The 60,948-nt window shown below is 43.2% G+C and overlaps 2 protein-coding genes, 1 long non-coding RNA gene and 6 other non-coding genes across 9 annotated transcripts; 5 read left to right on the forward strand and 4 right to left on the reverse strand.

The window, feature by feature from the left end:
• Nucleotides 1–17,072: 17,072 nt before the first annotated feature.
• Nucleotides 17,073–17,144, reverse strand: trnaq-cug (transfer RNA glutamine (anticodon CUG)). The gene has a single exon. It is a non-coding gene; the product is annotated as a tRNA-Gln (tRNA).
• Nucleotides 17,145–17,261: 117 nt separating this feature from the next.
• Nucleotides 17,262–27,555, forward strand: LOC103280464 (uncharacterized). The gene is made up of 3 exons (XM_008119579.3): nt 17,262–17,595; nt 22,037–25,723; nt 25,862–27,555. Exon 2 carries the CDS (start codon nt 22,038–22,040, stop codon nt 23,388–23,390), a length of 1,353 nt encoding a protein of 450 aa, XP_008117786.1. The 5' UTR covers nt 17,262–17,595; nt 22,037; the 3' UTR covers nt 23,391–25,723; nt 25,862–27,555.
• A 291-nt stretch (nt 27,556–27,846) lies between these two features.
• hes7 (hes family bHLH transcription factor 7) lies at nt 27,847–38,123 on the reverse strand. Its single transcript, XM_062984185.1, has 4 exons — nt 35,412–38,123; nt 33,659–33,754; nt 31,240–31,327; nt 27,847–29,501 (listed from the first exon to the last, which is right to left on the reverse strand). Exons 1-4 carry the CDS (start codon nt 35,451–35,453, stop codon nt 29,065–29,067), a joined length of 663 nt encoding a protein of 220 aa, XP_062840255.1. The 5' UTR covers nt 35,454–38,123; the 3' UTR covers nt 27,847–29,064.
• Nucleotides 38,124–40,347: 2,224 nt separating this feature from the next.
• trnag-gcc (transfer RNA glycine (anticodon GCC)) lies at nt 40,348–40,418 on the forward strand. Its single transcript has one exon. It is a non-coding gene; the product is annotated as a tRNA-Gly (tRNA).
• Nucleotides 40,419–40,675: 257 nt separating this feature from the next.
• Nucleotides 40,676–40,746, reverse strand: trnag-gcc (transfer RNA glycine (anticodon GCC)). Its single transcript has one exon. It is a non-coding gene; the product is annotated as a tRNA-Gly (tRNA).
• A 2,770-nt stretch (nt 40,747–43,516) lies between these two features.
• On the forward strand, nt 43,517–43,587 carry trnag-gcc (transfer RNA glycine (anticodon GCC)). The gene has a single exon. It is a non-coding gene; the product is annotated as a tRNA-Gly (tRNA).
• A 2,033-nt stretch (nt 43,588–45,620) lies between these two features.
• Nucleotides 45,621–54,054, reverse strand: LOC134299944 (uncharacterized). Its single transcript, XR_010007191.1, has 2 exons — nt 53,063–54,054; nt 45,621–49,493 (listed from the first exon to the last, which is right to left on the reverse strand). It is a non-coding gene; the product is annotated as an uncharacterized LOC134299944 (long non-coding RNA).
• trnag-gcc (transfer RNA glycine (anticodon GCC)) lies at nt 46,583–46,653 on the forward strand. The gene has a single exon. It is a non-coding gene; the product is annotated as a tRNA-Gly (tRNA).
• Nucleotides 53,447–53,528, forward strand: trnas-cga (transfer RNA serine (anticodon CGA)). The gene has a single exon. It is a non-coding gene; the product is annotated as a tRNA-Ser (tRNA).
• Nucleotides 54,055–60,948: the final 6,894 nt, after the last annotated feature.

A 60,948-nucleotide genomic window follows, 5' to 3' on the forward strand; every position in this document is an offset into this window, starting at 1 on the left:
AAAGGGTACTCAAGGAGGATCATATTACACATATAGGCAAACATTCAATGCCTTTTAACATAGAACAAAGACAAGACAAACACAGGCTCCAAACGGGCTTCGAACTCATGACCTCCTGGTCAGAGTGATTCATTTTAGCTGGTTGCAGCTGGGTTGCTCTCCAGCCTGCGCCACAGCCCGGGCGTACTTACACCCCAAGATGCCTTTTTCTTCCTCTCAACACCAATGCTGCAAAAAGCACATCCAGCAAGGCAAAGGACAAGAAAAAGGGGGACTGAACCAGAGTCTCGTGCAAATAATATTTTAATGTGTTTTGAATGATTTAACATATATATACTGTTTTTAATCTGCTTTAATTTATTGTGCATGAAAAACTATTGTGATGATATAGAAATATTTGATATAAATAAATATCCAAGAATCTGAGGATAATAAAGTTTGGTCGGATAACGTGGCACCTTCCAAGAAATGTGTTTATATGTAATTGCATTATTATTACTGTATTATTATTATTGTGTAGCCAAAGGCTTTTATGGCCGGAATCACTGAATTGTATGCATTTTTTGGACTGTATGGCAATGTTCCAGAAGCATTCTCTCCTGATGTTTCACCCACATCTACGGCAGGCATCCTCAGAGGTTGTGAGGTATATTGGAAATTAAGCAAGTGGGGTTTATGTATCTGTGGAATAATGTTCAGGGTGGGAGAAAGGACTCTTGTCTGCTGGATGCAGGTGTGAATGTTGCAATTGGCCAGCTCGATTAGCACTGAATGGCCTTGAATGGACAAGAGGGATCCTCTCACCTCTGCAGGAGTCTACCATATCTGAGCATCAGTAAGGTTTGATCGGATAATGTGGCACCTTCCAAGAAATGTGTTTATATGTAATTACATTATTATTACTGTATTATTATTATTATTATTATTATTATTATTATTATTATTATTATTGTGTTGTCGAAGGCTTTCATGGTCGGCATCATTGGACTGCTGTGAGTTTTCCAGACTGTATGGCCATGTCCCAGAAGCATTCCCTCCTGATGTTTTGCCTGCATCTATGGCAGGCATTCAGAAAACAATCAGGGCCAGCTAACACCCCCTAACAAAAATTCACCCAGGGCGTAAACATCCAGTCCTTGAAGCTGCAAGGCCATTCAATGCTAATCAAGGTGGCCAATTGCAACATTCACTCTTGCCTCAAACAGAAAAAAAGTTATTTCTCCCAACCTGGACTTTCCACAGATATATAAACCCCACTTGCCTAGTTTCCAACAGATCCCACAACCTCTAAGGATACCAGCCACAGATGTAGGTGAAACGTCAGGAGAGAATGCTTCTGGAACATGGCCATATTGCCCTGAAAACTGACAGCAACCCACTCTCATAAGTTTCTTTGTCAGAGGCTTTTTAAATCCTGACCTTGGGTCATATCTCTTTTTGGAGGGTCTTATATCTTTTTGAGCCAAGAATTGCATTGCAGTGAAGAATGGGAGAACAGCGACACCTGCAGGAGAATGGCTGCAATTTCGTCCAGGCATGGGTTGGAATCAGGTCACATCAGGAGTCAGGCTGGATCTACACTGCCCTGTATCCCAGGATCTGATCCCAGATTATCTGGCGGTGTGGACTCATATAATCCAGTTCAATTCAGATAATCTGGGATGAAATCCTGAGATATAGGGCCTTAGAAAGGACTTCAATAATCTTTGCAGAGATGTTGCACTAAAACAGGGCTAAGAATCATGTGGGTGGCTACATACTACTAAACAAGAGGTGCATCTACACTGTTGAATTAACACAGTTTGATACCATTTTAACTGTGTTCCCAGGCTGGGAATTGTAGGGTTGCATCTGTGGGTGATTGTGATGCCTTTAGGGCTCAGATATATATATACTGCATTAATTCTATTATCTGAATGCATCTCTAAATGTACCACAAGTTGCATTCCCGGGGAAGAGAAAAGTCCCCCCACCAATATAATATGTATGTATATGTGTGTGTGTGTGTGTGTGTGTGTGTGTACATATGAGCATATACATATACATATACATATACATATGCATATACATATACAGTACATATGGACACACAGTAAAAGTGGCATCAAACTGCATTAATTCTATTATCTGAATGCACTCCTAAATGTACGAGTTGCATTCCCAGGAAAGAGAGAAGTCTCCCCACCAATATATGTGTGTGTGTGTGTGTGTGTGTGTGTGTGTGTGTATACACACACACACACACACACACAAATATATACATATGCATATGAACGCGCACATGCACACGCGTGCGCACACACACACACACACACACATATATATAGGGGAGACTTCTCTCTTCCCCAGGAATGCAACTCATACATTTAAGGATGCATTCAGTTATTGAATTAATGCAGTTTGACACCACTTTAACTGTGTGTGCATATGGCTCGATGCTATGGAATCCTTGGGGAGGCACCAGCACTTGTGCAAAAAAAGCAAAAAAAAAAAAAGTCATGAAATGACAACTCCCAGGATTCCATAGAATGGAGTCATGACAGTTGAGGTGATGTCAAACTGCATTAATTCTTCAGTCCAAAGTCTGTAGACACATTCTTAAAATGCGCTTGGCAGCAAAATAAAGCTAGACTTAAGGTACATCGATGCATTTAAGAGATAATGCAAAATCAAACCCAGATTCTGAAATCTGAAATACTTCAAAATCCAAAATTATCCATATACAGTACGTGACTGAGGCTGGATCTGCACTGCCATATATTCCAGATTATCAAAGATGATAGTCCGGATTATCTGATTTGAACTGGATTATGTGAATTTACACTGGCTGGTTCTACGCTACCATATAATACAGATTATCAAAGCAGATAATCCACATTATCGTATTTGAACTGGATTATATGAGTCTACACTGCCATATAATCCAGTTCAAAGCAGATAATCTGGATTTTATATGGCAGTGTGTGCCATAGTGAGGTCGAACTTGAATGTTCTGAGGACCGTGGATACCAAGAGTCCGTGCCTGGTGAGCCTAGCTAATCGCCAAAGTTCCAGGATAAAGTAAGACTCATCTGGGAACTCACTTTATATGGCAGTGTAGATGGGGCCTATGATAGCAACTCTTTCGCTTTCTGCTGTTTCAGTGTGTCCAAACTATTCTTCATGCACAAAACTATTGAAACAATGGTGTGTATAAAATTACCTTCAAGCTATGTGTCTGTGAAACACAAATTAATTTTGTGTTTAGACTTGGGTCCCATCTCCGAGATATCTCATTATGTGCATATATGCAAATTCAGATATTCCAAATTCCAAAGTACCCAAGCATTTCGGATAAAGGGGCCTTAACCTGTGTTGCTTTGTGTGCATTAAAAACCCTCCATTGAAGACAGGGCTTTTTTTTTTTTTGGAGGCATGAGTCAATGATTGGCTATCTCCCTCCTGACATTTCATGATCCCGCAGAACAATGCTTTACCCTGCATTTCCTCAGTGCTGATGTCAGATTAAGCATGCTCTTGGAACGGCACGTGGTTATGATGAGCAAGAGACTCAGGTACAATAGCTTCCCAAAAAACTTCCTGTTATGGCAATAATTCAGTGGCCTAACCAAAAAAATGCAGTGGAACCATGCTTTCTTCTAGCTGTCTTTATTCCTGGCACCCAGTTTAATGCAGAAACTAATTTATGAAATATTTTCCTATTGTGAACTAAAGGCATCGGGGTGAGGATGAATGGCCAAACCTAGATAGGCGGATAACCTTTTTACATAAATGTGAATAATGTTTGTTAAGAGGTGATGCGGTATGTAGAGTCCGCACATGATTTGATGCCCATCTCCAGATTATTTTGGTGACTGAGGTGAAGCACTGACTCAACAGAAATGTGGGAAGCTTTTTGGGCATGCCAAGCTAATAATTCACCTGTGTTCAATGCCAGATGGGCTAATTGTCTAGGCTCCTGAGCTGCCATTAGATTTTTTTCCTGACTTGCCGCTGGCGGAGTGTATTTTTAGTCACAGATGCAAGAATTCACCTGTGTGCTTTCTCCATGCCAAGCAGGCACCGTCCCACAAATTGTGGGTCAGGTTTTGGGGAGAAAATGAAAATAAAATACTTTATTTCAGCTGTTCCTTTACTGGGATCTGGGAATATGAAGATGGTGGTACCCCTGTTCTACTCTATATTTTCAGCATTAGGACTGAGAGATGGGTTTGAATCAGATTTGATCCATTCCTTCCACCAAGAAGCTCTTGAGGATCCATCCCTTCCACTAACCCTTCCATGAAGAAGCTGTGGATGATCCATTCCTTCTACCAAGAAGCTGTGGATGATCTATCCCTTCCACCAACTCTTCCACCAAGAAGCTGCTAAGGATCCACATCCTTTCCATCACCCCTTCCATCAAGAAGCTATGTATGATTAGGTCCTTCCATCAACTCTTTGATCAAGAAGCTGAGACTGATCCGTTCCTTCCACCAAGAAGCTATGGATTATCCATCCCTTCCACTAACCTTTCCACCAAGAAGCTGTTGAGAATCCATCCCTTCCACAAACCCTTCCACGATGAAGCTGTGGATGATCCATCCCTTCCACTAACTCTTCCATGAAGAAGCTGTGGAGGATCTGTCCCTTTCACCAACCCTTCCATGAAGGAGCTGTGGATGATTCCTTCTTTTCACCAACCCTTCCATGAAGGAGCTGTGGATGATCCATCCCATTCACCAACCCTTCCATGAAGAGGCTATGGATGTTCTATCCCTTCCATCACCCCTTCCATGAAGAAGCTGTGGATGATCAGTTCCATCCACGAACCCAGGGACCACAAAGCTTACCCATTCTTGAGCGCCACTGATGCCGACATAATTCAGAAGGTGCTTCGGACTCTCCCCGTTGGTGCCCACCAAAGTGATGGAGATGGAGTCGAAGGTCCCTGTCAAAAGGCCCTTGCCCGTGGTCACTTGGACTTTGTAGACCACCGGCTCATTGGGCTTGCTGTAGAAGACGCCTGTCGGTTCCATTCTGTCCAGACTGTTGGCAGAAAAGGTTGTCAGGGAGCCCGCCTTATAAGCATGATGCGCCGAGGAGGGAAACATCTTCCGTAGAAACCGGCTTGTCTCCCTTTGGCTTGGCAACGCCCAGATGCCTCCAAGCTACAAGAAGTCAACGCCTCCTTGCTCTCTCCCACATCTCAGAGGTGCCTCCTACGGATCCGTATCCTATTTATATCCTCACGCCTTTCTCATCCATCTTTCCCCATAAAAAAATGGGGGAGTCCAGAGCAAAGCCACCTGTATCTCCTCCGTGGGTGGTGACCTCACAAGGAGATCCTAAAGGACAGGTGAGAAGAACAGGGGAGATCCAGTGATTGAATAAACATGAAATAGATGGATATAGATAGGCATATAAAAGTGGTGCATTTTCACTCACAAATAATTGAGGGGATGGGGATTTTATGGACATACCTGCTCTGTACCAACCTGCCTACTTTCCTCCCTCTTTGCAGCTGCTTCGTTTGGGTTAGATTATTTCTTTTGCAGAAGGAAATATAATCACAAACAGTGACTGGGAGTTGGTTCAGTCAGGAATCAAGGGCTGGTTTTTACAATCCAATGGTGATGGGCAACAAGTCCCATCGCTAACATTCTGGCAGGGGATGATGGGTGCTCTGGATGAATGCTCTATGATGATGCCAGCTTGGGGAAGGCTCTTTAGGGAATGCGGCACTGCTACATCTTTGTGTGTTCTTAGGCTGAGACATTGATCGCACTTGATTATACATGGTTTATATGAATCATGACAAATGTCAATCCAGGACACGTGTCATCAGGCTGTCTGTGTTATCACAACCAAGGAGTGTTTTGTGAAAGGACACTGCTTCCGATGTGATTGTCACTCTGTCACTCACATTGTCAAATTGCATTAATTCCACAATGTAGATGCACCCTAAAACTTCTCCTTGAAACCGTGTTTTCTGAAAGGGAAATTTATTATCTGGGAGCTACAGGAATCAAGTGATTCTTGGGTGAACATTTGTGACAAAAGTGTTGTCGAAGGCTTTCATGGCCAGAATCACAGGGTTGTTGTGTGTTTTTCAGGCCATGTTCCAGAAGTATTCTCTCCTGACATTTCACCTACATCTATGGCAGACATCCTCAGAGGTTGTCAGGAGAGAATACTTCTGGAACATGGCCAGACAGCCCGAAAAACACACAACAACCATTTGTGACACAAACACTGGTGGGAAACCATGAGTTGGGGAGAAAGAAAGTACCCCAATCATCAATGTTATGTCTGATGAAAATTGTGTGTTCAAAGACTGCTTTCCAAGAGCTTATAGCTCTGCTTTTCATCATTGACAAAATATAAGGGTCAACAAATGTGCTTTCTCGTTTTAGATCATCATGATTCAGTCGTCTTAATGGGGAAGTTAAAAGGGCCTCCTGAAACTAATCTTCAAAACAATAGTTTTTTGTTGATATATGCAAATTCTTGCTCTTGTGTTGACTTTTGCTCTGATAGAAGCAACTGTACACCAGTTCTTGCCTGGAGATCATCGTATTTGCTTACTTCATTGCAATGTAAGGCCCTGTAATTTAATATAATGCAGGTGTGTGCAACTGGGGAAGTTAGGGAGAAATTTTCACATCCTTTTTTCCACAGTGAGCTGAAACCCTTGAGGGGGGAAATCAATTCAAAACTAGCGAAAATCAAATCTGGAAACCTTTTCAGCGATGGGATGCATTTAAAAAGGTTTTCACCCTCAATCCATAGGGTACATCTACAGTGTAGAATGAATGCAGTTTGGCACCACTTGAACTGCCTTGGAGCTATGCTAGGGAATTCTGGGAGTTATAGTTTTTAAAAGTGTTTAGCGTTCTCTGCCAAAGGTGTCTCACAAAACTACAAATCCCAGGATTCTGGTCTTCATGGATGTAGCTCAACATTTATTTATTACATGGTCTGGTGTTGTGGAATATTGGAATTTATTTCTGGATGCACAATTATAGGTTTACATCAACCCAGGCCCCATCTGCTGCAGCTCAATGCAGTTAAACTGCATTGTATGAATCTAGGTAAAGGTAAAGGTTTCCCCTGACATCAAGTCCTGTCGTGTCCGACTTTGAGGGTTGGTGCTCATCTCCATTTCTAATATATTAATCTACACTGACCATATAATGGAGGCCCCTTCTACACTGCTATATAATCCAGGTTATCAAAGCAGCTAATCTATATTATTTGCTTTGAATTGGATTATATGAGTCTATACTGTCATATAATCCCATCCAAAACAGATATTCTGGATTTTATATGGCAGTGTAGAAGAGACTGGATTTTAGTCCTGCATTGTAGTAAAGGTAAATGTTTCCCCCTGACATTAAGTCCAGTCGTGTCCGACTCTGGGGGTTGGTGCTCATCTTCATTTCTAAGCCAAAGAGCCGGCATTGTCCACAGACACCTCCAAGGTCATGTGGCTGGCATGACTGCATGGAGTGCCGTTACCTTCCCGCCGGAGCGGTACCTATTGACCTACTCACGTGTGCATGTTTTCAAACTGCTAGATTGTCAGAAGCTGGGGCTAACAGCGGGAGCTCACCCCGCTCCCTGGATTCGAATTGCCGACCTTTCGGTCAGCAAGTTCAGCAGCTCAGCAATTTAATCTCCATTTCTAAGCCAAAGAGCTGGCGTTGTCCGTAGACACCTCCAAGATCATGTGGCCGGCATGACTGCATGGAGCCCCATTACCTTCCCACCAGAGCGGTACCTATTGACCTACTCATGTGTGCATGTTTTTGAACTGCTAGATTGTCAGAAGCTGGGGCTAACAGCGGGAGCTCACCCTGCTCCCCAGATTTGAAGTGCTGACCTTTCGGTCAACAAGTTCAGCAGCTCAGCAATTTTATCTCCATTTGTAAGCCAAAGAGCCGGCATTGTCCATAGACACCTCCTAGGTCAGGTGGCCAGCATGACTGCATGGAGTGCCGTTACCTTTCCGCCAGAGTGGTACCTATTGATCTACTCACATTTGCATGTTTTCAATCTGCTAGATTGGCAGAAGCTGAGGCTAACAGCGGGAGCTCACTCTGCATTATATGTCAGTGTAAACGGGGCCCTAGCCTTCCTAAACCTGGAGTTCTCCAGTTGTGTTGGATTGCAACCCCCATCATCCTCTATCCAAGCATGCAGTAGAAATCCAAAAGCAGCTGAGAGTAACAATTTTCTTCCTCTTCTTTTTCCTAGTGTTAGATGTTCGTTGTTTTTTTATAGTTGTTCTATTTCCCACAGTCTCGTAGGTCTACATTCTACAGACAAACTATGCCATCCAGTCCACAAATTGCCCTTGGCTGGAATGGTAACCGGGCAGCCCTCCGGATGTGGAATTGCAAAGCCCAGAATCCTCGGCCAACACAGCCATCAGCCAAGAATGCCAGCAATTACCGTTCCCGTTCGACAGTATCAGGGAGCTGAATTCAGCGGTAATGCAATCCGCCCTCCTGCGCTACGTGATTTGCCTAAGGCAAGAGGCCGCAAATCTTTGAACCCTTGCCAAGGGAGAGGCGAGCTTCTGGCTTTGGATTGGCAGTCCCATAACTGGACACCCATCTGGTCTGATCCTATCTCCATGCTCTCAGAGTCTCAGAGAAGGACCACATAGAAGGATAGAATCCAGGGTTGGAAGATATCCAGAAGGTCAGAGTGAGACTGTGACTGTGACATCTTTCAGTATATGGATGATTGGCTCATAGCGGTAGGCATGGGTGAACTTGGGCCCACCCTCTATGTGTTTTGGACTGCAACTCCCACCATTCCTAACAGCCTCAGGCCCTTTCCTTTTGCCCCTCCGCCGCTTAAGCGGCGGAGGGGCAAAAGGAAGGGGCCTGAGGCTATTAGGAATGGTGGGAGTTGCAGTCCAAAACACATGGACAGAAGACCCAAGTTTGCACATGCCTGCTGCTATGAGCCAATCATCCATATACTGAAGGATGTCGTTGAAGTCCAAAACACCTGGAGGGCCCAAGTTTGCCCACGCCTGGTTTAGACACTATTCTATTGATGGAGCCTAGAATCATACCGAGATCAAGATATGTTCCATCCACAGCATTCCCATGAATTTCATACTGTTGTGACTCTGGGAAAGTTCGTATGGAACCATAGGGTTCATTGGCTTCTCATGGGTGGATCTTGCTATGGAGGTCTGGGGTGGTTTCTTGAATCTCGGCCACTCGTCCATGTATTTTCCCATCCTTCATCTTCTTCTCGTTCTAATTTCTTCCCATGTTCTGGGAGGTATCTCAGTGCCTTTGGATTTGATTCAGTTTCGACACCGCCCCAGATATTGCTGCCTACAACGTGGATACACTCTGTTGAAATGAGAAAGAAATACTCCATAAATAAGACAGCAAGTTGTGAGATCAAGTGAGATCAGCATTGGACCCTTTCACATGGCACAGTTATAGTGCTATGGTTCCACTTTAAATGCCACGTTTCCATCCCATGGAATCATACATTATCCTGGTTAGTTGCAAACTGAGGCCCCTTCTACACTGCCATATAAAATCCAGATTATTTGCTTTGAACTGGATTATATGGCAGTGTAGAATCATGTAATCCAGTTCAAAGCAGATAACGTGGATTATCTGCCTTGATTTATTTGTTTGCTTGTTTGTTTACAGTATTTATATTCCGCCCTTCTCACCCCGAAGGGGACTCAGGGCAGATCACAATGCACATATACATGGCAAACATTCAATGACATTAGACAAACGACATATATAGACAACCACATATAGACAGACACAGAGGCAATTTAACATTTCCAACTTCTGGATTCATGAGAGTATGCTCGATTCTGGCCACAGGGGGAGCTGCTGCTTCACCGTCCACTTGTGACACCGAGTCCTTGATGGAGTGCTTCCTCATTCTTCCGCACGCTGCTGGAGATTTTATGGCGTCGTATATTAGTTAAATTAGCCTCCCCGCATAAAGTGGTACTTGACAGATGCAACCGTCTTTCGGCTGCATAGGTCAGCAGCAAGCTAGACTATTAAATGGTTGGGAGCTTACTCTGACTCGGGCTGGCTTCGAACTCACCTCTCGATCAGTAGTCATTTATTGCAGCTGGCTACTAACCAGCTGCGCCACAGCCCGGCCTGGTTGATAATCTGTATTATACAGCAGTGTAAAAGGGACCTGAGTTCAAAACATATTTGCATGCAGTTAACTCAGTGGCAAGGAGGGGAGAACTACACGAACACTGTAGAATTAATTCAGTTTGACACTGCTTTTTGTAGAATCAACTCAGTTTGACACCAGTTTGCCTGCCTTGGCTCAATAACAGAACCTTGGGAGTTGTGGTTTGGTGAGTCACCAGCACCTTTTGGCTCTGAAGGCTAAAGAGACCCTAAAACTACAACTCCCAGGATTCTTTAGCAGCTAAAGGAGTGTTACAGGTATTCACACAGTTAGGGTTCATCTACACTACAGATGTAATGCAGTTTGACACCACTTCAACTGGCATGACTAGGGGCCGCTTCTACACTGACATATAAAATCCAGATTATCTGCTTTGGACTGGATTATATGGCGGTGTTATCGACCGCGTTTCTGGGGGATCGGGTCCCTTAAGGAGAGAGCCGATCCGGTCCTGAGGGAACGGACCTTGGCGAAGCCAAAAGAAGAATATAAGCCGCAATACAACCTGAAGCCTGGAATGAAGAAGGTCCGCCAAGTTGAAGGAAAATCCGCCAAGGAGTTTTATTGAGCAATTCAGCTGAAAAGGACGCTAATAGCGATCATTCAATCTACTAGCGTAACACATGTTTCAAATAAAGTCATATTTATACAGTGTTTCGGTCTGACAGCCCTTTGAATTTCCCGCCCCGCTTCCCTGCCCATCAGATCGCGGATAGGCTGAGAGGTTGAACGAGGCGGGCTTTCGTTTCCCGCCTTGCCCTGCTGGCCCAATGGGGAGCCGTTTTTTGTCCCCCCCGGGCCAATCAGAGAGGAGGAGGCGGGAGCTATAGAAACAATGCGGTGACCGGACAGGAAACATCGGATTAATTCTGGCCCAGCCAATTTCTAAAGGAATTAATGACACCCATCAAGGATGTCCGGGGTCCTGTCACGTTCGCAGATTTTAGATATGTCTTTGGGGTGTCAGACAGGAAGTGGTGATGGGTGGTGATGAGCCATCATTGACGGCCCCACAGGGTGCCTTCCTGCGGCGTCCTGGCCTGAGATGTGACAATGTTTGCCTTGGGGGCGAGTCACCCTTAGGAGTTTGGTGACTCGCCCTATATTGTCCATGCGATCGGAATGAGATGGGATTAAACTGTGGCCGATTATCCTTTGTTTTTGGGAAGGGAGGTCTGAGTCATGGGGCTAGAGTTCAGGTTGGGGTCATAATATTTCCCATTTGATTTCATGATCTGTCAATTATATGGGATAAAATGAAAATTAAAAATAAAGTTGGAATATAAACCCAGCTGGGAAAAACACATATTTTCCGGGGATCCCAAAGAGTGTAAATACATATAGGCAGATAGGTAGATAAAGGAGAATCCATAAAGGTGGGTGACATTGCATAAAGGGGAATCATGAATGATATAAACAATATAAATGAGCAATAGAAAACATTTGATAGGAACGAAGTTCACAACATCTGGGGAATCCAACATAGAAGTAGGGTTCAAGCAGCATGATTTCACAATCCATGAAGTTAGCCCAACAATTTGAAATTCATACAACAGTGAGTCATGTACATAGAATATGAAAATTCACAAATACATGAGGGGAAAGAGTTCATAAGGAATTCATAGAGATGGCATGGGGAAGGGGCACATATGGGTTAGTAAGTCTTTGGAGGTATAGGATTTCATAAGTCCAAGGGGTAGGTGTGGGGAAGAGTGTTCTTCTCTTTCATAAAATTATGAAATTATGAATGAAACGTGGAGGGCCCCCGTCCGGGCATCCCTTGGCAGCTGTAGAGGGTGAGGGTCCTCGGTGAACTATGTCTCCCCCGCGAGAGAGCGATCCCCCCATCCCCATTTCACAGAAAGGGGCCAGGGAGAACCATTCCGCGAGTCGCGGGGAGAGAAAAACCCGGGATAAAGCAGCAACTTGGTTTGGAAAGAAACGCGGTTCCGTTTGACAGTCAGCTGTTGAGATGCCGAAAACTGGACCGATTCCGGGTCTGCTGGTTGTCTTCGAGTCAGGAGCCTTAGAAAGGGTTAAGACTAAAAGAGGAGCGTTCTAGGGGTAATTTTGATAGAGATATGAGCCAACTTATATCGACCGCCATGTTAATCTATGGCAGGGAAACCTCAACCGGAGTTTAAAGGGACGGGAGGGAGAGAGAGATTGCATGCAAAGGAAAGGAGTCAGAGAAAAGATACAAAATAACCAGATAGAGAGTGTTATTGTTAAAATAAATGCTACTTTTATTGGGGGGATTTGTTACATAGTTCAGGGGAGAGGAAAATGAAGGAAAAAAGGTCTTTTAATAATAGTCTGTTGCGGTCCCGCTCCGTTCTTTTGGAGAGTAATCTATGGAACTCTCTGCAGCGTTTTCAAATCAATTTGAAAGCGGGGGCGACGGTTATCAGCGGTGTAGACTCATAGAATCCAGTTCAAAGCAGATTTATGTGAATTATCTGCTTTGATCATCTGGATTATATGGCAGTGCATAAGGGGCCTTAGGCTGGATCTACACTGTCATATAATGCAGTTTGAACTCCATCCTATAGTCAACATAGACCCATATAATGCTGTTTGTACTGCATTTTATGGGTCAGCGCCTGATCATGTAGTGGAGACCCAAAGTCATGCTTATAGAATTGTGTGAGGCCACAACTATACTGCAATATAAAATCCAGATTGTCTGCTTTGAGCTGGATTACATGGTAGTGTAGATTCATATAAAGGTAAAGGTAAAGGTTTTCCCCTGATGTTAAGTCCAGTCATGTCTGACTCTGGGGGTTGGTGCTCATCTCCATTTGTAAGCTGAAGAGCCGGCGTTGTCCGTAGACACCTCCAAGGTCATGTGGCCACTGGCATGACTGCATGGAGCGCTGTTACCTTCCTGCCGGAGCGGTACCTATTGATCTACTCGCATTTGCATGTTTTCGAACTGCTAGGTTGGCAGAAGCTGGGGCTAACAGCAGGCGCTCACTCTGCTCCCCGGATTCGAACCTGCGACCTTTCGGTCTGCAAGTTCAGCAGCTCAGCGCTTTAACACATTACACCACCGGGGGCTCCTTGTAGATTCCTATAATCATCTGGATTACTTTATTTGACAATTTGGATTATATGGCTGTGTAGATCCAACCTAAATTGTCGTTCTAGAAGGTCTTTAGCTTTCTCTGCCAAAGAGTGCTGGTGCTTCCCCAGGCCCCATCTACACTGTCATGTAAAATCCAGATTGTCTGCTTTGAGCTGGATTATATGGCAGTGTAGACTCATATAATCCGGTTCAAATCAGGTAATATAGATTGTCTGATTTGATAAAATGGATTATATGGCAGTGTAAAAGGGGCCTCGGAATATAACTCCAGGGATTCCAATAGCATTGGGCCATGGCAGTTGAAGTGGTGTCAAACTGCATTAATTCCACAATGTAGATGCCCCCTAGGCAATGACTAAAAGGGAAACCTTTGCCCTCGGCTCACTTGCCCACCTACGCTGCAGGAATCCTATTTTCAGAGCCTCCTGGGAGGGCATGAGATGGAGAAACAGATTGCCACCTTCCAGATGGACGGACGGACGATGGTGCTCTTCATCTCAAGGGATGGATCCAGGGCTGTTTGACTTTGGTGCTGCAGAGATCTGGTCGGGATCCCATCAGATTAGGCCCGGTCACCACCTCTTGCCCAATTCCATCTCCATCCTGGAGGATGATGCCAAGCCGCCCACATTGACACGTGAACCACCACCACCGCCGGTGCCTCCTGGCATTTCCTCACCTTCCACCTGCTGTGGCTAATGAGCGGCGAATTAGAGATGCACCTAATTGGGCTTAATTATGCACCCCTGCATTCTTTCCTGGGACGAAAAGGCCCAATGCTATGAAGCTAGGAGGCTGAGGATGGATCACCGGGCTGGGATAAAGGAGCAAAAGGTGAATCAGTAGAAATCAATACGATTTTGGTTCTACTTTGTCTTCACTGGTCTGATGCTGGGGGCCAAATGTGGGATATAAATTAAATAAATACAGTACAGTCTCGCTTATCTAACCTTCGCTCATCCAACGTTCTGTATTACTCAACACAGCCTGCCTTTTAGTAATCAATGTTTTTGTAGTCAATCTTTTAATATATTTCAATGTTTTGTTGCTAAATTTGTAAATATAGTACTGTATATACTCGAGTATAAGCCTAGTTTTTCAGCCCTTTTTTAAGACTGAAAAAGCCCCCCTTGGCTTATACTCGGGTGAGGATCCTGATTGGCTTATATTTGGGTCAGCTTATACTCAAGAATATATGGTACATTTATTATTTTTCTCTATTATTATTGGTATTATTACATTTGTTATTTTTCTCTATTATTGTTGCTACTATTACATTTATTTCACATTATTATTATTATTATTATTATTACATTTATTATTTTACTCTGATCTTATTATTATTATTATTGCATTTATTATTTTACTCTATTTATTATTACATGTATTATTTTCCTGTATTTATTATTATTATTATTATTATTATTATTATTATTATTATTATTATTATTACATGTATTATTTTACTCTATTATTATTAAAGGAATACATAAGCACATTTACATTGAAGAAGGTGAGAATAATGATTTGATCAGAGTTGGACAGTCTTATCTTAAATTTGAGCTTTATGTAAATATTCAAAAACATTTAACCTACTGATGCCTCAATTAATGTAATCTATTTTTATTTCTGAAATTTACCATCCTTGGCTTATACTGGAGTCAATGATTTCCCAGTTCTTTTGTGGTAAAATTAGGTGCCTCGGCTTATATTCGGGTCAGTTTATACTCGAGTATATACAGTAATTACTACATAACGTTACCATGTATTAAACTGCTTTTTCTGTCGATTTGTTGTAAAACATAATGTTTTGGTGCTTAATTTGTAAAATCATAACATAATTTGACATTTAATAGGCTGTTCCTTCAGCCCTCCTTATTATCCAATATTTTTCCTTATCCAACGTTCTGCTGGCCCATTTATGTTGGATAAGCAAGACTCTACTGTATATGAATTTCTGTAAGCTAATGAGCAAAGAATCTGAAAGCCTGTGTTTACTTCCCTTGTTTGTCTTTCTAGCAGGAAGAAGGGAAATGAGTGACAAGAGACTAATCAGATCAAGAGAGATATTTATTGCTTTGCATTTCAGATTTTGATTGACAGCCGATGTGTCTATTTTGTCTGCCTCCCAAACAATAGTAAACAAGCTGGTTACTTAGTGGAAAGGGAAAAATCTCAGACATCAGTATGGCTTTCATGACTCAATGGTATTGTATCTCGGGAATTGTAGTTTTACAAGATGTGCTTGTGCCTCACCATGGTCTCTTTAAACCAATCATGCAAATACAGTAGAGTCTCACTTATCCAACATTCTGGATTATCCAACGCATTTTTGTAGTCAATGTTTTCAATACATCGTGATATTTTGGTGCTAAATTCATAAATACAGTAATTACTACATAGCATTAATGTGTAATGAACTACTTTTTCTGTCAAATTTGTTGTATAACATGATGTTTTGGTGCTTAATTTGTAAAATCATAACCTATTTTGATGTTTAATAGGCGTTTTCTTAATCTCTCCTTATTATCCAACATATTCGCTTATCCAATGTTCTGCCGGCCCGTTTATGTTGGATAAGTGAGACTCTACTGTATATTAAACTAAGTGTCTGTTTTTTTAAAAAAAATGTGTTGTCGAAGGCTTTCATGAGCAGAATTACTGGGTTGCTGTGAGTTTCCTGGGCTGTATGGTCATCTTCCGGAAGCATTATCTCCTGACCTTTCGCCCACATCTATGACAGGCATCATCACAGGTTGTGAGGTGTGTCGGAAACTAGGCAAGTGGGGTTTATATTATTTATTTATTTATTTAATACATTTATATCCCACCCTTCTCACCCCGAAGGGGACTCAGAGCGGCTTACAAATTAAATTTACATACAATATTATATTATCAGCATAGCACAATACTGGCAATAAATTACTATATTGTACTATATAAATATATTGTAATATTATTAGTAATATTAAATGTAATATATAATATATAATTAATATTTTTGTATTGTATTATTAGTATTATATTGTATTACAAAATAATATTATTAATATTATACGCATATACAATACAATAGAGTCTCACTTATCCAACGTTCTGGATTATCCAACGCATTTTTGTAGTCAATGTTTTCAATGCATTGTGATATTTTGGTGCTAAATTCGTAAATACAGTAATTACTACATAGCATTAATGTAATGAACTACTTTTTCTGTCAAATTTGTTGTATAACATGATGTTTTGGTGCTTAATTTGTAAAATCATAACCTAATTTGATGTTTAATAGGTTTTTTCTTAATATCTCCTTATTATCCAACATATTCGCTTATCCAACGTTCTGCCGGCCTGTTTATGTTGGATAAGTGAGACTCTACCGTATATTATAATATATATTATAATATATCTGTGGAATGATGTCCAGGGTGGGAGAAAGAACTCTTGTCTGCTTGAGGCAAGAGTGAATGTTGCAATGGGCCACCTTGATGAGCATTGAACAGTCTTACAGCTTCAAAGCCTGGCTGCTTCCTGCCTGGGGGACTCCGCCTTGAGTCCCCCTCGGGGTAGAGAAAGGAGGGATATAAATATTATAAATAAATAAATAAATTTGTCGGGAGGTGTTAGCTGGCCATGATTGTTTCCTGTCTGTTGTTAAAATGCTTTTTTATTTTTAAAATATATACATTTTAAACTAATTTGCAAGGAAAGAAGTTGATTGATTTGAGAGGAATATATTTTTAATTATTATTATTATTTCCTCTCTTCCAGGCTTAAATATGACTTCCACAGAAAAATAAGGTTCCGCCGAGATTTGAACTCGGATCGTTGGATTCAGAGTCCAAAGTGCTAACCATTACACCACGGAACCCCCGCACAAGAAGGGGTTAACCTGCCTTCCTTCTCTACCCCTCAGAGCCAGAGGCGGAGCTTCCTCCGACCAATAGCGTAGCGCATTTGGCTCCTCATTTGCATTTCCGGTTCTGTTTTCCCGCGGGGCTCATTCTGAGAACAAAAGGAGACCGTCTCTCGCTTTACCCTATTTAGCTGAGTGCGGGGGACAGTGCGCATGCGCAGCTGATTGGATCCAGAAATCATTTATTCCAGCCCTTTAAACAATTTCTTTCTTAATTTTTTTAGAAGGAGAAAGACATTGATCATGCTGCGAGCGTCCAGCGACTGAGAAAACAGCAAATATTTTTCAAATAGCAAATAATTTGATTTTTTTTCTTATTTCCCCCCCTGTTTCCCTTGTTTTTTGCCCTTTTCTCAATGCCCTAGCCCTCTCTGGAAGCAGATCTCCCCAGTGGCTGTCATAAAAGGTGTGTTTTTATTCGACTAATGAATCAATATGTTGCAAAAAAATAAGGGATGGGATATATTTAAAGGGGGAAGGTGCAGGTTTATAGCTGGCAAAACCTCCCAAAACTGCAAATTAAAATTATTATTATTATTATTATTACTACTATCATCTCAGGATGGTATAGAAGGCTTGCACTAAAAAGCAATCTAATTTTTGTCCTAATAAATAATAATTCTAATCTGAAGTCCCGTTCAGTAATTATTTGTTTCTAAAGATCCTATCTAAAGGGGGTGTTTAGAATGCAAATTATATTTTAATGCATTTTGAATGTTTTAACATATATATACAATTTTTGATCTGCTTTAATTTATTGTGCATGAAAAACTATTGTGATGATATAAAAATATTGGATATAAATAAATATCCAAGAATCTGAGGATTAGTAAGGTTTGGTCGGATAATGTGGATAACCTTCCAAGAAATGTGTTTATTTGTAATTGCATTATTATTACTGTATTATTATTATTGTGTTGTTGAGGGCTTTCATGACTGGAATCACTGGGTTGCTGTGAGTTTTTTGGGCTGTCTGGCCATGTTCCAGAAGCATTCTCTCCTGACGTTTTGCCCACATCTATGGCAGGCATCCTCAGAGGTTGTGAAGTATTAAGCTAGAGGAAATTAAGCAATTGAGGTTTACATATCTGTGGATGGTCCAGGGTGGGAGAAAGACGTCTTGTCTGTTGGAGGCAAGAGTGAATGTTGCCATAGGCCACCTTGATTAGCATTGAATGGACAGGAGGGATCCTCTCACCTCTGCAGGAGTCTACCATACACTGTGCAGCTGTGGACAAGTCTACAGAGGGACCACCAAACACAGCAGCATTGCCCAGGCACGAATCAAGGAACATGAAAGGCACTGCAGACTGATTCAACCAGAGAAGTCAGCCAGAGCAGAGCACTTGATGAACCAACCTGGACATAGAATATTATTTGAGAACATTGGAAATGCTGGACCACTCTGACAACCACCATGTCAGACTACACAGAGAAGCCATTGAAATCCACAAGCATGCGGACAATTTCAACTGAAAGGAGGAAACCATGAACATGAACAAAATCTGGCTACCAGTATTTTAAAAAAACCCTCAAAAATCAGGACAGTAAATAAAGAACAACACTCAGAAAACAGGAGAATTCCAGACAGGAAACAATCAGGGCCAGCTAACATCTCCCAACAAAGGATTCCCCCAGGCCGAAATCGGCCAGGCTTTGAAGCTGCCAGGCTATTCAAGGCTAATCAAGCTGGCTAGTTGCAACATTCACACTTGTCTCAGGCAGATAAGAGTTCTTTCTTCCACCCTGGACATCATTCCATCATTCTTTCTCCTACTTTGGACTTATAAACCCCACCTGCCTAGTTTCCAACAGACCTCACAACCTCTGAGGATGCCTGCCATAGATGTGGGCAAAACGTCAGGAGAGAATGCTTCTGGAACATGGCCATACAGCCTGGAAAATTCATAGTACACACATTAGGGGAAAATACAATGTTCCCTCACTACTTCACAATTCACCTTTTGCGGATTCACTGTTTTGCGGCTTTTCAATAAACTCTAAAAGAATATTATAAATCATAAAAAAAATTTACAGCCTAAGGAAGGGAGGAAGGAGAAGCCAAAGGGAGAGAAAAGGCGGCCAAGTGGCAACGGGAGGAGAAGGAGGCGATTTATCAACACACGATTGGTAGATAAAGACTTAAAATAGTGTACAACTACTAAAATAATGTATAAATATTAAAATAAATATAGTGTCCCTACTTCGCAGATTTTCACTTATTGCGGGTGGTCCTGGAACCTAACCCCAGCGATAGGTGAGGGAACACTGTAAACATAATAATACTAAGCAACCCCTAAATACAGATTTTCCCTATCTTTTTATCCCCTTCCTTTAAATTCCTATTTTCAAAGCACATCTGAGTATTCAAAAAATAATATTGAAAAAGTTTTTTTTTCCTGGCAGTCATTTGTAATCTCGCCACTGGCCACAAGATGGCGCCATGGCACTGCTGATGGTTGAAGCCCATTGAAAAGCGAATGTGGCCTCCATTGCAACCTTCCTGGAAAACAACCTTTTTCTGGGGGTCTTTTTCGAAGCAGAGAATTGTGGGAATCTTTCTCATCCAGGTCATGACAATGAGACAAAGAAAGGACAAAAAATCTCTTTTTTAAAATCATGGAGATTTCCTCCTGCCTTATCAAGTCCCTGCAGTTATTCTTAAGCATGTGTTCTAGCATTGCCACACTAAACATGAATCAATACTGTCACAAGGCAGTTTAAAAAGCTAGTGTAATTCTAGGCTGCATCAATAGTGTCTGGGTTCAGGTTGAGGAAGCCATAGTTGCACTTATTCTGCTTTAATCAGATTGCACACTGTGTCCAGTTCTGGCACCACAGTTCAAGAAGGAGATGGACAATCTGGAAAGAGCCCCGAGAAGGGAAACCATAGTGGTCAAAGCAAGAATCCCTCTGAGGAGCAACTTAGGGAATTGGGAAGGTTTATTTTGCAATAGAGAAGCCTCAAAGAGAACATGAAATCCATGTTTAAATATTTATTGGAAAGGATGTCCCATTGAGGAGAAGGGAGCAAGCTTGTTTTCTGCTGCTCCAGAAACTAGAACACAATGGAACAATGGATTCAAATGGCAAGAAAAGAGATTCCACATAAACATTAGGAAGAACTTCCTGAAAGTAATTGCTGTTCAGCAGTAAAATATGCTGCCCAGGATTGTAGTGAAGTCTCCTTCTCTGGAGGTTTTTGAGCAGAGGTTGGATGAACATCTGTCAGGAGTGCTTTGATTGGGCATTATGGAGGACAGAATAGGATTGGATGGCCCTTGTGATGTCTTCCATCTCTTGGATTCTATGATTCTCTGAATACACTGCATTAGAAAAGTAGTGGAGTCTCATTTCCTGGAGGTTTTTTTTTTTAGCAGAGGCTGGATATATTGGAAATAACTGCACCCAGTCTCTGGGCACATATCCCTTTGGAAATAAATAGCAGTCATAACCTTATTGAAAATGAAAAATGATGTCTCATCAGTTTGGCAAATGTGACTCCATGAACATGTGGAGACCATCTTTTTAAAAGCATTAGTCAAGAAAAGTATGACCTTGTTAGAAGTCAACCCTTTGAATGAATGATACTCATAAGTGTCCATGTAATGGCACACAGATAACATAGCTGTTAAATTGAAGAACTGCCAAGGACAAAGACATGCCACTACAAAAATATATTTGGTTAGCAGATGATGGTTGTTTCTTTGCAGTTGAGGTTGCGGTTGCAGTTGTAATTGCCCAAAAGATATACACTCCCTTGAAACCTCTTAGTTTAAAATATGCACTCAGAGATAAAAAATAAAAATAAAAACAAAGTCTTCTCTGGAAAATAATATATCTTGTTTACTCACAAACATCTTGCATTAATTCACCATACAGGCACATTTCTTAATAAAGTTCAGTTATAGATAGGATGTAGCTTCTCTGTGTGTTGAGTACACACGGTATCATTCTTAATCAATAGTCCATAGTCATTAGGTATAGTTGCACTCACTGAAATCCATAAGTCATACTTCTCTACTGAAGTCTAAACAGCAACATGCATCCACCTCCCACGAGGTGTTCAGCAGACACATCCACTTCCAATGAGGTTTTGAGCAGACTGACTACAAAATGGAGTCCTGAGTCTGAACATGCTCAGTACAATCACATGTGTATAACCCCTCCCACACCAAAGAGGTAAGTCAAACTGGCAAATCAACATACACATAGAATACAGGTTAGCAAACATATATACAATAGAGTCTCACTTATCCAACATAAACGGGCCAGGAGAATGTTGGATAAGTGAAAATGTTGGATAATAAGGAGGGATTAAGGAAAAGCCTATTAAATGTCAAATTACGTTATGATTTTACAAATTAAGCACCAAAAAATTATGTTTTACAACAAATCGACAGAAAAAGCAGTTCAATACACGATAACGTTATATAGTAATTACTGTATTTACGAATTTAGCACCAAAACATGGCAATGTATTAAAAACATTGACTAAAAAAATTGGCTACTAATGAAGATAGAATTGCATAAAATGAACTTAAGAGTAACAACATTGTCAAAAATTAAATCCATAAAAAGTTCAATGCTTGCTGCGTAGAGAAACAGCTGTGGATCCGGGCGGGAGGCAAACAGTATTGGATAATCCAGAACGTTGGATAAGCGAGACTCTACTGTATTAACGAATACATAGTGAAAGGCTTGGGAGGCTGCTATTTCCAACAGGATAGCCATCTGTCATCTTCTTAGATAGCAGAAGGAGGAGGGTTGGACTGGATGGTCCTGGGGATCTCTTCCAATGCTATGACTGTATGAAATTCATCATGTTCTCTCTCCCTCCTTTTAAGCATGGATCCCACCCAGAAGGAGGCTGCTATCTTGTGTGTTGTTCAATCGGGGGCATTAATGATGGAGTATCTCAGGGCCAGTGGTGAGGCATCCTCGGCCGCAGCTTCTCGACGCCGGTGGGCATTCCTCCATTCGCTGGGCCAGCGAGGATGCGAGGAAGATGAAGAGGAGGAGGAAGAGGAGGAGGAGGAAGAAGAAGAAGAAGAAGTGGAAGAGGTGGTTTTGCTCTCCCGGCAGCCTTCCACCGCTGGGCTTCGTCGAGGCGGCCGCCTCCGTTCGGTGGAGCGGCGCTTCTGGGCCCGGCCCCGGAGCACCGAATGGTGGGACCGCACCGTTTTGGAAACCTGGGACGACGCTCACTGGCTGCAGAACTTCCGCATGCGCAAGGCCACCTTCCTGGAGCTCTGTGCCCGGCTCTCCCCGGCCTTGCAGCGCCAGAAGACGAGGATGCGTGTCCCGCTGAGCGTGGAGAAACGGGTGGCCATCGCCCTCTGGAAGCTGGCCACCTCGGTGTGCTACCGCGATGTGGGCAACCAATTTGGTGTGGGCCGCTCCACCGCCGGTTCAGTGGTGCTGGAGGTGTGCCGTGCCATCCAGAGGGTCCTGATGCGTGCCACGGTGACAGTGGGCGGCAACCTGGCTGAGATCTTGCGCGGCTTCCAAGAGATGGGCTTCCCCAATTGTGCCGGGGTGGTGGGCACCACCCACATGCCCATCCTGTGCCCGCCGCACCAGGCGGCCGAATACGTCAACAGCAAGGGCTACTACTCCATGGCTTTGCAAGCTTTGGTCGACCACCGGGGAAAGTTCACCCACCTCAGCGCCGGCTGGCCGGGGAAGACACACGAAGCCAAGATCTTCAACAAGTCCACCTTGTTCACCAAAGGCCAAGAAGGCACGCTCTTCACCCCGGGAGCAGTTGACATCAATGGGGTGTCCGTGCCCAGGGTCATCTTAGGTGGACCAGCATACCCTCTGCTTCCATGGCTGATGGTGCCTTACACAGAGGAGCTGGACGGCGCCAAGGAAACCTTCAACGCCACCTTGAGCCGGTGCCAGGAGCCCTTGGAGGAGGCCTTCAGCCGGCTCAAGGGACGGTGGCGCTGCCTGACGGGGCGCAACGACTGCGCGGTGGAGAACCTGCCCCGGCTCATCTCGGCCTGCTGCGTCCTCCATAACATCTGCGAGGAGAAAGGGGAGGCCTACGAGGAGGCCTGGGAGGCCGAGGCCAAGCAGCTGGCCTCTACCTTCGAGCAGCCCCTCCAGCGCCCGGACGCACGCATCAAGCCGGCCGCACGGTCCGAGAGGGTCAGGGAGACTCTGTGTGCCTACATCGCTGGTGGCAGCGCATGAGAAAGGAAGCAAGAGGAGAAGAAGAAGACATCTTCTCTCCAATGGAAGAGGTGGACATCTCACCTTCCAATGCAAGGTGCATCTAAACCAGGCATGGCAAACTTGGGCCCTCCAGGTGTTTTGGACTTCAACTCCCACAATTCCTAACAACCGATAAACTCAGTTGCTGTGAGTTTTCCAGGCTGTAGGGCCATGTTCCAGAAACATTCTCTCCTCACGTTTCACCCACATTTAGGGCAGGCATCCTCAGAGATTGTGTGGCCTGTTGGAAACTAGGCAAGGGAGATTTACTGTATATAGTATAGATTTACTGTATATACTCGAGTGTATAAGCCTAGTTTTTCAGCCCTTTTTTAGGACTGAAAAAGCTCCCCTCGTCTTATACTTGATTGAGGGTCCTGGCCGGCTTCTATTCAGGTCAGTTTATACAGTAGAGTCTCACTTATCCAAGCCTCCCTTATCCAAGCCTCTGGATTATCCAAGCCATTTTTGTAGTCAATGTTTTCAATATATCGTGATATTTTGGTGCTAAATTCGTAAATACAGTAATTACAATATAACATTACTGTGTACTGAACTACTTTTTCTGTCAAATTTGTTGTATAACATGATGTTTTGGTGCTTAATTTGTAAAATCATAACCTAATTTGATGTTTAATAGGCTTCTCCTTAATCCCTCCTTATTATCCAAGATATTCGCTTATTCGGGCTTCTGCCGGTCCGTTTAGCTTGGATAAGTGAGACTCTACTGTACTTGAGTATATAGGTATTCAGAGTTGGACAGTCTTATCTTATTAAAGTCTTATTATTATCTTAAATTACAGTTTTATATAAATATTCAAAAACATTTAACCTACCAATGCCTCAAATAATGCAATTTTATTAATATCTATTTTTATTTTTGAAATTGACCCATAGCTGCTGCATTTCCCACCCTCGTCTTATACTCGAGTCGATAAGTTTTCCCAGTTTTTTGTCACAGTAATTCGCAGCGTAGCAGCAGTTGTATGTTGTTAATGGAGCGCAGAAACGAAGAGACGTCAGAAACGATGTTAAAAATATATACAAAACTTTATTTTACAAGACAAACAGAATTGCAGACGAACACAGGCTTGGCTTTCACTCTAGGCAGACACAAACTCAGAACAGAGCAAGATCTCAACTAACGCAATCAGTAATGTACAAACACACTTGAGTCTGGATACTCCCCAGACACATCAAGGTAACACATCTTCTCAGTCATTAACTCTTTACAGACTGTAGCATACTCTGGATGATGCAACCTGCATGCAATACATGCCAGACACAAATTTCATTTAAACACTACTAATACACAAATCCCACATTAACAATTTTGTGGTAAAATTAGGTGCCTCGGCTTATATTCGTGTCAGCTTATACTCGAGTGTATATGGTAAATATCTGTTGAATAATGTCCTGGGTGGGAGAAAGGACTCTTGTCTTCTTGAGACAAGTGTGAATGTTTCCATTGGCCACCTTGATTAGCATTGAATAGCCCTGCAGATTCAAAGCATGGCTGCTAGCTGCCTGGGGGAATCCTTTGTTGGGAGGTGTTCGCTGGCCCTGATTGTTTCTTGACTAGAATACTCCAGTTTTTGAATGTTTTTTTTAATTTAGTATCCTGATATAAGTGATTTTTAATACTGGTAGCCAGATTTTGTTCATGTTCATGGTTTCCTCCTTTATGTTGAAATTGTCCACATGGTGGTTGCGAGCATTTCTGGTTCAGCATTTCTGTGTTCTCAAATTATATTCTGTGTCCAGGTTGGTTCATCAAGAGCTCTGCTATGGATGGCTTCTCTGGTTGGATTAGTCTTTCATGTTCCTTGATTCGAGTTTGGGCAATGCTGCTGAGTTTGGTGGTCCCTATGTAGACTGCATGGTATACATTAGACTCCTGCAGAGGTGAGAGGATCCGGTAGGCTGTTAGAAATTGTGGGAGTTGCAGTCCAAAACACCTGGAGGGCCGAAGTTGGCCCATGCCTGCCCTAAAAGACATGGAAAGCAACTGACATGGCTAATTGAGGAATTGACCTTTTTTATTAACCATCTTATCGGGCGGAATCCAGAACCAAGTCTGCCCTCGATGATTAATCATCTAAGAAAAAAAAAGAACCTTTTTCACTGTTTTTCTAAGTTTGGAGTCACCAATGGTGGCCATATTTTTAAAGACCCTATGGAAACGGTGCTAGACAAAACGGTTGTATAGGTATAGTGTGCTTTATCCGAAAGGCTTCTATTTCGGTTTTTATAATACTCAGAATTGGGATTTTATAATACATCCATGTAGGTAATGTGGTATCTACAAATTAGTCCCTTGCTAAGAGTTCGCTTACACCAGGCATGGGCAAACTTGGGCCCTCCAGGTGTTTTGGACTTCAACTCCCACAATTCCTAACAGCCTACCGGCTGTTAGGAATTGTGGAAGTTGAAGTCCAAAACACCTGGAGGGCCCAGGTTTGCCCATGCCTGATCTACACTATAGAATGAATGCAATTTGGCACCACTTTAGTTGCCAGGGCTCAATGCTACAGAGTCATGGGAATCGTAATTTGATGAGGCACCAGCCTTATTGGGCAGAGAAGGCTCAAGACCTGGCAAAACTACAACTCCAAAGTTTTCGTTGCCTTGAGCCACAGCAGTTAAAGTGTTATCAAGCTGCATTCATTCTACAGTGTAGATGCACCCTAACGCCAAGGGTTTATAAACGGGATTGGCCAATGCCGAGCAAACCAAAGTCAAAAACAATAGTGTAAATTTGGACTTTTGGAGTTTTTTTTAGTTTCAATGTGTGATGCAAGGGGAAGAGAAATAGGACAGAAAGATAGAAATAATATGTCTTTATTTGTACTTTTGTGGTGTAATGTTAATGCAGCCACTCTTGTGGCTTCTTTTAGAATAGCCTGGGAAACTTCAAATGACTTGGTGTTTTAGGGTTCCCCTATGTTGTATCTACACTGTCAAATTAATGCAGTTTGGCACCACTTTAACTGCCATGGTTCAATGCTATGTGATCCTGGAGTTGTAGTTTGATGATGTTAGGATTTTCTGTCTGTTAAGGGAAACTACCCAAACAAAAATACAAAAGAGCGTCCAAAAATAACCCAACGGGATACTTATGGTTGAGCATTCAGCTCACAGCAAGCAGAGCTTGAAGTGCCATGTGGCTGTAAAGAATGTAGAACTTAGGAGGCAAACATGCAGAGTTCTGTCTTCATAATTACAAAAGGTTTATTTACAAAAACAATATCAACATTTTTTAATTGTAAAGAACTGGGTCCTAACTATAACTCTATCTCTTCTAGGGTTCATAAGAGAGGGGGGAAACTCCAAGACTCTACATCTCTCCTGATACACAAGCAGAGAGAGATCTCAATACACACTATTCCTCATTGAGGACTTCAGACTTGGGCAGTGTGGGGTTGAACTCCAACAGATGAATCATCAGCACTTTTTGGCAGAGAAGGCTGAAGATCTTGTAAAACTACAACTCCCATGAGTCCATAGCCTTGAGCCAAGGCAGTTCAAACTGCATTAATTCAACAGTGTAGATCAGGCATGGGCAAACTTCGGCCCCTCCAGGTGTTTTGGACTACAACTCCCACAATTCCTAACAGCCTACTGGCTGTTAGGAATTGTGGGAGTTGTAGTCCAAAACACCTGGAGGGCCGAAGTTTGCCCATGCCTGGTGTAGATGCACCTCTGCTCTTTCAAAATATGTAGAGGAAACCAACATTAAATGGATAATGGTTGTAAAGAATGAGTTCTTACACAGGTTTTCAATGGACAGGTGTATTTTTTATTGAATTGTGCACGCAAACCTGATCACGTTTTAGTCCCATTGAAAGCAATATAACCCTGAAACCATGAAGGGTGCACTATTGGCTTCATTGGGATTAAAACATCCAGAAAAAGGATCCCTCCTGTAGAGTTGAAAGAAAGTTAATACTTGGCAACACCAAGGAAAATAAAGAATAAAATAGTTACAAATACAAGCTGTAACTAAAATTTAATAATAATAATAACATGATAACATCTGAAAGCCTGGACAAACGGTGTAAAAGACAAAAGACTTTACTCTTTATTTGTATATGTTCGCAAATATGCCAGTATAGAAATTAAAGTGTACTATTTCTCACCCGTCCATCCTAAAGCAAACCATTTAAATACTACAGGCAACTACATGTCTCCTAATGCATCAAATCCTTGCATATTGTGTTTGGTATCTTCATAGAAATATATTCCTAGGATAAAAAAAAATCAGCAAAGGGATATCTTCTCTTATATACAAACCACAAATAGTACTGTCAAAGGCTTTCATGGCCGGGATCACTGCACTGCTGTGAGTTTTTCAGACTTTATGGCCCTGTTCCAGAAGCATTCTCTCCTGACATTTCGCCCACATCTATGGCAGGCATCCTCAGAGGTTGTGAGGTCTGCTGGAAACTAGGCAAGTGGGGTTTATAGATCTATGGAATGTCCAGGGTGGGAGAAAGAACTCAGGAAGCAGCCAGGCTTTGAAGCTGCAAGGCCATTCAAGCTGGCCAATTGCAACATTAAAACTTGACTCCAACAGACAAGAGTTCTTTCTCCCACCCTAGAAAGATATATAAACCCCACTTGCCTAGTTTCCAACAAACCTCACAACCTCTGAGGATGCTTGCCATAGATGTGGGTGAAATGTCAGGAGAGAATGCTTCTGGAACATGGCCATATAGCCCGGAAAACTCAAATCAACCCAAAAATAGTACATTACAATTAAAGTAGGATATTGAAAATGTAAGACCATTTAAGATTGTCTTTCTTTCCCTATAGTTTACCAACTCCTTTCCATAGAAATCGGGTGGAAACACTGAACATGTTGAGCATGAAACCTTACAAATTCTGGATTTCTCAGTCCTATGCATCTCTTGGAAATCATGCAAACATCTTTCCTACTTCCAAGTGATCCTGTACTTACCTGCAATGCCCTTTCATGTATATGACGGTGCACCTATACTATAGAATTAGTGCAGTTTGACACCACTTTAACTGCCATGGCTCAGTGCTATGGAATCTTGGAGATGTAGTTTGCCAAACTACAACTCCAATGAAACTATATCATTGAAGCTGGGTTGAACTGCATTGATTCTGTAGTGTAGATGTATCCTGAGATGTAAATTTATATTGTTTTGGAGTTGTGGAGACTGTCTTTAAATATAGAGGAGGAGAAAGCAAAGCAACTCTTAAGCATCGATGCTACTAAAATCACTAGCATTGCAGCCTAAATTATGAAATCCTAAGAAATTACATATATTTTAATCTACATTATAGATTTAGTGCAGTTTAACACCACATTAACTGCCATGCTCAATGCTTTGGAATCCTGGGATACAAAGCCTTGTAAAACTACAGCTTTTAGGGGTCTGTGGTTTTGAGCCATAGCAGTTCAAAGTGGTGTCAAATTGCATTGATCTGACAGTGTAGATGCACCTAAGTCTGAAAAGAGATGGCTTCCTTTTGGGTGGGTACATTGCCATTATGGTGTATATATATGTGCATCACCAAATCACCCTGCCATATAACCCAAAATAAGATATATATATATTTATTATTACTTTAACTTATGTACAAAACAAAGAGGAGCTTGGACAAGAGTAGGAGCGTTGGTGACTTAGGGCCACGGGCGCCAGAAAGCGGGTGGCGGCAGGGGAATCCTTTTGTTGGTCGTGTCGGCATTTCCTTGGGCCTCCCTTGGCTGATCCCCGTGTTGTCCTGCGCTGCCGCAAGGAGGGTCTGGATTCGGGCGCAAGGGTTCGGGTTCGTTCCAGATCTTCTGCGGTGAGGAGGAGAAGGCTTCCGGAGTCCTCGGCGGAGACCCCGAGGAGGAAGAGGAAGAAAAAGAAGGACTCGGGGAGAAGGCATAGTAGTGGTTCCAGTCTTGCGGGTGGGCCTCGGGTTTGGAGGCCAGGTAGAGGTGCAAGGTGTCCAGGAGGTGGCTCTGGACCGAGGGGTGGGCTTGCTGCAGGAAGGCCGCCAAGCCCAGCAGGCACTCCCGGAATCCCACCCGGAAGCAGGTCTGCAGGGTCCGGTCTTCGGAGAGGTCAGCTCCTGGCAGAGTGGAATTAAGAGAAAGCCGGGGAAGAAGGCTGGTCAATCCACCACCGTGGACTGGGGAACAATCAAGAGGGTTGGCGCTGGTCTCTAGATGGGTTGGACTACAGTGCACATGGGACACCACCCAGTGGTGGAACAAATTGGTTCTGTCTCTAAATGGTCTGGACTACAATACCAATGGGACACCTCCTGGTGGAGGAGCAATCTAGATGGTACTAGTTTCTAGGTGGGTTGAACTGCAATGCCCACCTAGTGGTGGAACAATATAGATGATTGGCTCTGGTCTCTAGGTGGGTTGAACTACAGTGCCCATGGAACACCTCTTGGTGGTAGAACAAATTGGTTCCGTCTCTAGATGGGTTGGACTACAATGCCCATGGGGCACCACCCAGTGGTGGAACAAATTGGTTCTGTCTCTAAATGGTCTGAACTACAATACCAATGGGACACCTCCTGGTGGAGAAGCTCTGGTGTCTAGATGAGTTGGGCTACAATGAACATGGAACACCTGGTGGAGAAGCAATCTAGATGGCTCTGGTATCTAGATGAGATGGACTACAATGCCCATGGGACACCTCCTGGTGGAGGAGCAATCTAGATGGTACTAGTCTCTAGGTGGGTTGAACTGCAATGCCCACCTGGTGGTGGAACAATATAGATTATTGGCTCTGGTCTCTATATGAGTTGGACTACAATGCCTATGGGACCCCCCCCCCCCTTTGCTGGTGGAATAATATAGACCAGTGGTTCTCAACCTGTGGGTCCCCAGATGTTTTGGCCTTCAACTTCCAGAAATCCTAGCAGCTGGTAAACTGGATGGGATTTCTGGGAGTTGTAGGCCAAAACACCTGGGGACCCACAGGTTAAGAACCTCTGATATAGATGGTTGGCTCTGGTCTCTAGTTGGGTTAGACTACAATGCCCATGGGGCACACCTTGGTGGTGGATCAATGTAGATAGCTGACTGGCCTTAGATGAGTTGGACTACAATGCCCATGGGACAGCCCCTGGTGGTGGAAGAACCCAGGTGGTTGGTTCTAGGCTTGCATCTACACTGTTGAATTGACGCAGTTCAACACTCCTTGAACTGCCATGGTTCAATGCTGTGAGATTGTGGGAATTGTAGACATTGTAGACCTGCAGCTTCCAGGATCCTATAGCCTTGAGCCATGGCAATCAATGTGGTGCCAATTTCATTCATTTGTTCTACAGTGTATGTGTACTAAAGATAACCATAGAAATGCACTGGAGAACCTAGGGAGATCCTGAAGGATGTTTCTATAGCCAACTTCCACCAAAAAAACTGTCCATAGAATAGTGCTGGAAAACTTAGAATGTTCCTAGAGAATCCTTGTAGCCAAATTCAACCAGAGGTTCACCATAGAATTAAGCTGGATGACCTTGAAATGCCTAGATAAGTGTTTTCATTCTCAATTTTGTATCAATATGTGTGTTTAGTCCACTTTTTTCTGGGTTCCAGAAGTTGGGAGTCCTTCTTTCCCCCCAAAAAACATGCCTGTCCCATGGAAGTTCTCCCAATGATATCTCCTCCCATTGAGCATGCTACTACCAGTGGATTCTGGGTGTGGTAGTCCCTCCCGCCGCACAACCCATTGCAGTTTACCTTGTTGGCAGGGCTGCCCCTGGGCCAGCGGTGGCCGTCCCAGCCCGGGTCCCGGTCCACACCTGCCCAGCCCTGCCCCCTCTCCCCCGCCATGCAGGTCGCTTGTACCCTGGGACTTGGCAGAGGCCATCTCTCGCAGGTACCCCACGGCAATCTCCAAGATCTCGGCTTTCTCCACTTTGGGTTTCTTCAGAGTCTGTTGGAAAAAGAGGGCCCAAGAAGGTGGCTGAAGCGAAACGCGTCACTGGGGAAGGGGCGGGAGGTGGTTGGGCCAAGCCGGGGAGCCCTGGCCGAGGAAGGCAAGCGCTGGGCTCAGCTGTAGGGTTGCATCTCCCAGAATCCCCCAGCTAACACATCTCCATGCACAGCCAAACCATCTGCCCTATGCTGGCAGCAAGCATACTGGGATTTCTAGTCCATGAAAAGAAACTTCCCCAGAGTGAGTCACCTTGCCTGTTCTGTGTTGAGTGAGAAACAGGACCATTTTGGGTCTCTGGCTCCTATTCACCAGTCTAGAACATTGCCAAAGTAGCTATTTCATGCTGGCCAAAGGGTTATCACTATGCAACATGTTTTGCTACAGTTTTTCAGTGAGTATCTCATAGAGTTTCAGCCAATGCAACATAGTTTGTCACAGCAACACTAAGTTTCTGGAATAAAACAATTACTGTACTTTCAAAGTAAGTACCACACAATGAAACCGGAAATAACACTTTCAAACCAGGAACAAGAATTTTTTTTCAGATTTTGTTGCGTAGTGCTATGGACTTTTACGTCCACAAGAAGGAGCTTTCCCATAATATCCTCCCTGTCTTTTCTATGAAGAGGATTACTTTGGGACTACAACTCCCATTGGAGCCCTTGGTGGCACAGCGTGTTAAAGCGCTGAGCTGCTGAATTTGCGGACTGAAAGGTCATGGGTATGAATTCAGGGAGTGGAGTGAGCGCCCACTGTTCATCCCAGCTTCTGCCAACCTAGCAGTTTGAAAACATGTCAATGTGAGTAGATCAATAGGTGCTGCTCCAGCGGGAAGGTAACAGCGCTCCATGCAGTCATGCCAGTGGCCACATGACCTTGGAGGTGTCTATGGACAACGCCGGCTCTTCAGCTTAGAAATGGAGATGAGCACCTACCCCCAGAGTTGGACACTACTGGACTTAATGTCAGGGGAAACCTTTACCTTTACAACTCCCATTAGCCATACTCAGGAGGAAGGGGGTTATGGGAGCTGTAGTCCAAGGCTCAACTGTAATAAGCCTTTGACTTGACCTTCCTCAGCCACTTGTGGATTCTGGGAGTTGTAGTCCCAAAGCAGTCCATTTCCGGAGCTCTAGTTTTAACTATTGCTGAAAGTTTCCCCTTCTTGCCCTTATTAACAATTTGCTTGAGAAAGACTTCTATGCAAGTCACAACCTTGCACACAGATTGGCCACAGTATAAAATATTGTTTTAATGTTTTCTTCTTAGGAGACCCATCTTTTGTGGTGAGGAAATGGGTCAGGATTTATTTATTTATTTATTACATCATTTCTACCCTGCCCTTCTCACCCATCAGGGGACTCAGGGCGGCTTACAATGTAATCCTATGCATCAAAAAACAGTTTACATCACATTTAAAACCATTAAATTTAAATTAAGAACTTGCATTTTAAAACATACATAATTATACATATACAGTAGAGTCTCACTTATCCAACACTCGCTTATCCAATGTTCTGGATTATCCAACGCATTTTTGTAGTCAATGTTTTCAATATATCATGATATTTTGGCGCTAAATTCATAAATACAGTAATTACTACATAGCATTACTGCATATTGAATTACTTTTTCTGTCAAATTTGTTGTTTAACATGATGTTTTGGTGCTTCATTTGTAAAATCATAACCAAATTTGATGTTTAATAGGCTTTTCCTTAATGCCTCCTTATTATCCAACATATTCGCTTATCCAACTTTCTGCCGGCCCGTTTATGTTGGATAAGTGAGACTCTACTGTAAATATAAATTCATGGCACTTATTGTGTCCACGTGGGGTCTGTCAGTGAGTCATATGTTTATTGTCTCTCATTTTGTCTTTAGGGAAAGCATATAGCCCTTCAGATAGTGTTTAACTGCAACTCCCATCTGCCCTAGTCAGCATAACATAAGATTTTCCCTTTCTTCTCCCAGTGCTTTGATAAACCCATCATGGCTATACTATGAGTCCATGCAAAGCATTACTAACTCATTCTTATTGAGTAGTCCCGGCCCAAATAACCATAAAGAATACCTGGTCAAGTATCCAAGGCCACCTGTGTGCCTTTTTAAAAGCACCACACCTGGGCTTGCCATGGCTTTAACCTTTTCCAGGAACAGAGCAATAGCTCCACCTGCTGGCAGTTAAAGAAATTAATGCACAACACACTTCAAGGGACTCCAAGGCATCCTATGGTGGGATGAGAGAATTGGGGAGGGGGATTGGGATGTCCTATGTGGGACATGTAAGGGTCGGGGGCTCAAAGGATAGGGGGCCCCATTTACTGACCTGGCAGTGGGTCCTTTGGAGAAGGAGAAGGCGCAGCTCCTCCAGGCTCCGGTTGATCCGATCCCTCCGGCGCTTTTCCACCAAGGGCTTCAGCATCTGGATAGACAAACAGATGTGGGGTGACCCCTGGATGGGGGCGGGCAGCGACTCTGACCCAGGTGTGCAAGCACAGGCCCCATCTGCACTGCCCTATCATGCAGGTTGCATTGAGCTTCATTATATGGGTCTACACCAAGCATGGTCCAACTTGGGCCTTCCGTCCATGTGTTTTGGACTGCAACTCCCAGCATTCCTAACAGCCTCAGGCCCCTTCCTTTTGCCCCTCAGCCGCTTAAGCGGCTGAGGGGCAAAAGGAAAGGGCCTGAGGCTGTTAGGAATGCTGGGAGTTTCAGTCCAAAACACCTGCAGGGCCCAAGTTGGCCCATCCCTGGTCTATACCAATCATAAAATACAGTTCCACACTCATATAATGCAGTTCCACATGCTTAAACTCCATTACATGAGTCTGCATTGATCACAGAATGCAGTTCCAAGCTGCATTATATTGCAGTGCAGACGGGGCCATAAATATATTCAGAATAATTCCATTTCCATCACAAAAACAACTTAAATGACACAGGAAGGAGGTCTTCATGACCATGTGCTTCTGTGTTTTGGTAGGCATCAATACAATGGCAGAGGAAGTGGAAGACACTTGTAAAACTACAAATCCCAGGATTTCTATTGCATTGAGCCATGGCAGTTAAAGTGAGGTTAAAGGATTCTTTCCCTTCACCGGAAGGTTTATTGGGCCATATAATGCAGTTTGAAACTTCTTTCTATGGTTATTGTAAACTCATATAATATATGTTGTCGAAGGCTTTCATGGCCGGGATCACAGGGTTGTTGTATGTCTTTCGGGCTGTGTGGCCATGTTCCAGACGTTTCGCCCACATCTATGGCAGGCATCCTCAGAGGCTGTGTGGCATGGATAAACTAGGCAAGGAAAGGAATATATATATATATATATATATATCTGTGGAGAGTCCAGGGTGTGGCAAGAGTCCTTTATCACTGGGAAGCCAGCATTAATGAAACAAACATTTTTCCTTTCCTTGCCTAGTTTATCCATGCCACACAGCCTCTGAGGATGCCTGCCATAGATGTGGGCGAAACGTCAGGAGAGAATACTTCTGGAACATGGCCACACAGCCCAAAAGACATACAACAATCCTCATATAATATAGTTTAACTGCATTTAACTGCATTATAAGGCAGTGCAAATGAGGACCAATTCACTCAGGCCATTAGTTGTTTGGAAAGGGAACATTTGGTTCAGAATCCCCTCGGTTAGTCCCAGCTTAGAGTAGATTGGGCATGGTCAAACTTTGGTCCTCCCTCCAGGTGTTTTGGACTTCAACTCCCACAACAGCTGTTAGGAATTGTGGGAGTTGAAGTCCAAAACAACTGAAGGGTGGTCCGAAGTTTGCTCATGCTGTGATAGTTGAAAAGCAGTTGAAAAAATAGGACTGTTGAACTGAAGTCCAAAATACCTGAAGGGAGGACCAAAGTTTGCTCAGGCCTGATCTACACTGTATAATTAATACAGTTTGGCACCACTTTGGCCATGGAAACTCTTGGGGCAGTCTTGGGCAAGTGGCACTCTCTCAGCCTCAGAGGCAAAACAAAGACATACCTCCTCTGAATAAAATCCCCCCACCCCAATAGGTCACACAACAACAACACTAACACTCAGGCTGGAGAAACCAGCTACCTTTCTCACCCCTCCGGGTTCAGCGCTGTCCGTGGTCACCATCCTTTGCTCCTCCGAATCTCCCGGCCTCTTCCTTGCAGGACTGAGTTCTCTTCAAGTGCTGGCCTGGAGGGTGGGCCACACGTGACCAAGGCCAGGCCCCTATTTTTCCCCTCCCCAAAAAAACCCACCCCCTTTCATCCCTCCCAATTTCTTCTCCACCCCCTGAAATCCCCTGCAGAGGTGCGAAGAAGAGCAAACTCCAAGACTCTGGTGGGACACATGGCTGGAGATGTTCTTTTCTCCTTTTCAAAAGGGTTCCTCGAAAAGGAGAATGACAAAGGAAAGAAAGAAAGAAAGAAAGAAAGAAAGAAAGAAAGAAAGAAAGAAAGAAAGAAAGAAAGAAAGAAAGAAAGAGAAAGAAAGAGGACAGTTGCAGGGGAAATGCACCCTTGCATGCTTCTCTTTAATGTGGAACTCTACCTAAGACTGCAGTGCCAAAGGCTTTTCTAATACAAGATTATTATTTCTAATCCAGAGCTTTCCCAGATGTGTGTCACAAATAACGCGTGTCTAAAAAGTGTGTCACTCACATAAAATGTTTGCTGCAAAGGTAAAGCACATTTGCATGATGCTCTGCGCCCTTGAATGCCCTGCCTATGGCATGTTCCACAATCCTACATGTGCAACCCTACTTGGGCTGCAAGGCCAAAGACAGTTCTAATACACGATTATTATTACCTCACAACCTCTGAGGATGCCTGCCATAGATGTGGGTGAAACGTCAGGAGAGAATACTTCTGGAACATGGCCACACAGCCCAGAAAACATACAACCCTCTAATCTAGCTATCTGTTTGTTGGGTTGTTTGATATACAAAGGCTCTTCAGTGGCTTGATGGAACTGGACAAATTTTGGCATACATGTTGTTGATTACCCAACTTAAAGTCCTTAAGGTATTGAAATAACAAACCACTCCTTTCAGACCATGCAAGAATGATAAGAACTACTGGGAGTTGCAATCCATCAAGATCCTTCTTGTGGGGTCCTCTTAGTTCCATCCTAGCTCTACTTGTTCTGATGCAGTTTTCCTCCAAAACAGAGCATAGAAAGGTTAGTTGTTTTAAATAATTTGTTTATTTATTTGTTTATTATTGCATTTATATTCTTTATTTAGGAGCCCCTGGTGGTGCAGTGTGTTCAAGTGCTGAGCTGCTGAACATACAGACCGAAAGGTTGCAGGTTTGAATCTGGGGAGCGGAGTGAGCGCCTGCTGTTAGCTCCAGCTTCTGCCAACCTAGCAGTTTGAAAACATGCAAATGTGAGTAGATCAATAGGTACGGCTCTGGCGGGAAGGTAACAGTGCTCCATGCAGTCATGCCAGCCACATGACCTTGGAGGTGTCTATGGACAAGGCCGGCTCTTCAGCTCAGAAATGGAGACGGCCACCAACGCACAGAGTCGGACACGATTGGACTTAACATCAGGGGAAACCTCTAACTTTACCTTTATTATTTATTTACTATATTTCGTTCCCGCTCTTCTCGCCTGGAAGGAGACTCAGAGCAGCTTATAGTTATAGCAAAATTCAATGCTGCATTACAAATACAATGACACAAACACATTGACCAATAAAAACAGATAGAGCATACAAATAACAATTAAAAGAGAATTAAAGCATACTTCCTAGTCCCATAGTCGTCTTTTTTGCCACGACATTTAAGTCAAATTCCCAATTGTACTACTCCCCAAATGCCTGGTTCCAAAGCCTTTCTCACCCTTAGCGGGGACTCAAAGCGGTTCACAGCATAACCAATGGCAAAATTCAATACTTCACATATGTAAACATCTAATATCAAATCAACAACATATAACATTATTTTTTAAATTTATCGTATCAAAAGTGAACCATGGGTACAGTTGTAACGTATTTAAAAAACACAAAGAGAGTTTAAAAACTTGGCATTATACTGAATGTCCTTTGATCAGTAGCTAGCCCCTTGGAGTGCCTCTGGTGTTGCTATAAGAAGGTCCTACATCATGCATGTAGCAGGGCTCAGACTGCATTGTAATAAGTGGCCTGTCGTTTACTCTTCTCCACACTCGCATATTGCGGACTCCACTTTGTGGCCCCATTTCTTAAAGTTGGCTCTGACTCTCTTGGTGCTAGAGCACAGTCTGTTCTGCATGCCTAGGAGGGAGCCTCTCATTCGGTATCAGCCATGGCTTGAGGTCCTGGGTTTTAGCCTGCCACTTTTGGACTCTTGCTTGCTGAGGTGTTCTTGTGAGTATCTCTGTAGATCTTAGAAAACTATTTCTTGATTGCTGTGCTGGCTGATATGTCACAGCCTTGGTCCTTTCATTATTGGCTGCTACTTCCTGGTGGATTTCTGGAGTTGCAATATCGGCTTAACAGTATAATTTCTCCAGGGGTGTTGGGCATAGACATGCTGTGATAATGCAGCATGTCTCATTAAGAGCCACGTCTAATGTGGTTAACGTGGTGAGATATATTCCACACTGGGTGTGCATATTCAGCAGCAGAGTGGCAAAGCACAAGGGCAGATGTCTTCACTGTGTCTTTTTGTGATCGAAGCCTCCCAACAGGATTGTAACACATCCCTTGGGCAACGTCTTTGTAGACAGCTGATTCTCTCACAACCAGAAGTGACGTGCCACACGCAACTTGGGTTGTCCAGGTGCTTTGGACTTCAACTCCCACCATTCCTAACAGCCTCAGGCCCTTTCCTTTTGCCCCTCAGCCGCTTAAGCGGCTGAGGGGCAAAAGGAAGGGGCCTGAGGCTGTTAGGAATGGTGGGAGTTGCAGTCCAAAGCACCTGGACAACCCAAGTTGACCCATGCCTGATCTACTTCTTTCTATTTTTCTATCTCTCCTGGAAAAGAAGTAACTTTCCCAAGCTCTGAAATTGCATGTTGCAGAGTATACAGTAAAAAGGGACACATTCAGCCAGCCACAGGTTTTGGCTCAAGAAAAAAAGCAACCCTGTGGATGCAATCCACCATCTGCAGCCTTTTCATGGCTGAAAGAAGAGCAGACTAGACCGTAAGGACCGTGTAATGAGTTTACAACTACCGGACAAGGAGGCAGAGAAATGGGAGGAGGGTCTGGGTTAGGGAAGGAAACAATTCTCACCTCTCCACTAAAAAGGGCCCATTTGGGTCCTGGTTTTATTGGCGAGGGAGTTCCCAGCTGCTCACATCTGTGTTAAAAGGGGAGAGGGTGGATTGGGGAAAGGGGGTAAATTTGCCCCCTATTCCCTTCCCCCAATTGATTATCCCCAATGCCTTTGTTCAAGTTTCTCCACTTTTGCAGGACTGCATTAAAAACATGGTGCAACGATAAGGAAAACAGTGATAAGATGCCTGGCTGTAAGAGTATGTGCTTGACATGGAAATGAAACATTATAAATGGAAGCCTGAACTATAAGATGTAAGAAAAGATGTGCCATTTTATACTAGTAGTCTAGCAGGACTTAGATGGTGTGGAAGAGACTGAAAAGTGGGTTGCTGTGAGTTTTCCAAGCTGTATGGCCATATACAAGAAGCATTCTCTCCTGACATTTTGCCCACATCGATAGAAGGCATCTTCAGAGGTTGTGAAGCATATTTTAAACTAGGCAAGTGGGGTTTATATATCTGTGGAAAAGTGTCCAGGGTGGGAAAAAGAACTCTTGTCTGTTGGAGGCAAGTGTAACTGTTGCAAGTGGCCAGCTTGATTAGCATTGAATAGCCTTCAGCTTCAAAGCCTGGCTGCTTCCTGCCTGGGGGGAATCCTTTGTTGGGAGGTGTTAGCTGGCCCTGATTTTTCATGTCTGGAATTCCCGTCTTCAGAGTGCTGTTTTTTATTTACTGTCCTGATTCTAGAGGGGTTTTTTTAATATTGGCAGCCAGATTTTCTTCATTTTCATGGTTTCCTTCTTTCTGTTGACATTGTCTACATGCTTGTGGCTTTCAGTGGCTTCTCTGTGTAGCCTGACATGGTGGTTGTCAGAGTGGTCCAGCATTTCTGTGTTCTGAAATAATATTCTGTGTCCAGGATGGTTCATCAAGTGCTCTGCTATGGCTGACTTCTCTGGCTGGATTAGTCTGCAGTGCCTTTCATGTTCCTGGATTTGAGTTTTGGCAATGGTGCATTTGCTGATTCCTATGCAACCTTGTCCACATCTGCATGACATACGGTAGACTCCTGCAGAGGGGAGAGGATCTCTCTTGTCCTTTGCTGAACGTAGCATGGGTTGGATTTTCTTATTGGGTCTGTATTGGGAAACAGCCAGGCTTTGAAGCTTCAAGGCCATTAAATGCTAGTCAAGGTAGCGAATTGCAACATTCACACTTGCCTCCAACAGACAAGAGTTCTTTCTCCCACCCTGAACATTATTCCACAGGAAGGAAGCAGCCAGGCTTTGAAGCTGAAAGGCTATTCAAAGCTAATAAAGGTGGCTAACTGCAACATTCATACTTGCCTCCAACAGACAAGAGTCATTTCCCCCAGCCTGGTCATTATTCCACAGATATATAAGCCCCACTGGCCTAGTTCCCAACAGACCTCACAACCTCTGAGCATGTCTGCCATAGATGTGGGCGAAACGTCAGGAGAGAATGCTTCTGGAGCATCACCATACAGCCCGTGAAACTCACAGCAACCCAAAGATGTGCCATTTTCTACTAGTTTGACTAACAGGACTCAGATGATGTGAAAGAAACCAAAGAGTATTTTTATTTCATTATTGTTATTATTATTATGCAGCAGCAGCAATGACTTGCATCATAGGCTCCCAAACTGCAGACTATTTTTTTCCATTAAGACACCTATAAGGCATAGGAAGGGATACTCTTGAACTGCTTACATATTGTCATATAAACAGCTGAAAACGGAGATGAATTACTTATGTTATCCGGATTAAAAAGAATCTCTGCAAAAACAGTAAGTATCAAGGCATTGGTGGTTCAGTGGTAGAATTCTCGCCTGCCACGCGGGAGGCCCGGGTTCGATTCCCGGCCAATGCAACATGATTTTTTTTGTTTTGCTCATTCATAGAAAAATAAATAAATATTTAAAGTAACACACAAACATTATGGCTTTGTTCCTTCCTTATCTTCCTACAGACGTAGTTAGAAGGATCGCGCTCCAAATAACAAACTGGGCAGGTTAATTTAAGAAGAGAAGTGGAAAGAAAGACAGAAAGCAATTGTGTATGATTAAAGGGAGGAAGAAGCAAACATTTACATCTTTTTCATAAAAGAGAGGGAAAAAAATGACACGTTGCATTGGCCGGGAATCGAACCCGGGCCTCCCGCGTGGCAGGCGAGAATTCTACCACTGAACCACCAATGCATCCATAGGAACAGCTGGATTCTGCCTTGGATGAATCACTGCATTCCAACATCCCTATGGAATCAAATACAGCAGAGTCTCGTTTATCCAACATAAACAGGACAGCAGAACGTTGGATAAGCAAATTTGTTGGCTAATAAGGAGGGATTAAGGAAAAGCCTATTAAACATCAAATAAGGTTATGGTTTTACAAATTAAGCACCAAAACATCATGTTATACAACAAATTTGACAGAAAAAGTAGTTCAATATGCAGTAATGCTATGTAGAAATTACTGTATACGAATTTAGCACCAAAATATCACAATGAATTGAAAACACTGACTACTAAAAGGCAAACTGTGTTGGATAATCCAGAACATTGGATAAGCGAATGTTGGATAAGTGAGACTCCACTGTAATTAGAAATTCTGAATATACACAAGAGCATTGACATGATCTACCGAGCACTAGGAGTCTCCAGATATATGTAGATGGGGGAGAAGGTAATATGAAAGTCAGAAGGAGGGCTCTCTTGAGCATGTGCAGAGTGCATGCTACTGTCTTTGCATCACACACAAACAATGTACAATCCTGCCCACCTCTTTCATCTGGAAATATAAATGGGGGCTGCTAGTTTGATTCAATAATTACATTCAATTCCAGGTATAATAGAATTTAATTTAATTTAATTCAATTCAATTCAATTTAATTGCCTTCCTGAAATTAATTCCAGCTGCCAGATGTTGTCCTTCGGTCGGGAGCCCCAGGTGCCAAGGCTCGTGCTGCCTTCTGGGCCTGAAGAAAGACCCCAGGAACAAATTAGCACCCCCCCCCCCAGGCCTCACTAGGGCCAAGTGTGAAAAATCTCACTTTTAGGGGGCAGGAGGCATTTCACACTTTGGCGTGTGGAAGACGTTCCCAGGCTGGGGATAGTGGGGAGGAGCACTGGGGTTGCATCTGTGGGTGACTGAGCTGTGTTTGGGGCTCCCACTTTAGGGGGGTTTCTCTCCTCCTTGTGGTACATTTAAAGGTGCATCTGGATAGTTGAATTAATTCAGTTTGACACCACTTGAAGTGCCATGACTCAATGCTACGGGATCCTGGGACTTCTTGTTTTACAAGGCCTTCAACCTTCTCTGCCCAAGAGTCCTGGTGCCCCACCAAACTATAAATCCCAGGACTCCATAACATTGAATCTCGGCAGTTCAAGTAGGGTCAAACTTCATATATTCTACATCAGGGGTCCCCAAACTAAGGCCCGTGGGCCAGAGGTGGCCCTCAAGGTCATTGACCTGGCCTCTGTCCTAAACTTTAGACTTAGGGTTGACCTAAGTCTACATGGTCTTTGGAGGTCTCTTTGCTTACTTATGGCCTTATGAGGTCGTCTAGATGGTCTTTGAAGGTCTCTTTGCTTAGCTACAGCCTTATGAGACCATCTAGATAGCTTTTGGAGGTCACTTTCCTTGCCTATGGTCATATGAGACTGTCTAGATGGCCTTTGGGGTCCCCTTTCCTTACCTATGGTCTTATGAAACCATCTAGATGGCCCTTGAGGGTCCCTTTCCTTACCGATGTTCTTATGAAACCATCTAGATGGTCTTTGAGGGTCCCTTTCCTTACCTATGGTCTTCTGATGGCCTGAAGAGATCATCTAGATGGCCCTTGAGGGTCCCTTTCCTTACCAATGTTCTTATGAGACTATCTAGATGATCTTTGGGGGTCTCTTTGTTTACCTATGGTCTTATGAGGTCGTCTAGATCAGGGGTCCCCAAACTAAGGCCCTCAAGGTCCTTGACCTGGCCTCTGTCCTAAACGTTAGACTTAGGGTTGACCTAAGTCTGAAATGACTTGAAGGCACACAACAACAACAATCCTAATTTTGGACGATTTCATCCTAGTCCGGCCCTCCAGCAGTCTAAGGGACTGTGAATCGGCCCTCCACTTAAAAAGTTTGAGGACCCCTGTTCTACAGTGTAGTTGTAGTTTAAGCCTCAATATCTACCTGAGGTTTTAAAGTCCTCAATCTGCAAGAGGAAGGAAGATGAGAGTACAGGAGAGTCTCACTTATCCAACATAAACGGGCCGGCAGAACGTTGGATGAGCGAAAACGCTGGATAATAAGGAGGGATTAAGGAAAAGCCTATTAAATGTAAAAATATATTATGATTTTACAAAGTAAGCACCAAAATATCATGTAACGTTATGTAGTCATTACTGTATTTACGAATTTAGCACCAAAACTTGGCAACATTTACTACAAAAACATTGACTACTAAAAGGCAGATTGCGTTGGATAATACAGAACGTTGGATAAGCGAAGGTTGGATAAGTGAGACTCTACTATATTCTACAGAGTAGATGTAGTTTAAGCCTCAGTATCTCAATCTGCAAGAGGAAGGAAGATGAGAGTACCTCTAAGACAGCTATGGTCAAACTTGGGCCCTCCGGGTGTTTTGTAGTCCAAAACACCCGGAGGGCCCAAGTTTGCCCATGCCTGCTCTAAGGCCATAACTTTGCTGGGATTAGAGTTTTCCTGGGTGGGAGTTATTGTTGTTGTCAATATTATTATCATTGTTTACTTTATTTTGATCCCACCTCTCTCTCAATATAGGGACTCAATGTGGCTAACAGTAAACATAACTTATACAATCAAAACAGTAAATTCATTACAAATTGAATATCAAAAACTAATGGGAATCCAACAAGCTTGGCTTACATTGGGTTTATTTGAACCCCACTAAGGGACTGGACACATAAGAAAACATCATGTGTAAGGAAGATCAACAGATGCATTGGTGGTTCAGTGGTAGAATTCTCGCCTGCCACGCGGGAGGCCCGGGTTCGATTCCCGGCCAATGCAACATGTAACTTTTTTTCCTTTTGTTACTTTGTAGAAACTGAATACAGATGACTAGAAACTGAATTAACCATTTTAAAGTAACAATTGAGCATTAGCGATAATTAGGGGATCATATGATAGATTTAGACTATATAGTTCATGCAGTTTGACATCACCAGAACTTTCATAGCTCAAAGCCGTGAAATCCTATGAGTTGTAGTATTACACGGTCTTTAGCCTTTAGTCCAGATTTAGCACCGCCTGACTTCTATCTGTTCCTGATAATGAAAGAAGATCTGTGGGGACATCATTATGCTTCTGATGAAAACGTTGAGAGAACTGTGAGACGCTGGTTGCGGAAACAGAGTGTCGACTTCTTCTGTGACGGCTTCAGAAAACTTGTTCATCGTTGGCAGAAATGTATATCCAATTGTCTGGTGATTATGTGGAAAAGTGAATAGTGGTAGTTAAAGAGCGCATTCTAAGGATTATTTCTGCGTTTGATTTATTAAAATATTCCCATCCAAACCCAAGTCACGAAGGTGGAGGCATTACTTTTCATTCAACCCTCGTCTATTGTACTATACCACTATATTGCAATATTATTCGTAATATCAGATTAAAATATAATATACAATTATAATAGTGTATTATTATATTGTATTACATTATAACATTATTATCAATATATGTATATACAATATATTATATTATTAGTATAGCATAATATTAGTAATATATATTATTATATTGTTATATTGACACACTGCAAATCCCATGGTTCCAAAGCAGGCATGGGCAAACTTGGGCCCTCCAGGTGTTTTGGACTCCAACTCCCACAATTCCTAACAGCCTACCGGCTGTTAGGAATTGTGGGAGTTGAAGTCCAAAACACCTGGAGGGCCCAAGTTTGCCCAGGCCTGATGTAGCCACTCGCTTTGTCTTCCAGGGGAAGCTTGGGAGGGTATAGCAGCCTGGCTGAGCCTTTCTCCCCCTTTTTCTCCCTTCCAGCCCCACTTTTTCCAAGAGGCAGGTGCCCAGGTGCCAAGGCTCGTGGATGCCCCGTGAAGAGGATCAAAGGCCCATCCAGAGTCAATTCGCACCTTGGCGTGTGGAAGCCTTTCCCAGGATTGTAAAAACAGCAGAAGGCTGGGACTCTGGGAGAGACAGCGGGAGAAAAGGAATTTTTACACCACTTCCCCTTCTGACTACTATTAGATGAGATGGGATCAACAATAATTCTACTCAAGGGCTGCATCTCCTTCATATTGGGGTCATCCACTTTATTTTTCTTTAGATAATCCCTCCAAGCAAAATAATCCAGATTAGATTGGACTATGGCTGGACCTACACATAGGCCCTTTCCACACAGCTGGATAAAATCCACATTGAACTGGGTTATGTGGCAGTGATAATAATAATAATCATATCCTCAAGAAAATTGCACAGACAGACTACAAACAGAGGCACAACTATGTGGCTCAAATGAATCATTGGAACTTATGCCTCAAGTACCACCTTCCAGCAGCAAAGAACTGGTGCAAAAGTATTAGAAAATGAACACACAAAGATACTGTGGGACTTCCGAATCCAGACTGACAAAGTTCTGGAACACAACACACCAGACATCACAGTTGTGGGAAAGAAAAAGGTTTGGATCATTGATGTCGCCATCCCAGGGGACAGTCGCATTGACGAAAAACAACAGGAAAAACTCAGCTGCTATCAGGACCTCAAGATTGAACTTCAAAGACTCTGGCAGAAACCAGTGCAGGTGGTCCCGGTGGTGATGGGCACATTGGGTGCCATGCCAAAAGATCTCAGCCGGCATTTGGAAACAATAAACATTGACAAAATTACGATCTGCCAACTGAAAAAGGCCACCCTACTGGGATCTGCACGCATCATCGGAAAATACATCACACAGTCCTAGACACTTGGGAAGTGTTTGACTTGTGATTTTGTGATATGAAATCCAGCATATCTATCTTGTTTGCTGTGTCATAATAATAAAATAATAATAATAATAATAATAATAATAATAATAATAATAATAATAATAATAAACTTTATTTATACCCCACCACCATCTCCCCGTGGGGACTTGGGGCGGTTCACAATGTTACAAAAGTAACAGTGCAAATACATTAACAATATACACAGTTTAAAACACGAGAAGATAATAAAACAGAAGTTAAAACAAAGGTTTATACAACAGTAATAATATCAAACAACCACCAATGCCAGTGTTGGCTCAGGGCCCTTCCACACAGCCATATAACCTTCAATATCAAGGCAGAAAATCCCACAATATCTGCTTTGAACTGGGTTGTCTTGAGTCCACGCTGCCATATAATCCAGTTCAAAGCAGATAATGTAGGATTTTATTCAGCTGTGTGGAAGGAGATAACCCAATTCAAAAAAGACTTTATGGATTATCTGCCTTGATATTCCGGATTATATGGCTGTATGGAAGGGCCCAGGGTCTAAGTTTGCCCATTCCTGATGTAGATGTTTGGACATTTAATAATACAGTAGAGTCTCAGTTATCCAACATAAATGGGCCGGCAGAACATTGGATACGAGAATATTTTGTATAATAAGGAGGGATTAAGGAAAAGCCTATTAAACATCAAATTAGATTATGCTTTTACAAACTAAGCACCAAAACATCAAGTTTTACAACAAATTTGACAGAAAAAGTAGTTCAATATGCAGTAATGCTATGTAGTAATTACTGTGTTTACAAATTTAGCACCAAAACATCACAATGTATTGAAAACACTGACTACAAAAACATTGACTACTAAAAGGCAAACTGCGTTGGATAATCCAGAACATTGGATAAGCGAATGTTGGGTAAGTGAAACTCTATCTAGATAATAGCTGGAAAAGATGAATGTGTTTCTCATCATGGAAATGAAAATGGGAAAGTTGGAGAATGGAGTGTAAGTGCTGGCTTAGGTGAGCATCAGGCAGCAGCATCTCACAGGGGAAAATCCAGATGTTTTCCAGAGCATTGGTGGTTCAGTGGTAGAATTCTCGCCTGCCACGCGGGAGGCCCGGGTTCGATTCCCGGCCAATGCAACATGATTTTTTTTTTTTTTTTTTGCTCATTCATTCTAAAGCGGGTTTGGGCAATCTTGCATTGTGTTGTCAAAGATTTCCATGGACAGAATCACTGGGTTGCTGTGAGTTTTCCAGGCTGTGTCGCCATGTTCCAGAAGCATTCTCTCCTAACGTTGCTGGACCACTCTAATAATCACTATGTCAGACTGCACAGTGAAGCCATTGAAATTCACAAGCATGTGGACAATTTCAACAGAAAAGAGGAAACCATGGAAACGAACACAATCTGGCTATCAGTATTAAAAAAAAACTCTAAAATCAGTACAGTAAATAAAGAACAACACTCAGAATACAGGGCAATTCCAGACAAGAAACAATCAGAGCCAGCTAACACCTCCCAACAAAGGATTCCCCCAGGCAGGAAGCAGCCAGGCTTTGAAGTTGAAAGGCCACTCAATGCCAATCAAGTTGTCCAATTCCAACATTCACACTTGCCTTAAACAGACAAGAGTCCTTTCTCCCACCCTGGACATTATTCCACAGATATATAAACCTCACGTGCTTAGTTTCCAACAGACCTCACAACCATTGAGGATGCCTGCCATAGATGTGGGCGAAATGTCAGGAGAGAATGCTTCTGGAACATGGCCATACAGCCCAGAACACTCACAGCAACCCACAAAACTGCATTCATTCTGTAGACGTACCCCTATAGGCACATACACTACTCACCTTTACTTTGGAAGAACACACTGAACTCAATTTACTTGCATTTGAGCTGATTATTTAAAGGAACACAGGGGTGAATGGTGGCCTATTATTAATCTCTGCTCTGTGTATGTTAATATAACTATGGCCCATTCCATATTGCCATATAATACAGATTATCAAAGCAGGTAATCCACATGATCTGCTTTGAATTGGATTACATGAGTCTACACTGCCACAAAATCCAGTTCAAAGAGGATAATCTGGATTTATATGGCAGTATAGTAGGAGCCTATGTTGTGTCCCATCTCATGCTGCAAAGAGAGGTAAATAAGAAATAACATTTTTGTTTTTGTTATTATTAAACTCAGATAAGCTTCTTTTTCTCCCTTTTTCATATTGCAGGCAAGATCCCCGCTGCAATGATTTGCTTTTCAAGAAAACATCAGGTGATTGTGCAAGGTGGCGATATTTTTCAAATGCAACCATCTCCATCTTCCTGACCCCATTCGGTGTAAGTATGAGGAGGGATGGTCAATAGGATCATGGTACGGGTGGCTGGGTTGTTTTTCCTCTGCTGTTATCACCCCATCCCTTGACCACCCCTTGTTTTTAAGAGCAAGTTGTGGCTGATTTAGGCATTTATGACTATCACCTCCTCGCAAATGCTCTCTTTCTAGTCCGTGGGAACAAGAGCTGGCTTCAGGTCCCGGACTTTTCCTAATCACACCTTTTTGGGGGAATTGTTCACAACTCAAGATGGTCCAACTTGCCAAGTGACCCATTTGACACCCAACTCAGCAAATGGGAATATTGGGGAGTGGGCTGCAGTACTCCAGGAGGGGCCTAGGGGGCACTGTGATCTGGGCTGAATCGTGTGTGTGTGTGTGTGTGTGTGTGTGTATGTATATATGTGTGTATATATGTATATATGGGCCCCTGGTGGTGGCACAGTGTGTTAAAGTGCTGAGCTGCTGAACTTGCGGACCGAAAGGTCCCAGGTTCAAATCCCGGGAGCAGAATGAGCACCCGCTGTTAGCACCAGCTCCTGCCAACCTAGCAGTTTGAAAACATGCAAATGTGAGTATATCAATAGGTACCGCTCCGGCGGGAAGGTAACGGCACTCCATGCAGTCATGCCGGCCACATGACCTTGGAGGTGTCTACGGACAACGCCGGCTCTTCGGCTTAGAAATGGAGATGAGCACCAACCCCCAGAGTCGGTCATGACTGGACTTAATGTCAGGGGAAAACCTTTACCTATATATATATATATACACACACACACACACATACACACACACACATATATATATACACACACACATATATGAGAATGAATTTTTGGTTTTCCCCTGACATTAAGTCCAGTCGTGTCCAACTCTGAGGGTTGATGCTCATCTCCATTTTTAAGCCGAAGAGCTTTAAAAAGAGCGTTGTCCATAGACACCTCCAAAGTCATGTGGCTGGCATGACTGCATGGAGCGTTCTTACCTTCCTGCCGGAACAGCACTTATTGATCTATTCACATTTGCATGTTTTCAAACTGTTAAGATTGACAGAAGCTAGGGCTAACAGTGGGAGCTCACCCCGCACCCCAGATTCCAACCACCAACCTTTGGGTCAGCAAGTTCAGCAGCTCAGCGGTTTAACCCGCTGCACCATCAGGGGCGCCTATATATATGCATACATACTTACATACATATGTCCCATTTCCATATATGGCCAAATAATGCAGTTTGAAACTGCATTATATAGCGGTATAGATAGGGCCTCCAAATCCTAATGGATCACAGTGGAACCAGTTGATCATACCCACGTTTGACTGGAAAAGCCACCATCATCTACTACAGTCTCCACGAAGTGATATACTTCTTTGGACCAGAACTCCATGATATCTGGTGGATTCTGGGGACTCCAGTCCAAAACGCGGCCTTTACTTCACTCTGACCTATTGATGCCATGACTGCTATAACAATTAGCAAAAGTACCTGGTTTTGCACAAGTTGAAACAGGTGTTTGTCTTCGGTTTTTGTATTCCATCCCAAGAGAAAGATGGGCATAAACCAGGTGTTTGGGCCTTTAATTGTTAGAAGCCCTAGCCAGCTTGTCCGGTAATCAGGAATTCTGGGAGCTGAAGTCCAAAACACCTAGAAGGATACATGTCCTGCATCATTGGCATAAACACAATGAATTGACAGATGAAGAGTTCTGCATTGACGTCTTCTAGCACATTTATGGGCAAACTTGGGCCCTCCAGGTGTTTTGGACTTCAACTCCCACAATTCCTAACAGCCTACCGGCTGTTAGGAATTGTGGGAGTTGAAGTCCAAAACACCTGGAGGGCCCAAGTTTGCCCATGCCTGCTCTAACATAATGGTGAACCTATCAAGAGTTAGGGGATGTTAATGAGAGAGGGGCTTTTTTGGAGTATTCTTTACTTTTTGGATTTGAAAGTGTGTCTGTGGGGAAATAAGCTATTGTTTCTTATATAGGAAAAGCCTCATTTTTCTGGGGTGCCCGACTGAGACAAGAACCAGGAGGTGGAGAAGCTGGCGGATTAGGAGGGCAGCTGTGCGTGGCTAATGAAAATGGGGAGGATGGCAGGGATGGGACTCAGGGAGGGACAGTTCTCCGGGACAAAAGCCCCCAGGATGACCTCCACCCCAGCAACACCACCCCAATATTGCCAGGGCTTTGAACAAAGAAACAGCACTGGCCCACCAAAAGAAGAGCATGGAGCTCCTAGGTGCCACCACTGAAGCCTACCTTGGAGTCAAGGACCGTTGCAGGTTTAATTAAAGGAATGGGACTGACCCTATTAAGAGCCCCTTAATCTTCCCAGAAAATAGACCCAGCCTTGACTCACTGCCCTTGACTGAACTCCCAACAGTGGGCCTTTGGTGCTGAGCAGGAGACAGAGGTTTCAAACCCACACTAAATAGTATCATTGTTGTGACTCTGCCTTTGTGTGACTCTGATGAGGATTCTGGGATGCAGTTTCAAGATAACGGGATTCAGGTTCAGGATGAGTTTCAAGATGACTCTGATGGGAATGATGGGATTCAGGTGCAGAGTGTTCCTGCTGTGGGAGATGAGGAGCAGGGAGGCTTTCCCACGGGAAGAAATGATGTTGTTAATGATGATGGTTTTCAGGTGCAAGAAGCAGAAAGGGAGAGCAGCTCCCAGCCTCAGCCTGATAACACTAACAAGCCCTGTGGCCTTGAAAGCAATGAGGCCAGGCCTGTAGCGAGGGGGCGGTTTTAGGGGTTCAAACCCCCCCTCCCCCCAAAATTTTTCAGGTTATAAAAAAAACCTGGTTTACTCATGAATTTTAACTGGTTAACCAAATCCCCATGCTAAGTCTATGAGACGCAAAACATTAAGAGTCCCTCCAGGCACTATTTCAAGCAGATATTGACAGGTTTGTAGCGGGGAGAAGTGTGTGCTAGGGGTTCAACACCCCCCCCCCCCAAATTTTCAAAACCCCTCCCGAAATTTTTTTCTGGCTACGGCCCTGAATGAGGCCGCTTCTCTAGATCGAGCTAGTCCTTTGGAATTTCAGGGGTTGTGCAGAAGTTTCAGAATAGCAAATAAGAGGGAGGTCAAAGGACAAAGAAATGCCTTCATGTTTTGCTATTAAAACAGTCTGCTGAGAGAGAAATCTTCATCAAAGCAATTTCCTTGCTTGAATCAAGAACCAAGTCTGCTTTCCTGTATTATCTTGTAGCCTGGATGTATCCTTGTTTCTGGGACTTTGGCTTTGTTTTAAGGACCTTGTTTCATGCCTAATGTTTCCATGGATTTATCCCACAGCCTTGTTTTTGTAACTATCTTTTAGAACTGAACTTTTACCTTTTATGAACTTTCTTTTCCCTATTTCCTAATAAACTACAAAAGACTACGATCTGTGTGCAGCCTGGTGTCTTTAGCAAGGTGAAGCTAACCTGAGGTGCGACAATCATCTAGCTAGCTAGCTATTCATCCACATATCCATCTGTTTCTCTATCCAGCTATTCATCTATCCAGCTATCAATCTATTTCTCTATCCAGCTATCGATCCACATCAATCTATTTTTCTATTCAGCTATCCATCCATGTCAATGTATTTCTCTATCCAGATATCCATCCATGTCCATCTATTTTTCCATCCAGCCATCAATCCACATATCCATTTTTTCTATCCAGTTATTCAGTAGATGGTTAAGTGAACAAACCCAGAGGGTGATTCTCCCCAATGCTTCCTCTTCATCCTGGAAAGAAGTGACATGTGGAGTGCCACAAGCGGGGCCCAGTTCTGTTCAGGATCTTTATTAATGACTTGGGTTAGAAGGCTCGATTATCAGGTTTGCAGACGGGACCAAATTGAGAGGGAGATCTAATACTCCATAAAACAGGAGCAGAATTCAAAACGATCTGAACAGATTAGACAGATTATTGGCCAAAACTAACAAAATGATGTTCAACAGGGAGAAATGCAGAGATACAGAATGGGGGATGATGCCTGGCTCAACAGCAAGATGTGTGAAAGATCTTGGAGTCCTTGTGGGGAACAAGTTAAGCATGAGCCTAGAATGTGATGCAGCAGCTTAAAATGCCAATGGGATTTTAGCCTGCATCAATAGGAGTCTAGTGCCTAGATCCAAGGAAGTCATGCTCCCCCACTATCCTGCCTTGGTCAGACCACACCTGGAATCACACTGTGTCCTGTTCTGGGCACCACAATTGAAGGGAGATGTTGACTCTAAGCTGGCATATGTCCAGAGGAGGATCAAGGGTCTGGAGAACAAACCCTATGAGGAGCGGCTTAAAGAGCTGGGCATGTTTAGCCTGCAGAAGAGAAGGCTGAGAGGAGACATGATGAGAGCCATAGATCAAGATGTGAGGGGAAGTCATAGGGAGGAGGGAGCAAGCTTGTTTTCTGCTGCCCTGCAGACTAGGACACAATGGAACAATGGCTTCAAACTACAGGAAAGGAGATTCCACCTGACCATCAGGAAGCACTTCCTCACTGTGTGACAAAGCTGTTCAGCAGTGGAACTCTCTGCCCCGGAGTGTGGTGATGACTCCTTGTTTTGAGACTTTTAAGCAGAGGCTGGATGGCCATCTGCCAGGGGTGCTTTGAATGTGATTTTCCTATTTTTTGGCAGAATGGGATTGGATTGGGTGGCCTATGAGGTCTCTTCCAACTCTAGGATTCTATGATTCATCTATCCAGCTATCCATCCAAATATCCATCTATTTTTCTATCCAGCTATCCCTTTATCCAGCTATTCAGCTCTCCATCTACACGCCTACCTCTATATCCAGCTACCCATTTATCCATCTTCCCATCCATATATCCATCTGTCTATATCCATCTATTTTTCTATCCCTCTCATTCAAGTTTCTGGGCTAGACTTGCCAGGCATTATTTGAAATAAGGGATGCCCCTTATATCAGGGATTTTAAAAATCTTTTTCTGTAGACATAGGGAGAAACTAAAACATCCCAAATTTTGGGATGTGAGCTCTTCATAAAGACAGAAATGAGCACATCATGTAAATTATGAAAGTTATGAAATGTCCTGGTTTCACAAAGAAAGTAAAGTTAAATTAAATTAATACAGTAGGCCTTCCACTTTGGCAACAAACATGTTGTTGATGATGATGGTGATGATGATGATGATAATGATGTGATCTGCATTAATTCTATTGTGTAGATACACCCTGTGTCCTACCTGCCTTTCTTTTCTCTTTCAGTCCCAAAAATAAGGCTCAGTGCTTGCCCTGCTTTTCTGTTTCAGCTTCAAAATTGGGACTCAAAGGGGACATACCATTTTAGAGCGCAGGTGAGTGGGCCCAAACAATTGAATAATTGCAGGGTCCCTGCAGCTAGAAATTGAGATGCAAAGATGGTTATTATATTACAGCTTTGGCCTAGGATTCTACTACTCCGTAAGAGGCGACACGCGTGCGCAGAAAGAAGCATTTGGGTCCCTGGAACTGTTTTCTCCCCCTCCATCTCTGAAATGGTACACTCCAAAAAGAGGCTTTGCATTGCAAGGAAGGCAATGCCAAAGCAAAGGATAGGTGCGCGCGGCCCCCCTTCTACGCATCAGGTGGCTGTGATGGCCGAGTGGTTAAGGCGTTGGACTCGAAATCCAATAGGGTTTCCCTGCGCAGGTTCGAATCCTGCTCACAGCGCGAGCCCAGTTTTTTTTTTTTAAACCAACGCGCCATATTTTTTTTCACATCTTCCACGTTGCATGTATTCACTTGAATATCTTAACGAAGGGAGAGTCTCAGATCCAGATTAGTCAGCCTGCAAAACAGCTGCTCCAAGTAACAGTAGGTTGCATATTCATTCTTTTAAGAGCCCCAAAATATTCTGTTTCCAGACCACAGCACAGTAAATAAATAACAATACTCAGAAGACAGGAGAATTCCAGACAGGAAACAATCAGGGCCAGTTAACACCTCCCAACAAAGGATTTCGCCCAGGCAGGAAGCAGCCAGGCTTTGAAGCTGCAAGGCTATTCAATGCTAATCAATTGCAACATTCACACTTGCCTCCAACAGAGAGGTTTTGTTTCTTTCTCCCACCCTGGACATTATTCCACAGATATGTAAACCCCACTAGACTAATTTCCAAGAGACCTCAACAACCTCTGAGCATGCCTGCCATAGATGTGGGCAAAACATCAGGAGAGAATGCTTCTGGAACCTGGCCATACAGTCCGGAAAACTCACAGCAAACCAATGATTCCGGCCATGAAAGCCTTCAACAACATAAAACATTGGTAAGTTTCTTGCAATGTCAACAAACAGTGAAATTATAATTATAAATAGTGAGGAAGTAATAGCCAGTTTGGCAACTGTAACAAATTTCTTCTTGACTCGGATAAGGTAAAATGTTGCTATGTGGTGATGAGATACAATGGACTCTGCTCATGCTCAGAGGCACTGGAACTCCTCCTCTAGAATTCCACAACACCGGGTGGAGGCGGATATTTTCTCTATTGCAAGGCCTTCCATAACACAGTTTGAGAGCACAACCCTAATGGGGGACAAAGGCTACATTTTGGGATGTATTAAGACAACATCTCTGGTCATACACAGAGTGCCTCGTCCTGAGGAATCCACACACATCTGAGATGTTTTCCAAAACAAGTCCCTACCCCACAGAAATTCAACTCCCATCATCCCATAACCAGAACCCAGACATAGTCTCCCTCAACCCAGATATCTTTCACTAGCGATCCTATCATGCACAGCCAGCATAACACTCCTGAACTGAGACATTGGACATTGGGTTCCTGGTTGGGAAGGGTGATTTGCAAGGCAGAGCTTGAAGAAAACTGATATTTTTAGGACTACAACTCCCAGAATCCTCCAAACCTCATGGGCACAGTAACTTCTACACCAGGCATGGGCAAACTTGGGCCCTCCAGGTGTTTTGGACTCCAACTCTCACAATTCCTAACAGCCTATCGGCTGTTAGGAATTGTGAGAGTTGGAGTCCAAAACACCTGGAGGGCCCAAGTTTGCCCATGCCTGTTCTATTTAATTAAATCTATTTTAAATCAGACTTATCTTTGAATCAGATTAGATGCCTTTTGAGAACCAAAAAATTCAATTCAGAGCATGTGCAGAGTGCATTTTTGTAGGCCAAAAGAAGCCTTGCAAAGGGCTTAGCTCTCACAGGCCCCTTCTACACTGCCATATAATCCAGATTATCCAATCAAATAATCTGTGTTGAACTGGATTGTCTGAGTCTACACTGCCATGTAATCCAGATCAAAGCAGATAATTTGAATTTTATATGGCAGTGCAGAAGCGACCTTAACGTTTGAAGTAAAACCCAGGAGCTGGAAGCAATGGGTCTGGAAGCAAGGAGTGTGCCCTCAACTCTTCCAAGTCGGCTTTGCCAGCTGGAAGGTGTCACTTTTCCCTTGGGAAAATATTGCCCTTTTCTCCTGCGCTCCCCACGGCGCCCCTGTTCTCATGGTGGAATTGCAAATGGGGCCTTTGATCCCGGCTCTTTTCGCACCTTGGGCCTGTGTTTACAAATTGAAATGCCTCCCCTCCTTCTTTGCCTTCTGCTGTCCACGCGACTGACCGACTCAGGGCTCGAGCAGGAGGCCAGGTGTTGAGAAACACACCCCCAAAGCACACACACAGAGCCCTTTCTGTGCCAGGCGGGTGCATTTCAAAGCTATCCACAGGCCTGAAAAGCAGGCAGGCAAGCAGGCCAGCTGGCTGGCTAACTGACTTAGAATCATAGAATCCTGGAGTTGGAAGAGATTCCAAGGGCCATCCAGTCCAACCCTATTCTGCATTGCAGGAAGATCTGTTATCGAAGGCTTTCATGGCCGGGATCACAGGGTTGTTGTATGTTTTCCAGGCTGTATGGCCATGTTCCAGAAGTATTCTCTTCTGATGTTTCACCCACATCTATGGCAGGAATCCTCAGATGTTGTGAGGTATGGAGAAACTAAGCAAGGATAACCTCAAAGGAAGATATCTTCAAAACCCTCTCAATTGAAGAGAGATGTTGACAAGCTGGAAAGCATCCCGAGGAGGTCAAGGGTCTGGAGAACAAACCGTATGAGGAGCGGCTTAAGGAGCTGGGCATGTTTAGCCTGCAGAATTTATTTATTTCGTGTCAAAAGCATTGCATAATAAATAAGTTTAAAAGTGATAAAATAAAGGAAATCACAAGCAGCTAAATAGTTTTAGACCAAAAGTGGGCAACAGCAACCGCATTGTCCGTGGCTGCAGAAGAGAAGGCTGAGAGGAGAAATGATACCCATGTATAAATATGTGAGGGGAAGTCATAGGGAGGAGGGAGCAAGATTGTTTTCTGCTGCCCTGGAGACTAGGATGCGGAACAATGGCTTCAAACTTCAGGAAAGGAGATTCCACCTGAACATTAGGAAGAACTTCCTCACTGTGAGAGTTGTTCAGCAGTGGATCTCTCTCCCCCGGGCTGTGGTGGAGGCTCCTTCTTTGGAGGCTTTGAAGCAGAGGCTGGATGGCCATCTGTCGGGGGTGCTTTGAATTAGATTTTCCTGCTTCTTGCAGGGGGTTGGACTGGATGGCCCATGAGGTCTCTTCCAACTCGATGATTCTATAATTCTATGATTCTATTTATGCCCATAGAATCATACAGTTGGAAGAAACCCCAAGGGTCACCCAGTCCAATCTCTAGATAAGGAGACTCCACCGGAATATCTGGCAACATTGAGAGGTTCTTCCTAACGTTTAAGTGGAATCTCTTTTCTGGAAGCTTGAATCCACGTCACCATTGTGTCCTACTCTCTGGAGCAGCACAAAGCAAGCAGGCCAAACAAGATGCCCTCAATGTGACATGCTTCCAAACATGTAAACATGGCTCTTCTGTCACCTTCTTTCAGTCTTTTTCAAGCCAAATATACCCATCTTCTTGAGGCAGTAGTTTTCAACCTGTGGGTCCCCAGATGTTTTGGCCTTCAACTTCCAGAAATCCTAACAGCTGGTCAACTGGCTGGGATTTCTGGGAGTTGTAAGCCAAAATATCTGGGGACCCACAGGTTGAGAAACACTCTCCTAAGCCATTCCACATAGGGCTTGATTTCCAAACTTTTGATCATTTTCTTCACTCTTCTCTGGACACGTTCCAGTTGTCCTAGTAGTATTCCAAGTAGTCTGGAACGTACTTAGTCCTAATCTTTTTTTTTATGCTGGTTTTAAATCACTTAATTGGATGGGTTGCAATAGCAGGCTCCCAGATTAGTTTACATCTAATTTTATTTAGTTTAGTGTTTATACCTTATTTTATTTTATTTTTGGTTATTTAATATTTAATGTTTATTTTGTGGACATGTGTAAAAGGCACCATGATGTAATGGGTTGACTGGAAAGCCATGTGTCAGCAGCTGATTGGCTAAGTGTGCTAGGAGCCAACATTCTGATTGGCTACTGTCTCTGGCTTGCTGCTGAGAGAAACGGTTTTAACTGTCATTTTCACTTTGGAGAGCGAAGAGAAACAGTCAGGGAATTAATGGCTGCCGACTCTCTGAAGCCTGATCATTAAGGCAATGAGGCATATTTAAAGACTGTTTTAAAAGGACTGTTTATTCCCTCTGTTCTCTGTAAGAAATCAGAGAGATTACTGTTGCTCTGTTTGATCTGTTGAAATAAAGTAAAGTTACTGTTACTTATTTCAGAAACCTGAATGGCACGTTATTACACTGCAGGGTAAACTTTGGTTCAGAAACCATGGTAAAGCTTCTATTTATTTACATCTACAACTTCCAACTTTTACTTAAGTGATATTTGTCTTTTCTGTTCTAATGTAGCACAAACCTATGTAAAATCATACTACTTATTTTTGTCATTAATATTGAAATCTGAAATATACCCAGAAAGTCTTTCCTTTCTTGAATTGCTTTGCCTAGCAAACTTGGGGTACAACTATACCAGGCATGGGTAGACTTGGGCCCTCCAGGTGTTTTGGACTTCAACTCCCACAATTCCTAACAGCCTACTGTTTGCCCATGACTGAACTATACTGTAGAAATAATGCAGCTTGACACTACTTTAACTGCCATTGTTCAATTCCATCATGTGAGTTGCAGTTTTACAAGGTCTTGAACCTTCTCTGCCAAAGAGTGCTGATGCCTCACCACACTACAACTCCTGGGATGGCATAGCACTGCACCATGGGAGTTGAAGTGGTATCAAACCGCATTAATTCTACAGTGTAGAGGCATCCATGAAAGCTCCCGCTATAGGGACAAGGATGGAAGATTATGGGGAGAAGCAAGAAATGAAAAGAGGGAGTGAGGTTCCTTTTTCAAAAGGTGGATTAAAAGGACCCTTGGTGGGACAAATCCCATTAGCTTCCACAGATGTTGGACTTTTCAGGGAAGGGAGATTATCCGATTAAGGCTAAATTAAATGGTTCGTTCTGCTGCCTCTTTTATCCTCCAACAAAGGGGTCCGATTTGGCTGCAGGAATGGGTGGCAAAGGCCCCATGTTCCCTTTTGTTCCCAGAACTTGGAAACATTTGGTCCCCAAATGCAATGCATAAGGTTGCCAACTATTAATTTTAAATGGGGTCATGCTCCCATATCATTAAGTGTATTGATTTTAGATTTCACTTGAGAATTGTTGTAGGAAGAATGCACTCTGACACCGCATCTACCACCATTGTTCGATGCTATGGAATCCTGGAAGGTGTAGCTTTACAATAATAATAATAATTATTATTATTATTATTTATTTATTTATACCCCGCCACCATCTCCCCGTGGGGACTCGGGGCGGCTCACAATGTTACAAAAGTAACAGTGCAAATACATTAACAATATACACAGTTTAAAACACAAGAAGATGATAAAACAGAAGTTAAAACAAAGGTTTATAAAACAGTAATAATATCAAACAACCACCAATGCCATTCAGTCAACTTCAGAGTTGGGGGGGTGGAACTATAGCAGCAATATAAGATAAAATCATTAGATTAAAATACCCCGATGAAAGGAACCTAATAACATTCAGAATAGAATTATAATGAGGCTTTTCACCTTCCCTAGCAAAGAGTGCTAGTGTCCGACCAAACTGAAACTCCCAGGATTCCATAACATTGAGGTAAGGCAGTTCAAGTGATGCCAAACTGCATTCATTCTACAGTGTAGATCAGGCATGGGCAAACTTCGGCCCTCCAGATGTTTTGGACTTCAGCTCACACAATTCCTGGCCTCAGGCCCCTTTCTTTCCCCACTCAGCCACTTAAGCGGCTGAAGGGCTGAAGTTTGCTCATGCCTAGTGTAGATGCACCCATAGAGCACAATGATTTAAGATCCCATGGGAGAATCATGCAACCAGCATCCATGAAAACTTGTTATGCCAGCTAGGGCTCTTCGAACTTGCAGTCTGATGACGTCTGAAGAGCTGCATAATTCAAACCCATGTCAGAGGCCTCATTGCAATGCCATATAATGCAATTTGAAACTGCATTATACAGCAGAGTAGATGGGCCCTCAGACAATTCACATGCTCATAGAGATAGAGTAATAGGAGAAAGAGCTTAGTTTCTGGGGTCTCTTCCACATAGAATATCAAGACAGATAATCCACAATAGCTGCTTTTTGAACTGGCTTATCTGAGACCACACCACCTTGAGTCCCCTCCTGGGTGAGAAAGGCAGGGTAAAAGTATAGTAAATAAATGTAATCCAGTTCAATGTGGATTTTATACAGCTGTGTGGAAGGGGCTTGATACACCAGGTTGCTGTTAAAGCCTCCAGAGCAGAAAAGTTGGGAACTTTTCTAATACATTTCCCAGGTATTACAGCTGAGCATGTCACCATTTGAAGAAGAAGGACACTATGGGTTGCTGTGAGTTTTCCGGGCTGTATGGCCATGTTCCAAAAGCATACAGCCCAGAAAACTCACAGCAACCCAGTGATTCCGGCCATAAAAGCCTTCAACACAAGCTTTACCCACATGATTCTGTGGGTAAAGCTGGATCTATATAATCCAGTTTCAGAATGCATATTAACTAACTTGTACTGGATTATATATGACTATCTACAATTCAATGCAACTACATTATCTGCAGTCAGAAACTAGATTATATGGCAGTGTAGATGGGACTTCAATCTGGTGATATGCTGGTACCTACACGTTAGTGGTGTCCACCAAAATGCTGGCCACACCTAAGATGGATCTACACTGCCATATAATCCAGTTTGATGCAGTTAATCTGAATTCAGAAAATGGATTATATGACACTGTAGATCCAGCCTTGGAAGGCAAGGAAAAGTAGGGAGGAAGGAGAAAGATTGGCAGCATGGGAACCTCCACACTCTTTCCAGCATGTTTCCATCCTCATCTCTCCTTTTTGGAGGGACCTGTGAGGTGTGGGTTATTTTAACCCATAGTTTTCACAGTAGAGATGGAGACATGTGTTTGAGGGAGTTGCCAAGACAGATGTTCAGCCCCCCCTTGAGACAAAAGGCCTCCGAGGGATGGCTTTTACAAGGCAGGTGTGAACATAGGGTGAGTCCCGTAGGCTTATCTAATCACAGAATCATAGACTTGGAGGAGACCCCAAGGACCATCCTGTGCAACCCCATTATTCTGTCATGTAAGAATAATACTCAATCCAAGCCCTCCCGACAGATGGTCATCCAGAGAAGGTGACTCCATGCATCTCCCAGGCTGCATATTTCATCGTTAAAGGGCTTTTACCATCACAACATTCTTCCTAATGTTTAGATGGGATCTCTTTTCCTGAAATTTGAATCCATTGCCATATAATCCAGTTAAATGCAGTTAATCTGCATTCTGAAACTGCATTATATGGCACTATAGATCCAGCCCAAGGTTCTCTTGCCTGGTTAATTTAGCCCAATGAAAAACACACCAGTGGACGTGCAATTCTCTTCTGCACAAAAGCAAAGGGATATTTTCCATAACTGGCCCAAAGCCAGCATAAAACAGCTAGGTATTTATACATTTGCTTATGGAAAGTCCTCACTCTTTGCATCAACATCATAATACACCATTTACCTTTGCACATACATATTTGTATTCACATCCCATAAAAACAAGTGTGACGGCACTAAGAAGGAGA

Source organism: Anolis carolinensis, chromosome 6, assembly GCF_035594765.1.
Source record: "Anolis carolinensis isolate JA03-04 chromosome 6, rAnoCar3.1.pri, whole genome shotgun sequence".
Classification (NCBI taxonomy): Eukaryota; Metazoa; Chordata; class Lepidosauria; order Squamata; family Dactyloidae; genus Anolis; species Anolis carolinensis.

What these genes read in the sequence shown, in the direction of transcription:
- LOC103280464 (XM_008119579.3), top strand. Translation starts at nt 22,038, where the DNA reads ATGGATCCCACCCAGAAGGAGGCTGCTATCTTGTGTGTTGTTCAATCG.
- hes7 (XM_062984185.1), bottom strand. Translation starts at nt 35,453, where the DNA reads ATGGTGACCACGGACAGCGCTGAACCCGGAGGGGTGAGAAAG. An exon ending in AACCCGGAGGGGTGAGAAAG is followed by an intron (nt 33,755 to 35,411) that starts GTAGCTGGTTTC and finishes TTGTCTATCCAG; the next exon opens with ATGCTGAAGCCCTTGGTGGA. An exon ending in TCCAAAGGACCCACTGCCAG is followed by an intron (nt 31,328 to 33,658) that starts GTCAGTAAATGG and finishes TTTTTCCAACAG; the next exon opens with ACTCTGAAGAAACCCAAAGT.